At 38.1% G+C, this 70,738-nt stretch overlaps 6 protein-coding genes across 13 annotated transcripts; 2 read left to right on the plus strand and 4 right to left on the minus strand.

The window, feature by feature from the left end:
• The first annotated feature begins 4,268 nt into the window (after positions 1–4,268).
• Positions 4,269–7,481, plus strand: LOC121759683 (transmembrane emp24 domain-containing protein p24beta2-like). The gene is made up of 5 exons (XM_042155353.1): positions 4,269–4,426; positions 5,598–5,795; positions 6,590–6,776; positions 6,898–7,005; positions 7,195–7,481. Exons 2-5 carry the CDS (start codon positions 5,598–5,600, stop codon positions 7,326–7,328), a joined length of 627 nt encoding a protein of 208 aa, XP_042011287.1. The 5' UTR covers positions 4,269–4,426; the 3' UTR covers positions 7,329–7,481.
• A 711-nt stretch (positions 7,482–8,192) lies between these two features.
• Positions 8,193–10,829, minus strand: LOC121759403 (protein NOI4-like). The gene is made up of 3 exons (XM_042154971.1): positions 10,722–10,829; positions 8,717–8,902; positions 8,193–8,461 (listed from the first exon to the last, which is right to left on the minus strand). The coding sequence occupies exons 1-3, from the start codon at positions 10,725–10,727 to the stop codon at positions 8,417–8,419; spliced, it is 237 nt and encodes a 78-aa protein (XP_042010905.1). The 5' UTR covers positions 10,728–10,829; the 3' UTR covers positions 8,193–8,416.
• A 2,804-nt stretch (positions 10,830–13,633) lies between these two features.
• On the plus strand, positions 13,634–15,320 carry LOC121757438 (B3 domain-containing protein REM1-like). The gene is made up of 3 exons (XM_042152986.1): positions 13,634–13,879; positions 14,528–14,792; positions 14,881–15,320. Exons 1-3 carry the CDS (start codon positions 13,634–13,636, stop codon positions 15,318–15,320), a joined length of 951 nt encoding a protein of 316 aa, XP_042008920.1.
• A 6,248-nt stretch (positions 15,321–21,568) lies between these two features.
• Positions 21,569–37,870, minus strand: LOC121757131 (E3 ubiquitin-protein ligase UPL1-like). Of its 3 annotated transcripts, none has more exons than XM_042152628.1 (18): positions 37,476–37,870; positions 36,593–36,688; positions 36,314–36,520; positions 27,887–34,556; positions 27,510–27,751; positions 26,661–27,419; positions 26,270–26,584; positions 25,825–26,026; positions 25,446–25,735; positions 25,073–25,356; positions 23,715–24,876; positions 23,472–23,618; positions 23,304–23,384; positions 22,970–23,195; positions 22,742–22,881; positions 22,195–22,301; positions 21,954–22,099; positions 21,569–21,874 (listed from the first exon to the last, which is right to left on the minus strand). In XM_042152628.1, the coding sequence occupies exons 1-17, from the start codon at positions 37,506–37,508 to the stop codon at positions 21,997–21,999; spliced, it is 11,064 nt and encodes a 3,687-aa protein (XP_042008562.1). In that variant the 5' UTR covers positions 37,509–37,870; the 3' UTR covers positions 21,569–21,874; positions 21,954–21,996. The 3 variants fall into 3 exon arrangements, with proteins under 3 accessions (XP_042008562.1, XP_042008561.1, XP_042008560.1); XM_042152627.1 differs by having other exon boundaries at positions 27,510–27,772; XM_042152626.1 differs by having other exon boundaries at positions 27,510–34,556.
• A 659-nt stretch (positions 37,871–38,529) lies between these two features.
• On the minus strand, positions 38,530–41,268 carry LOC121757132. Of its 4 annotated transcripts, XM_042152632.1 has the most exons (4): positions 40,860–41,142; positions 39,812–39,876; positions 39,175–39,694; positions 38,530–39,089 (listed from the first exon to the last, which is right to left on the minus strand). In XM_042152632.1, the coding sequence occupies exons 1-4, from the start codon at positions 40,984–40,986 to the stop codon at positions 39,040–39,042; spliced, it is 762 nt and encodes a 253-aa protein (XP_042008566.1). In that variant the 5' UTR covers positions 40,987–41,142; the 3' UTR covers positions 38,530–39,039. The 4 variants fall into 4 exon arrangements, 3 of the variants coding, with proteins under 3 accessions (XP_042008566.1, XP_042008563.1, XP_042008564.1); XR_006041169.1 differs by having other exon boundaries at positions 38,530–39,699; positions 40,860–41,268; XM_042152629.1 differs by having other exon boundaries at positions 38,530–39,694; positions 40,860–41,132.
• An 8,209-nt stretch (positions 41,269–49,477) lies between these two features.
• On the minus strand, positions 49,478–60,227 carry LOC121759174. Of its 3 annotated transcripts, none has more exons than XR_006041605.1 (10): positions 59,859–60,227; positions 56,301–59,374; positions 54,953–55,552; positions 52,998–54,432; positions 52,150–52,493; positions 51,892–52,065; positions 51,533–51,690; positions 50,294–50,385; positions 50,095–50,216; positions 49,478–49,793 (listed from the first exon to the last, which is right to left on the minus strand). XR_006041605.1 is itself a non-coding variant. In XM_042154676.1 (9 exons), the coding sequence occupies exons 1-9, from the start codon at positions 60,046–60,048 to the stop codon at positions 50,173–50,175; spliced, it is 6,111 nt and encodes a 2,036-aa protein (XP_042010610.1). In that variant the 5' UTR covers positions 60,049–60,227; the 3' UTR covers positions 49,478–50,172. The 3 variants fall into 3 exon arrangements, 1 of the variants encoding a protein (XP_042010610.1); XR_006041604.1 differs by having other exon boundaries at positions 49,478–49,833; XM_042154676.1 differs by having other exon boundaries at positions 49,478–50,216.
• Between the last annotated feature and the right edge of the window lie 10,511 nt (positions 60,228–70,738).

Consider the following 70,738-nt stretch of genomic DNA (forward strand, 5'->3'; position numbering starts at 1 on the left):
AAACACCTAACTAAAAATATTCAACTCTTAATATCATTATGAATACAATTCACAATTTAAAATTTTTATTAAGACTATATTAATTAGTTATTAATTTAATATAAAATAATAATAATTATTATTATTATTATTATTATATAATTTTGTGTGATTCATAATTTAAATAATTATATTATAATTATTTATTAATTACAAGTTTTTAGTATTATAACAATAATATTATTACAATAATTAAATATAACTATAACTATAATTATAATTAAGTATATTTAAATGATATTAAAAATAAATTAATTATTAATTTATAACATCAAAATAATAATATTAATATTGATTACTAATAATAGTATAAAGAGTGAGAAGAATGAGAGAAGATATTATAATATCACTTTTGGTACTTAGTTTTGTGTATGCCCAAAATAACCTCAATGACACAAATGGGAAAATGTAGTATTTGTTTAGAGGGCATTTTGGGGTGAAAATTGCATCAGGTACAAAAAATTGTGATTTATATGTACCAAAAACGATATATAATAAAGATCAAGTACTATTTTTGTGCGAAAGTGAAATATCATGTACCATTTATGTAGTGTACTCTTTCTTATATTGATTAGTTTGTCCACTTACATAACCCGACATATCATGTTAAATTTAATTTAAGAAGATTTGAACTCGTGAAAAATCTATTATAAAGCGTAAGTTCATAATATTAGCAATCAAATATAAATTCATGAAAAATACCAAATTTTGACTAAAATTTATAATTTGAGAAACTTTTACCCATTAATAAAATTTAACATTTTTGGTATTAACTTGAGAATTGTATTTATGTCATCTTTGTCATTTTATTGATATTAAGGTATCATCCTTTTTCACGAAAGTTACAGACAACTATAGAATATAAAAGATAATGAGTTAAAATATTACACTTGTTATTTTATTGATATTAAGACATCATCTTTGTCACTAAAATTGCAGACAAGTCTAGAAAAATAAAAGATAGTAAGTTAAAATATTACACTTGTCATTTTATTGACTATAGATTTGAAATAAATTAACTAAGACATGTATATACACCTTGATCAACACCATTTTATATCAACTCTTCTTTTTCACTGCATGATACACACATCAAGAGTTGGAAGCCTATAAATTTGGAAGTTTATTTTTAATTTTTAGAAATTCAAAGGTCTACTTTAAATCTTAGAAGTTTATAAATTTATATTTAATTAAACTCAAATGCATATCAAAGTGAGAGAGACAAGAGATGGCTTGATTGTATACGAATAAATTAATGATATCATCCATAGTTACAGTAAAATATGAACCGCAATCTGAATTCAGTCAATCAAAAATTCAAAAATTTAGTCTTGACTGCATTAATGCAAACATTGGTTATTGAACCAGTCTGTAAAATGTTTGGATGCAGCTTCCAAATTGATCATAACAGACCAAGATTTGAGAATGAAAATTGCTACTGAGAATGTCCTTGTACAAGACACCGGTGGTGTATGTGGCACATTATGATTAATGTTTAATTCACTTATTTACTTATTTTTAGTTCACTGTAATTGGAGTTTATTTCGTTATAGACTTGTTTTTGTGCAGCACAAGTGCGAATTTGTTCCTTGCTAGTTCACTGCTTATATGTGTTTAGTTTAGAGGTGCCCACGGTTCCGAACCGCCGGTTCCGGTTTTGGAAATTGCCGAACCGAAACTGAACCGCGAGGGTGTTTCGCAGTTACGGTTACGGTTCCGGTTCCAAAATCACCGGTTTCGGCTTCGGTTCCGAACTGGTGGTTTTCTGGCATTTTTTTACGGTTTTTAACGGTTCTGAACCGCTGGTTTTTGCGATTCCGGCTTGGTTTCACGGTATTTCGTCGGTTTTTTGCGGTTTTGGTGGCTCTAGCAAGGTTCCAGTTCAAAATTTTTTGAACATGAACCGAACCACGGTTCAAAAATCGACGGTTTCGGTTAAGGTAAATTCTCACGGTTTCGGTTCGGAACCGTAACCGACGGTTACGGTTTCGGCTTTAACCGCCGGTTCGGTAAACCTTGGGCAAGTCTAGTTTAGTTCACTTCCTAAATTTAGTTTCCCTTAAATGAGTTTTGTTTCGTACATAACAAGTACTCTCTCCGTCTGCGGATATGAGTCTTGTTTTTCATTTTAGTCTATCCGAGAATAGGAGTGCTGGTTCACTTTTACCATAAATGGTAATAGGGTCTCACATTCCACTAACTCATTCAACTCACATTTCATTTAAAACTAATATATACAAGTGGGACTCATATTCCATTAACTTTTTTCCACCCTCTATTTTTAACATTTCTTAAAACCCGTGCGCCAAGAAATGGGACTGCTAATGAAAGACGGAATGAGTATTTTATTTCTGGAAAAAGTAGCTAGTAAAAATTATACTCCCTCCGTCTCACAAAGTTTGTCCCATTTTACCATTTTCTTTTGTCCCACAAAGGTTGTCCTAATTAGAAATATCTCCAAAAATAGACATTAAATACACCCCTCAATCACCTCAATGTGGGACCATTATTCCACTACACACATCCATCTCCATTTAATACAAAGTCAAACAATTTCTTAAAATCCATGACGGGCCAAATTGGGACAAACTTTGTGGGACAGAAGGAGTATAAAACTACATATGAACTAAACAGATAAATTTTTTTTAACATAATATTAATGTTAGCCATGAATTGACTATTGAATTTAAAATGAATCGTATAGGGTTTACAGTGAACTAAATAACAAATGCTATGGGTATATCAGTAGTGGTATCATCTTCGCCTTCACAGATGCCAAGGTTTCAATCATCATCTTAGCCTCTGCTTCTGCCGGTAGATCTTTCTTTTCGTCTTTCTTTAAATATATAAGCAACTTTCGAAAGATTAACAAGTTGTCCTATCATTTAAAGATACTAAAAAAGGATTCATAATAGAATTATATAAAGCTAAAATAATTCACTGTAAACAATATATACTTATTATACTTCACTATAAAATCCATCCAAGCTGCTCTAGTGGCTTGGGAGTTGATATCAGGGAGCTTTCACTTCCTAGGAGGTCGCAGGTTCGAATCCTAGGAAGTGCAGATTTGGGGATTAATTTCTCCTTGGGCCTGTGGGCCCAGAATGACAACGAAGCGCACCTACGGGGTAAGACGCTTCACCTCCAACTGTTAGGTCGGGGGTCCGAGTCACATCGGAGGGTAGATGGGGAACCATCGTCGATCCTCCTAAAAAAAAAAAAAAAAAAAAAAAAAAAAAAATTATACTTCACTATAAACACAATATAGTTATCTGTAAGCACAATATACTTCACTCAAGTGACTAAAAGTATACTAACATGTCAATACTAGTTCACTATTAAAAAAATATACTCTTTCTTCAACTCCATTTTCCCTTCAGTCGTTGGATGGAGCAGCTAAGCAATGCAATCATCGCCTTATTCTCCTTCGTCGCTCTCAGCTTCCCAGTTTGAAGCCATAGGTCGGAGGAAATGGTGGTTGGAACGAAGAAAACACGACGAGGAATGGAGGAAAATGACGGTTGGAATGGAGTACTTGACTATGAAGGGAGGTGGTCACGTAGAGAGAAAGAGATTTAGAGAAGAGACTAACAAAAGTGAAATGTTTAAAGAGAAGACCCACCTCATTCTAATTAAGCAAAATGACCAATATTTATTTCAATTTTCATTAAATATACTCCCCCGACCCAAAAAATAAGGATATTTGGGATGGCATGAGAATTAATGCATAATTGGTAAAGTAAGAGTGATGAGGAGAACGGTAGTTAAAATAATGTTAGTACATAGTGAGACTCGTATTATTGTTAGTGTTTATTGGAGTCTGTAAATAAATTGATGTATATGAGTAATAAATTTGAGAGAACTTTTCATAATTAGAAATGGGATAATTTTGTGGGGGTGACGAAAAAGTAAAATATCCTTATTTTTATTGGACGGAGGAAATATTTTTTACAATTAAGTCACACTACAATGGAAATTGTATATCCGATTAATAAAAAGTATTAGTACCGGTGTCGGCTTCTTAGTGGTCATAGTTGGCAAAACCATGTCATAGGCATGGGCGGATCTATATGTTATTAAAGAGGGGTAATTACCCCACCTCATGTTTTTCATCCCACTTATTTATATACCTATTTTAAATTAATTTCTTTTAATCTTATGCTAATTACCCCTCCTCAAAATTTTAAAATTCCTTCATATATAAATTTGCCCAATTTCCTATAAATTCCTAGCTCTGCCCCTAACCATAGCCAATCACACGCACCCATCTTCCGCACGATACATACATTATACATACAAGTATAGATTCAGTCTTTCACGGTCCGTCGCCCCAGAGTCTTTGCTCGAAAACCTCGCGTGGATTTCCGATCCAACGATTTTCAAGGTGCGTTTTCATTCTCGGAGACTCAATTTCGATCACGTGGAATTTTGTAGTCCTTTCTATTTTCTTATAAATTCACGCGCACCATCAATTTCGATCGCCGTTTATGATGTAAATTGTGGCCAATTATTCATGGTTTTCAAATTTACTCGAACGATATGTCCTGAATGTTTATCGCCACAAGATTTTTGTTGAGTTTGGCTGGAGTGGTAATTTGGGAAAGGAGCTATTTTTGGATTGCTCTCTAATTATCCGCTATAACTTTTGGGTTTTTTTCGCGGATTGATTTTTGGGAGTCTTGAATTTTGTTTGGATTTAGGGATTTGACACTAAACAACGCAGGTGCATTGTTTTTAGATGTTTATGTTGCTGTAGATGTTGTGAATTGATCGTTAAAGATTTAAATTTTAAGTTAGAAATTTCGGAATTTAAATTTCAATAAGGAATTACTGCTTTCTGGAGATGATCAATTTGGATGTTATCATGCATAAGCATAATATCTGGAGATGGTAACTCCACTGGTCTAGCTGACCTTGGTTCAAAATGGAACTTTGCACTGCTTAATTATTTTTCGAATAGCTTATTAAACTAGTTACCTTCTGACCTTTTAGGTTTGTATTTCCTTAGTCATTTTACTAATATCTATATCAAACTGTACTTCAGCTTATAATAAATCTCAGCTGTACAGAGAGATGAAGGTGGTGTTTATAAACAAGCCGGTCGAGTATTATGATGCATATATTTTCATTTTTCACATGATGTAGGTCTTAACATCACATTTCAGTAGCTAGCTTAGCTCTAGTCCTCTTGTTTGCAGTGACAGCTGACAACGGTAATTGAAATAACAGGTTTTCCATTACCATGATCAAATACAAACCCTTATGTTTAAAAAGTTACAGGATAAAAGTTTTGACTTCCAACATGTAAAAGATAGGAAGAAATTTGAAATATGTAATTATGCATAGCCTGCAACTTTTTCATGCTGTTAAATATGTATCGTTGACATCAAATGAATATGCTCTCTCCATATGTTGATGTGTCCTTATGTGCGTGACTCTGTGTGAATTTATATTCGTACTGTTAAATAAAGTTAACATGCCAAATGATTTGTGCCCCATAGAGCTCTATCTCCTTCTTTTATCAAAACTGATAAATTTATGGAATTGGGATACAGATGAGGCTTCCAGTTGCAGCAGTGGTTATGATGGTAATATTCGGATGTTTTGGTGGGGCTTTTGGTATTAGATTTGTGATAGATAGAGGAGAGTGCTTCTCTCACAAGGTGGAGTACGGGAATACTGTTCATTTCTCATTTGTGGTGATTAAATCCGAGGGGTCATGGCATTACAGTGAAGATGGTGTAGACCTTGTGGTAAATCTCTTGTTTTAACCTCGGTTCTATTAATTCATTAAAAATCTGGTGTTAGAAACAAATAAATCGTAAGTTATTTCTTCCTCTTTAGTTGAAATGAACTTTCATGATGTGACCAAGTATGCTTCTAAGGGTATCCTTTATTTAATATGTTTCCATTTCTTTATTTTTCATGCCACTTGAAGGGTGTAACTTGATGTGTGACTGGGAGGGGATGCTAATCAAGATCTCACTTGAGCAAATTTTTGTACTTTTTTCAGAAGAAATTTCTAACTGTGAATTGATGTATGTAAAACATTTTTTTGATAACACCTTCGGTAATCTGTCCTTCCTTTTCCAACCTACTTTTTTATTTTCCTAATAAAAACGAGGGATAGGGCACACTCGTAATACATTTTCCTGCCAACATGCAATATTTTCCTGTAGATCTTAACACTCAGTTTTGCCTATACAGAAATTGGATTTTTACCAATATCATCATATTATGTGAAAGTGGATCTATACTTGATAAGATTCTATCCCAAAAATTGGCTGCAAAGATCTGTCATCAGGTGTATGCTTATAAAAATGTAAATATGCCTCCAACACTTCATAGTGTTAATGATTAATAAGATGAACAATTATCCTGTTTAAGAGTAGCAGTAGAATTTGCAGCCAGTTAGGAGAATATTTTGGAACTATATACTCAGTGTTACTTGAAACTGGGTGCTTCTAAATTTTCTCTTTTCCTATTATTTGATTATTATGTGCTTCACATTATGAGATTGACCTGACGGATATTGCAAAATCATCAGGTTAAGGGACCAAATGCCGAACAGGTCCATGACATCCGAGACAAGACAAGTGACAAGCACGAGTTTGTGGCTTTCCAGCAAGGAGTTTACCAGTTCTGTTTCACTAATAAGTCCCCGTATCATGAAACCATAGACTTTGATGTGCATGCTGGTCATTTCTTGTACCATGACGAGCATGCTAAAGACGGTGATTATATTTCTCTCTCTCTCTCACCCTCACCCTCATGTCTGTCTCTCCGTTGTTTTATTGGCTTGGACTGTTTAAAATATTTAATAATTCTGGTGCATAAATTTGCTGACATGTGCAGAGCATTTCAAACCTCTTTTTGAGCATATTGGGAAGCTAGAGGAAGCTTTGTACAATATTCAGTTCGAGCAGCATTGGCTAGAGGCTCAAACTGATCGTCAGGCTATAGGTAATTTGGTCACATTGAGGCTATTTTTGGGGAAACGCTTACAATTTATACTGTTTTTCTTGTTCATATGGAATACCTCTGTTGTTGAGGAATGCAGACGGCTGTTTATATCTACTTCATTTATACGTTCATAATGGCCATGTATGCAGAGGAAGCCTGTATGACTGTATTGATTTGTTTGGTTTTCAGTGAATGAGAAGATGAGCAAAGGAGCGATTCACAAAGCCTTACTCGAATCAGCCGCTCTGGTTTTAGCCAGCGGTTTGCAAGTCTTCATTTTGCAGCGTTTATTTGAGAGAAAGCTTGGAGTATCAAGAGTTTGATCTTGTACTTTGACTAGTGTGCAAAATTGTGGAATTTTTAAGCTCATTAACTTATTCTCAGAGTATCACATATACTTAGCTACACCCTTTTTCGGAATTAATTATTCTGATGTATTCTATTTGTTGGTGGAACAGTAAAGGCAACATTCTCTATCTCTGAATTCACAAAGTCTAAATAAATGAAAATGCTAGTAAAATACTACTCCAACACATCTAAGGTGGCTTCAAATAATCTAGTATACGTACTACTTATTACATTAATTACATTTTTTTCTATTTCATCCACCAAACTAAAATTTCTTAAAGGCCTAAGCATCAATTGACTAGAAATACATATTATAAGCGAATAAAAGCAAAATATGGGCATTAGGTATAGGTATCGGATGCTTTGTTCCTGCTGGGGATTTAATATGTAAGATAGTGGTGACTAGAAGACAAAATAATATTATTCTTAATCATATTTTTATACCAATTAAATATGTGAGAAATATAAAAAAAAAGAAAACAAAGAAAACCTAGTAATAGAGTTTGTCTCCCTATTGCTTTCGAATTATGCATTTCTTATATAGTTATATTATCTTTTGTTAGTATCATATTTTCTAGCTCTATGTATCACAAGTTTGACTTAAAAAATTTGTGGAATTCAAACTCTCTGCATATGAAAAAAGCCATTTTCATCTGTCCCAAACACTACGTCTCGATATCATTGTAAATTAGAGTCATGAATTCACAATTATGCATCAAGTAATTATAGTTAAAACAATTGAGAGAGAGAGAAAGAGAGATGGCTGGCAAGTGGCAAATGAATAAGCGTGTAAATGGTAGTAGTAATTACCAGAGACCAAATAATTTACACGTCATAAATAGTTAAAACAATAATCATATGATGAAGATGATCCACAACAAACATATAGCAGCAGTATAGGGTTTAAGAAAGTTTCGAAAATGATCGGGCACAACACGAACACGGACACAGTTTTACAACACACAAAATGGAATGTGAGTGCCTAATGTCACCTGCACCTCCCATTCTTCTGCGTTCTTTATAGAATATGCACTCTACATGTTTCGTCTACACATAGACATGGTCAAGATGTTGCACTCGGGCTCTGCATGCAGCAAAACCATTTTTTCTGCAAACAAACATGTTTTAGTATCAGTTTTAGATGAACGATGTTCATGAATCTTGTTCAATCGCATGTAAACAACCCTCATGATTGTAAGGAAAGTTCAGAGATACAGCTAAAGCCTGAATAAATTGAGTCGAAAGCAACCCTGACTGCTACAGCCATGTATGTCATAAGTGGTTCTTGAAAATCATGCTAGCTTTAGTTATATATCAAACCATTGTGGATATGAGCAAAATGTTAAATTGAACAACAACTTACACCCTGAGGTTTTATAGGCTCTGCTCCTCCATAATTTGTATTCGTGTCCACCTTTGAAGGAGAATCTGGTTTCCCACCTGTCTTTTTCTCATCACGGGCCTTGTTAAATATTACAGTGAATCCCTCAGCAGAAGTAGGATCATTAACATCCCACTCACCGAACTTTGGCAATGGACGACCCTTCTCCTGCGAAAAAATAAGTAAAAGAAATCACAAACAATTAGAAGATATGCAAACATTTAATTGCTAGCTGAGATCTCTAGAACAGTTAGTAACTAGATAACTAACTTGAAGCAGAACACTGTTTTCATTTTCAGAAGCACACGACAAAGTTGAAGAATGGAAATTAAGACCAGTATGATGATGGCTGCAATTTGGCTAAGGTGATGGTGACAAGGATATGGTGACATTGAAATATACAAGATCACTTAGATGAGGGAGCCATATTGTGGGAGATGTGTAAGCACGACAGAGTATAATGGTAAGCATTCATTCAAAGAACTGAAAAATCAGCCAGTTTATACACAACAGTACAAAATCAAAGACATTTCAACTTGACAAGGTATGCTGGAATGATAAGGCGATCTTTAAAAGCAGCAAAAGCTGCCCTTCTATAAATTAAACGTTGTATTTACCGAATATTTAAGCTTCTTTTGTTATAATCTTGCCATTCAGATACTAACTATGGAAAACAAAAGTTGTTCTGGGACAAAAAGAGCTAAGCATAAAATTTGAGCGTATATTGCAAACTGAATGAAGAATCCCATTAGATAATTGTAAGCCAATCATTCACCCACAAACACTTCCATTACCAAAACGTGGGGCACTCCCCGCCCCACCCACCCACCCACATACACACACACACACACACACCACATAACAGGTGGGGGTACAATAGTATGAAATCCATACTCGTTCTCCACTCCAATCTAACACCCATACACATGCCCCTTTTCATTCCATTGTAATTTTTAAGCACCCCCAAAAATCTAATTATCACCTGAAATAACTAGTCACCACAAAATGATCACCCCACCATCAGCAACATCATCCTAATCAAACTACATCGAAAGACTTATGACAAGCAGGAAGATAAATACTGGCATATATGTATATAACAAAGGTTATAATGTGCTTAACAATCAAAACAATGAAAAAAAGAATAACCAATTACACTCCTACAAAAAAAAGGACATATAGAAACCACAATGATATGCAATTTGTAGCAATATCGAAATAGAGAATCTGGATAGCTAACACAAACAACAAGAGAAAGCAAAATACATAGTTCATCCATTTTGAATTGGATGCACTGCACCACTTGTCACACATTCACTGGTGACTATTATTATAAGTATACGCAACTCATTAAGCAGGTAGATTGGCTGATCAGAAATACATAGAAAAAGTATGCAACAACAGATTTCCAGCAAATGAGATTGTTCATATGATACCTGATAATTAGAGAGAAGTTCAATTCTTTAACTGAAAATGTCACAGGATTACCAAAATCTAATAACAAACAGAATGTTCATTGATCAAAGTGAAACTACTTCAGTTCTCATTTAAAAACTAATGAGATAAATATAGCAATATTTTTAACAAATAAGCTAAGTAATATTAAAAAAATTTAATCTTCAAAATTCAATTTTAATTATGTTTCCTTTGGGATAGGGCATAAGCATAAAAGGTTCGTCAATTAACGCAGAAGGAGTCCTTTGGTTTACTCGAAGATCTCCCCCAGGAAAGTAATTAATAGACAAACAAAACTTCAATAATAGAAAAACTAGCAATCAATCGCGACAGTTATAAACCAACAATCGAAGAAATAAACAGTCGAATACGCCCAATCCTCTGAAATATACCCCAAAGCCAGGCGATCGATCAAAATACAACAAAAATGAAGAGTTTTGCCGGTGCAAATAACGGGGGAAAGGACCACAAACGAGCTCAAATAAATCAATAGAGAATCGAATGATGAAAAAATCGAATTTCGATTGCATACCGACATGACTCTTGAGAGATATTCCAAAGCAGAAAAATGAGTTGAGGAGCGAATTGTAGAGAGAGAAAGGTAGAAAAGGATAGATGGGTTTAGTCGTCACTATACACTGATATATATACATACGAATATACAATACGTATTCAAATAGCATTTGTAATTAATTTAAATATATATTAGTAGTACATAAATAGGAGTAGTAGTATTAATAATAACTAGAAAAAAAATTATCTTTGCTATTAGGATGACACATTTAGTAACCTGCCTATTGTTGAAGAAAAGTTTAATACTGTAGAAGAAAATTCTATATATGAACTAAAAGATGGAAATGAAACACAAATGTATAGTATTTTCGTATATTATTTTTCGAGTTGATTGTGATAGGTATATGATGTATATGTTGGTATGAGCTGTGACAAATTGACAATCATATTTTGTGAGCTTAAGAAAGAAAGTTAACAAAAAATGTATACACACTAGGGATGTCAATCGGGCCAGCCCACCGGGTTTCGGGCCAACCCTATTCGGGTTGCGGGTCAATCGGGTGCGGGCTAATCGGGTCGTGATTTTTGCGGGTTATAAAAGTTCAACCATAACCCTAAAAGCTCGGGTTTCGGGCTAGCCCATCGGGTTAATCGGGTTGCTACCGATAAAATTAACATGCGGTCAATCCAATAAATGATAGTGAAAATTAGTTATATTTATAAAATGTAAAATATTTAATTATGATAAATTTGAGATATATGCTTAAACTCAAACATAAACATGATCAAATACTAATATTTGAGATTTATGCAAAATAAAACATACACATCAAGAAATTTTAAAGCATGTTTCGAAATTTAAATATATTTTTTAGTGAATTTGAAGTTTGTAATTCATTTATCTATTATTATATTAATAAAAACTTAATATATAATTTATGTATTTAATATATAAAATGGAAAGTTATTTTTTTAGTAATCTATATTATAAAATAACCAATGAAGTGTCGAATTAGAGTCAAACAAATAGAACAATAGAAATTTTATCGGGTTTCCGGGCCAGCCCATCGGGTTTTCGGGTCTGGCCCTAACGGGTTGCGGGTTAATCGGGTGCGGGCTAATCGGGCTGTAATTTTATCGGGCTGGAAATTTTCAGCCCTAACCCTATAAATTTGGCGGGCTATTCGGGCCAACCCACGGGTTACGGGCTAAATTGACATCCCTAATACACACTATATTACTCTAAGGGCATGTTTGATTGCCCTGAGAGGGTGAGATGAGATAGGGCACACTATTGGGTTTTGCCGGATATGGCTGATAGGCCTTATGTCAGTCAGATGTTTGATGGCCCGGATATAGTTCCGCACACATGTTATGCTGTTTTTGATACATCATAGAAAAACGTATGATAACGGGATTGTTTGTCTATTTTGTCCCTAGCAACTATTAATATTTCCAAATTCGCCCTTGCAACCCTAACAAGAACTCGCCCAAATTAATCTTTCCCGCGCCAGCCATTTTGCACTCCTCCGCCAAGGCTAGCACCCTCACAGACGCAAGACTTCTGCGAATTCCGTGAACGGATTCTCCCTACAGTTCCAGACGGGAGGTATGTAATCCTTCAACTCCATATTCTCGACTTATCAATTTTGATAATTTATGAAATTAGGGTTCTAACGGATACGCGAACTGTGTACGATTTTTCCGGCCATCGGTTAGGGTTCACTCCCAAATGTAATTTTAGATCATAATTGTTGACGCTAATCATCTCCTAAACTTGGAATTCTAAAATTTTGTTGTGGAGGAACTTGATGTATGTTTTTAAGTGTATGTAAATTGCATTGTTATCTCTGAATTTGTGTAGATTTTGGGTGGTATGGCCTCTCAACTGAATAACGCTAGCGACAACGAAGGAAGTCCTGAGGGTAATACTGTATTTGTTTCCCATAATCGATAATGTCTTATAACAATGAAATTTATCAATTCGATAGTGAGATGATTTGTGTCTTCACGCAATAGGTAGCAACGATTTGTATTCGAACAGGAACTCTAAAGCTTACAGGTCGAGACGCATATGGTCCGTCCGTGAATAAGAGATACTAATGGCAACGTTGAAGGAGTTGGCAGCTAACGGATAGAAATCCGACAACGGCTTTCGCTCAGGTTACCTCGTTCGTGCGAGGGAGGCGATAAAGCGTGAATTTCCAAACACCGATATCCTGCCACACCCTCACATCTACTCGAAAATAACTACATGGAAGAGGAATTATGGATCACTAAAGATGATGCTTAACCACAGCGGCATTGGCTTCAATTCGGATGGTTCATACCGAATTGAAGCCGATGATGAGCAGTGGGATCTATTTTGCAAGGTTTGTATTCTGATGATTGAACTGATTTAGAAAACCGATTGTCTAGCTTGCGCACATACGGTTTAGGGCATAAACATTACATTCACAAGTATGCGTGAACAAATGTTGATTTGTGTTCTGTGACTGTTTGTATCCAGAAAGACAGGCATGCGAAGTACATGAGGAACAAACCGTGGCCGCAATATGAAGACTGGAAGGAGGTTTTCGGGCAAGACCGTGCCGATGGGGAACGTGGTGTAGACGTCCCTACTGCCGCGGGCACAATTTACGGGCATGAAAATGATGTTGTACCAGATGAGGCCATCTCCCCCCACATGACCTTTGCGGAGTTATTTACTGATGAGCCAATCCCAGACGGGCTACCACCAGCCATCATCGATGACAGCCAGTCTGTCACAGAGGGTGGAGTGCATGGTTCTGCTGCTAGTGTTGATGCCGGGCCAGTGTCGGGATCCGGGGTGTGTCCAGTACCCGCGGTGGGGGCTGCATCTGGTCCTGGGACGGGGCACGCCAAAAAGTTACCAAGAAAGTGAACAAGAAACGAAAAGTCGAAGACAAGATGGACGACGTGCTAAGTCTCATGGGACAGATTAACAGCGACACAACTGATCGTCTCACCGAGATTTCCAAGAGGATAGGATACGCGTTCGATCTAAGCAACAAGAGGGCTGAGGTATTTGAGCAACTGAAAGGTATTCTAGGCTTATCTCTTAAACTACAGTTCTATGTCTGTAAGAAGCTTGTTAAAGAATCCGAGCTTCTTGACCTGTTTCGGGGTTTGCCTGAGACCGCGCGTGCAGCGTTTGTATTCGACCTTTTGGAAACCGACAACATGTTGCACGGCTGATTTGCGTGTCGATATGGTTGCCGATGTGTTATGTTTTGTGGTGCAGTGGTTGGTTGTTTCGTTTTGCTAATATTAAAGCCACATGTGGAACCTCTTGTATATTTCTGTGTCTGAGACTATTCTGCCCAAGCTTTTTTGTATGAATCATGGTTATTACTCTTTGATTAACTCTTGTATATTTCTTTGCCAACTACTATTCAGCTAATGAAATTGCCAATATTTGGGTCATTTGCTTCAACATGGCTCTTTGATTACCCTATTTTTATGTGAATTCATGGTCGCAATTCAACGTGAAACGAGACAAAAAAACCCGAAACCTAAATCGGTGCTAACAACATCACCTAAATGAGCTGATCCACATAAACAAAATCATTAGTCATAAGATCGACGATAGGTAGTACATTATAATACTTGAACCATTCCCATTGTAGTAGTTCATCCACATAAACACAGACATTACACCTCAGGTCAAAAGGATGGGACACTGATGGCATGTAGGAGGCTTGAATGAGCTGGTGAGTATTTTTTGACAGGCATGTTTTAATTTTTTGTTTATATTGTCGCTGATTTAGAACCATATTTCTGAGTTTTATCGTATATTTGTAGCGAATTCCACCAGAATTTGTGGCTCTTCATGGAGCGCATCTCCCTTTCGACTGTCGTCTTGTCACCCCCCGGGGAAGGTCTTGGCCTGTGAGAGTGTTGAACATTGCGAGTGGTTGCCATTTCCACACTGGATGGGCCGACTTTCGTCTCACTAACAATATCATTCACGACGACGTACTTACATTCACTATGGTCGACGCAGGCATATTTCATGTGAAGCGATATAACCCGAGGACGGGCCGTCCTCGGGTTAGTGATTTACAAGGTGCATTTACGCAGCCCTCGTTGAAGCATCTGAATTAACCTATGTCCTTGGCTCTGTCTTTAACTGTTATGATACATTAACCTATTAGGAGATGATGTTTACGGAGACGCCGACCACAGTGATGCCCCGGATGTCGAAACCTCAGACGACTATGTGCCGTCAGACACGGAGGTTGTCGACTCATCAGATGAGGACGAGTATGCGCCGGACCAAGGAGTTTTAGCAGATGATGGTTGCCCAACTTTCTCTGTAACATTGGACAGCTCGAACATATCTCGTACTTTAGAGATACCGATGGCATTTTGGCGCCACCACATTCGGATGATCAGCCTGCAAGACCCGGTGTACTTCAACGTGAACGGAGACTATTGGTTCATCGTTCTCGACCACAGTGATACCAAGATTTGGGTGAAGCGCGGCTGGAGACGTTTCAAAGCTGCAAATCATCTCGTGGTTGGTGTGCGTTGCCACTTCAAACTCATTGATCGCAATGATGTCCAGTTTTATGTGTGGTTCGATCGGCCTTAAGTATTGGGGATGCTTTGTAAATGTAATAACTATGTAGTAGAACAATGGTGGTATGTAATGTGCGTTGCAGGTTGTTGTAGGTGAATATATTTCACCAAATTTTCAAGTCTTTGTTGGTAGTATATTAGATGTGTTTGTAATATGCACTCGGTTATGGTAATCATCTTTTGGCTTGCTTCAAATATCACAGTTATTCCAAAAACTCCATAAGAATCGCTATAATACAGGCAATCGTTTCAATGGAAAATTTTTTGTCTCCATTAATAAAAAAAATTGTTCGTAAAGAAAAATTAGTCCAATCCCGTTTTGAATTCAGTCAAGGAAAACAACAATGCAAAGAAGAATGAATTCAAACTTCAAATTGAAACTATGCGAGCAGGTTTAGCAGCCATGTTCAGAACAACCAGAAAATTATCAATGATTTCTCTCGGCCCACATTGCACTTGCAAGATCATCCCTTTTTGTATTCCACGTTGCTGATGGTTCGACGCTGCTGATATTATCACAACCTAGCACAGGTTCATTATCACTATCATCATCAAGATCGGCCTCGTTTACCAACTCAGCCTCAACGAGATCGACCACCATCTGACTTCGTATGTAATTGTGAAGAAGAAAGCATGCGATTATTAGCCCGGTTTGTACATCAATCGGATAGAAGCTAGCTGATCGGAGTATACCCCATCTCATTTTCAGCACGGCGAATGATCTTTCGATGACGTTCCTTGCCTTAGAATGTCTAAGGTTAAACAGCTCTGCCGGATTCTGGGGGGCTTGGCGGCCGACGCCCCACTCCTTGAGATGGTAACGGAATGCTTTGTATGGCGTAATGAAACCTTCAGCGTTGGGGTATCCATTATCACATAGGTAGTAGCAGCCTGAAAGTTTAAACCATGTTTATCAATAAACGGGACTCGATTTTATTAGGTGTTATAAACTGAACCAACTATATACAACTCAACTTTAGGAACTTTGAGGCCTAATGGTCTGCTTACAGCATCTCTTAAAATCCTCGAGTCACCCGCTGAGCCCTCCCATCCGGGAAGTAGATAAATGAATCTGAGCTGGGGGTCACATACGGCCAATGTGTTGGTTGTGATGTGGCCTTTGCGATTACGGTAACGGGGAACATCACCAATGGGCACATGCACATTGATATAAGTACCATCTAAAGCACCTAGGCAACCCTGCAAATAGATCACAAAACACAGTAATACATATATCGAAGATTTGTGGCAGCATGTTCAATCTATCTATACCTTGAACCATTTCCACCTACGGTCGGAGCAAGCTTCATCTATTGGTGTCGGCTTCACCAAAAAAATACTATGCAATGAGAGAATTCCTCGGAGTACAATATGTATATATTTTGAAACGGTTTGAGACGAGCGCATGAAATTATGCCCAACTATGCGCGATTTCTTGTGATGTGCTAGCACACATAGGAACATGGCTACTTGTTCTTCAACACTTACTAGTCTTTGATCAATTAAGCCTACCCGGTCCCGGAGAATGCGACATAGACGCCCAAAGGTGTTCCTATCCATCCGTAAATTATCCACACATGCCCTATCGGTTATACGCACTAGTCTATCCAGCTTGCGCACATGAGCCGGAATAGAGTCAAGGACCGCTGACTGACCTAGACGATCCCAATGTTTACGCTTACGGTTTTGAGAGCAGAGCAATGAGATCATAAAAGAGATGAACAGCAAGTTAAGTTGATAGTTCCGTATAACCTCTTCAAGCAAAATCAACAAGGTCGTCATATCATTCTGTGTACATGAGACGAGATCAAAGATTGCAATAAAGAAGCTGCAAACTTCAATTCGAATATTTACATTCCTAGATAACTCACACAGTGAAAATTTATTTAGCGTTCTCTGTAAGCAATTGAGGCATAACAATAACCCACCACACATCAATGTAAAAATCGACATATGGACAACAATTTTATCAGTACAGATCTTTAGATCTGTAAAGCGAAAACAATTGTGTGCGTAGCTAATTCGCATACCTCACGGGAATCCTCTCCGTTATCCATTCAAATCCGATTATGCTTACAGATGCCCAAATTTGAAGGACCCAATCCAAAACGAAGTCGCTACCAATTTTTGAGAGAAAATAACATCAGCCAAAGTTCCAATTCAACGTAACTCAGCGTATTAATGGAAAATTGATAGGCAATAAATCACAACCCACCTGGAAACCCACCTGGAATCGGGACTGACGGCGAGACTGGCCACAAAGCACAGCCGGTGGTGGTGACTCCAAACAAAATTGTGCCAATATCCACCAAATTTGATTAAAATCGAGATTATGAGGGGTCTTTTAGACAACTATGCAATCGGGAACTACGGCATAAGGCTTATCGGAGCCAGAAACCGTGATACGCATACACACGAAAACTGGGGTGGTATCTTAATGCGGCCCGGGTTGGTGGTTGTATCCCGGGTCGTCGTGCAACCGTATCATGGCAAGCAAAGGCAATATAATCCATGATAAAGAGGGTTTATCTGACATATCAGGGCAATCAAACGCGCCCTAATTATATAAAGGTTTCGAAGGAGATTCTTTTGTGATAACTTATACTATTTTCCATAATAAGTAAAATATTTAATTACAAGAATGAATATAAAATAAAATATTTACTTGCGAATGTAATAACAATAACGAATTAATATAGAGAATATAGAATTTATTTTAATCATAGTTAATCTAAAATATATAATGGGAATTAAATAGTTTATGTGACATATATGAAACACCTCAAGATTCTTGTTAGCGATATGATATTGAATTCATTTCCGCAAACACACATTCTAGTATACTAGTACTCCCTCCATCCCATGTTACTCGCACTTCTCATTTTAGGCCGTAAATTTGGGATTAATTTTTTAGTATAATTCAATTATAATTTTAAGTGTAATGAGACACCACTTAATAAATGAGCTCTTAACTTAAACTAACATAATAATTAAATACATTAATTCTAACTTAAACTATAAATAGTGTAAGAAGTTTGTGACGAGCCAAAAAATAACAGTGCAAGTAACATGAGACGGAGGAAGTATAAATTTCATATTGTGTGATGGTACAACGGTCTTATTTTTATAATGGTATAAGTGTAATACATTAAATGACAATTTAGTTAAAATAAATTAAAAAACACACGATAAGAATGCATATTTTAAGTAAGTTTTTGTCATATAATTCTTTGATAGAGAAATTATGTATTAATTATTAACTTGCAAATTCGTAGTGTTTTCTTTGAAGATCAATATTCAGTACTTCAATATTCAGTACTAGTTTGATTATAGAATGAATTATATGAAGACTTTGGGGTGCGATTTGTTAGTATTACAAGTTATAAAAACATTAAAATAAACTATTGTTATTTATTTTAGTGAAGTTCACAGGTTATAATAATAAGAAAGAAAAAAATAGATATTTATGTTCAATGTACAATGGTGGAGTACATGGTTTTAGCTTTCACATTTCAATTTTTTTCCCTTAAAAAAGCTTATCTATAATTGACTAAAAACATTATTTAGGGGAAGGTTGTTTAACGTCATAACATCAATGAAGAGATAGACGGACCAACTACCTCTTATCATTCATTTTGCTACACAAAGTTGAACTTGTTCATTTTCATACACAAAATTGATTTGAATATTAAGAATACAAATGAGCATAAAAGATTAAAGAAGACAAGTTTTGGACTGGAAATGAGAGATAGACGGAAATAGCAAAGGTTCCAATTAAATAGTGACGATCAAGCAAAAGATTTTAAGGCTAATAATTACTCTTCCTTACAACATAAATTATCTCATTTAGTTTTGGCACAAATTTCAAAAGTCATAAATATAGGTGGGTTGATATGTAATTTAGAAGTCATGTTTCAATATGTAATCTATCAAGGAGCAAAAATAGTGTAATAGTATTTCAGAGTCGAACCAAAGAAGGAAAAAGTTGTTTAGTTCAACTAAAACAAAGATTATAAATTATTTGAATCATGTGATGATATTTAGAAAGCAAAAACAATAGCTAGTACAATCAAACGAAGAATGTTGCTCCTAACAATTTCTTAGACGATTGTGATATTTCATTGTCCTTTAAATCTATATCCACCAAGATAGGGACGAAGCATGGATATTTACCACTAGTATTAGGAAATATTGAACATATTTTACTCTTATTTTATTAATATTTGCATTAAAATTCGTGACATTTTATGAACAAAGGTAGCATGCCATCGTGCGATTTACAACTTATCCGGCCCGATTTCGCCGGGTTTCGCCAATTTGACCCGGTTAGGAACTCTCTATTTGCATAAAAACCGCTTCTCCGGCCCGATCCCCGCCCTAGTTCAATTCGATGTTTCCAGCAATAACCTAATCGGCTCAATCCTCAATTCCCTTTCGAAAAACCCTAAATCCTCCTTCCTCGGCAATTCGCTCTGTGGCGAGCCTCTCAATTCGTGCGGAAACGCTAATCCGAAGAAGAAGAAGCTCTCCGCCGGAGCGATTGTCGGCATTGTGATCGCATCCGTCGTCGCGGTTTTCGTTGACCGTTAAATTTTAACAGTTCTGTCCATTTCGGACTAAATGTGATCTAATTTCAAATGTTAGGGAACGAATAATTCAAAAGATAATGTTTTGGACCAAAATTAAAAAATCGTCATATGTTTAGGGCCAAAATGACCTTTTACTCTAGATTTATTGTCGTAGTAATAATTTTGATTTTCAAATGTAATTACCTGTCGTAGTAATAATTTTGATTTTCAAATGTAATTACCATGGTACTAAATGGGGGCCCACTCGATGAGAAAAAGGTATGTGAAGTGTGAACGGACAAAAGATTCGAGGATGGCTACAGTTGTAATGGCACGCCATCGTCATTCCATTATTTTCCATACAAATTCCAATTTTAATTCCACCATTAAATTCATCTTTTAGTTGTTTTGAAATACGCACGAATATAGAATAAATGGTCTTCATCAGATCTCATTATTAAAAAAAGAGTAGTACTAATTATATACTATTAAAGAAAAATAACAATTCCGCACCGTGAAAAATATACTCCATGAAAAATTTTCCTAAAAAATTTTCAACCGTTTAAAATTTCCTAAAGAAAAATTTTCCTAAAAATATACCAGCCATCACCTAAATATTGCATTTGACCTTTTTTTCCATCTAGAATAGAACAACATTTCTCTTGTAAAGAAACAATAAAAGCTCTCATTAGATTGTACTCCCTCTTTTCTATAAGGGTTTTCTATAAGGGTATGTATGCACTTTTATAAAAATAGAAAAAAAAATTAAAGTATTGTTAGGGAAAAATGAGTCTCTCATTACAAATAAAAGAGCTTCCAAAATTTAAAAAATGCCGGGATTATTTCTTTTGTTTTACAAATAGTCCATCCATTGTCCCACTAAAAAAATTACTATGTATTTTTCTTTTTCAAATATTATGCATTTCTAAAAACACACTACTCATTCCGTTATTTATTTATCACTTTATTTATCTTCTTTAACACACTAAACATAAATAGATGTAGTTTCGAACAAAACCTAGTTTCGAACAAAACCATATCATTTTCAATAAAATACAATTTTTTCGATCACTTTATTTATTTCTTTAACACACTAAATAAAAACATGTGAAGTTTCGTATCAAGCTAGAAAGATGTCATTTTCAATGAGACTGAATTAGTATTTATTAAAGTTAGTTATGAATCTTGTGATATAGACCTCCATAGGGTAATGAACCCAGCCTGTTTATGCAACTTGCTACCCCTCCTTTGTTGTTTGGCTTAATTATAATTCTTCCAAAAAAAAGGCCATTTATTTTTATTTTAATATTTGCTGAAGAGCACATTTGTTGTTTAGTTTAGTTTATTGTCAACCTACGTTAACAATTTGTACTATTCGAGAACAAAGAAAAATAATAAGAAATCAGAAACGATACCATCTCTTCCAACAGAAAATAATTACTATACTTTTCTATTGTATTTTTATTCAATAAAATTAATTTCTTTCAATTTATGATAAATTTTTCTTTCTAGCATTACTATTCATGCCGTCCACTACTATTTTTATAGAAAAATAAGAGTAGGTCATTTGTGACGCCATCAAAATGATGAATGAAGAATAGCAGGTGAATTAATGATTATTTGTGAAGGAGAATCTTTGATCCAGCTACAAATTATGAGATGATTTATATACAGATATACACACACACAAACATGTACGAAAATGCTTAGATCATAAACACCAAAACCTGTACAAAACAGGACAAAATCTAGCAATTGTTTGTAAATAAATGGCAAAAGTGGTTATTGTAGTAAGCTAGAGTAGAGCCAATAGGCAGATGAAGAATATATAAGTATCTAAGAATGATTCAATCCCACATACAGAGCAAAAAAAGGTGTTTCTGTTCCCTCCCCCCCTCATCTATATCTGTTTCATCAGCTCCGCCACTACCGGAAAGTGAAGCACCATTCATCACCGCCTACATACTAGTCTCGACGCGATTGCCTCAGCACTTCATAACTGCAACAGAAAATGATAATAAGACAGCTTCTCAATCAAATAAGTATATTTCATCTGTGTCAGCTAATAACCAACGTACTTGTACATTGCAGTGGAGAATCCGATAGCTAGAACTGCATCAATTAACCAAACCCAAATCCTTCGCTAGCCTCGTGGATTGCCAGCAATAAACGTTCTTGAAGCTGTTCCTTTGAGGAATACTCCGGAAGGTCCAGTTGGTTGAAGCTGGGAATAGTGCAAATATATCAAATCAATACACACAGCACAGTTGCAATATGCACGTAGTTAAGAGAGCCATATCTGCAACCACGAATATTTACCAGGTATGAGCAGATGGAAGTCTCTCAGGAGCTCCATATGCTTTGTGAATCTGAAACTTCTGCGGACCTGATATGCCTTGCAGTGCCTTAAACCCTTCCAAAGGAACCTAATACACCAACAATCCATATCAGTCTTACGAAATAATGATCAAACGCAATGAATAAATCATAGGCAGGAGGAAAATGAAAGGCACAGACATTTACATGCCAAGAAACATGACAGAAATCTCAATCAATACATTGCAACACTTTGTAGAGTATGCATAAAAATCAAATTGGGTGGATTCAATTAGAGACTAGACACTAAGTAAATCAACAAATATTAAGCAACATTGCAAGTGTGATTATTGTTTTAAAACATCACTTTGGTGTAGAAGCTTCCTGCTTCTCCCAACCAATGATTACCCTTCTTTTCTCAGAAACCAAAGAACTAAATTCAAGCATATAAACTCTGTTCAAATTTCACATTTTATGTCAGTAATAAATGCCATTAAGGTTGACTGTGGCAATAAATAAACAGAAATAACTTCAGCTTCAGGTAAATCACCTTCGAAGTGCCTGTTACAAATTGGAGTAATCTCGCCATATCTTCCTTGTTGAATGCCTCAACAACCTCCCAGAACCACTGAACAACATTAGATGCTGATGTGTAACCAGTATACTCCGTATTCGCTTTCAGATCAGCCACTGCAAGGACAATGGAATCATATACAAGTTTCATGATTAAAACAAACCAGTGAGTAATTGCCAGATTAGACAAGGCTTGCCAACTTACAATCAATCTCTGGCAGACCACTAATTAATAATTCAAGCTCCTTATCATTGAAAATTGATATAAGCTCTCGTGGTACTAATTCATTGAAACCATCAAGGAACGAACTTATTTGGGGGCGGATGGCATTGGTCAAGATATGATCAGCAACGAGGTCTACATATTCATGCTTCGTCTCCTCTGTCACTCTGGTATTCCTTCCCCCCGGTTTGAGCTCATAATCGGTAACCTTCCAATCACAATCATGTCAGGAGTTTTAATTTCTTTTGGGTGACCTCAAATATCAAGAAAATTCACAAATTTCTTTTTGGGTGACCTAAAAGATTAATATCTCTACCTCTGTTTTCTCATACAGGATGTGCTTTTCTTCATCTGCATCCATGCTAAAGGTCAGATCAGGTATGTCACTAACATCATTCTGCAGAAAAAGAGGACCCAAGGTAATTTAGGAACTAAGTGATGAGTTTATCTTAAATTAAGTAATCCACTGCATACTCCTACTCACCTCCAGCATCCATTTCAAATTTTTATAATAATCAGGATCAACAGCCTCAATATCATGATATGTCACCTTCACGCCGAGGATATGCTTGTAGAAGGACCGAGTAAAATATACATCAAGCAATTGTCCATCAAAGAGTGCCTTGGCTACCTATAAGAAACATAGAGTACAACAATGTTAATTAGCGAAAAGACCAATAGATGAAAGCAATAAACCTAACATAAGAGAGGTCCTTCAGACAATTACCACGCGGCCAATAAATCTGAAATAAGAGAGATGTTCAGTTTGATATACAGAATTAGGATTTGGCTGAAAAGTCGAATTATTTCCAACTGTAGTGAACAGTAGAGCTCCTTTGTCAAAGATGACCCTTGATAATAACTGATACCATTCCCTAGTCAAGCCACCGGCATCAATACCCTCTTCACCTTGAAAATGAACATTCAACCTTCCCTTAAGATCTTGATTTGGTCGCATTCGAAGTTGATTATACGAATCCTCTAAAATGTATGCCCGTCTAACACTAATACGCAGAGGTCCTGAGAGGTGTTGGTCATGCTGCTGCCGGATCCTGGATCGAAAATAAGCTCTCTTGTTGTCAAAATCAATCAACCTGGGAGCTTTGAGCAGCATTGAGAGTGATTTTTCCAATAAACCAGGATTCTGCCTCACAAAAGCATTAAGAAGGCGTCGGTGCTTCTCAGCAAACCTCACAAATGTGACAGATCCATCAAATATCCTGTAAGCATCCACACTTTTAATAGATGACGGAACTGAACTCCCACCAGACTCTTTCACTTCTCTTGCAGTCACATTGGATTGATCTTGCTGCAATATTGAACTGTTTGCCTGCAATTTTTCACATAGAACAAAAAACCCCTCAACGAAAGGTAGGAGTCTCTGAGTTCCAGGCGGAAGAGGAGGAGACGCTGAAGAAGAACCCTGTATATGGTCACCCATGCTAATGTTTGAGGCAACTGAAGACTGGGGGCTCTGATTTAACTCCGATTCCATTGAACTAATGGACTCACTTAGTTCTTCCCATAGTGGCTCCAAAGCCACATTTAACTTCCACATTGTAGCATGTTCTTCCTGTTCTTCATCATTCACCCTTTCCTTATCACTGGCATTCCTCTCTTTGGCCTTGTCACTGTCACTGTCATCACCAACAGAAGTGAGCGAGCTGAGAATCTGAAGAACCCGAAGAACAGCAGCCCCAGCCATGGACCCAGCACTCAAACCCAGCATGTGCGTGTCTCTAAGTGTAATAAGTTCATTTGCAGCCGAGCTGCTCAATCTATGAGCTAACTCCGAGAGCTCCACAACAAAAAATTTGCGATGAGCAGCAGCTACAGAGGCCAATTTCCTCAGCACATCACCAGCGAGTGTGTAAACTTTGTCTGAAAGCCTGATTCACAAAAAAATACTGACTAAAGCTCTGACATAATTTTCACTTGCAGTATCAATTGCTAAACAACAACAAAATTAACAAAAGAATTCAACCAATTATGAAAAACAAAATAGGCACATATAACTGGAGGTCAGCCATTTTGCATGAAACTCAGTAGAATAAATAAAGAGAGATCAGATCTCAAAAATAGTACCCTTCATGCCCAAGAAGAGCACAGAGATTTTGCAGATCTGAATGAGGCAACAGTAGGAAAATATCATAAGTCCTAATACTTCTCTGGCCATCTGATTTGGAAGCACTGGCGCTTTGGTCAAGTTGACTAGATTCCACTAGTGATACATGAGAGTCTGTGCGAGTTTCAGTGGTGGTTTCATTTCCAGGAGGGTTTTCAGCTGGAGGTGCAGTTTCTTCAGTATTAATTTGAATATCTACTTTGGATGCAGCAGCATACACCACCACTTGGAGTAGACCCATGACCTTTCAGTGAACAAGAACAGATGTATCACTTGCACAGAACTGATTCCAACAGAAGCTTTTAAAATGCATTAGAAAGTGATAACACGGACCTGCTCAAGGTGCGCAATACTGCGTAAGAACAGTGGTTCACTTAAGAGTCTCAGAAGTAATATCAAAGGGACATCCTTGTTCTCTGAGCTTTCAGAAACGTAGACATGATGCTCTCCAGCGGTGATTTTTTCCTTGCCTTTTGCATTCTTCCCCTCTGACTGGTTCGTGTGTGCAAAATCAGGAATAGTTGAGCTCTCAAAGTGGAAAAGAAGACTGGCCACACCAGAATGATTCGTAGCCAGATATGTTAGAATCTCAAGTACCCTTCGCAACACAAGTGGAGGAACACCTGAATAAAGCACAATCACCCTTATAAGATCCAAGAGATAAAGAGAATTTCCTATTACTATTTGGAAAAGAGTGGAAAATGTAAAATACCATCACATAATTGAGATCGACCATAAACAACATCAGACTGACAACCATAGAGCCTCTGTGTATTCATTGAAGTCACTGCACCCATGATGCTCACTGTCTCAGGCTTTATCATGTCAAGAAGAAGTCGAACAAGTATTGCTCTTGTGTCATTGTGTGAGCACAAGTTCAATAAAAGTCTCTGCAGTAGACCCTTCCCAAGAGGCTATAAAAGGCAAACGGTAAGAAATATTTTAGCTACGCTATTACAACTGAGATTCAGCTATTAGCTTAATGGAAAAAAAATACTTCATCCCATGTAGCAAAATTGATTAAAAAAAGTGATTCCGAACAATAAAGAGATGCAATCAATACTTTCCAGGTCACAGGTCATTGTGCTAGCTTTAAGAAGCTGGAAGAGAATTCACCTATATAGTATTTGTTGTAAAGCAAACCGTAGAATAATTACCTGTGCCAGCCGTAATAGACGAATTAATGCTTTCAAGCCATTAGCATCCAAAAGTGGTTCTCCCTCAAGTTCATTCAACTTCAAGTTCTCAGATACTGAAGATGCCCTCCTTCCAATATTTACTCCGACACCCCTGTCCATAACTGTTTGCCTATCAAAACCAAACCTGTTTCCCCTAGTGTTCAATCTCTGGCTACTTCCAAACAAGCTGCGAGCATGGTAGTGGCTCATTGCTCTGTCTCTAAGCATTTGTGCTTCAGCAAGTAACGGAGATGGCAATGCAGATAATAAAGCCTCTGAAGATGTCAAAAGCACCTAGCAGACACAAACAGAGAAAATAAATAAACAAACACATAAATTAAGCCTAGCATTTAGAGTTTAAGAAGCAGACCTCTTCACGCAGATCAGCTGGAAAAGTGGCAATAATTGAAGCATTGTCCATGTCAACTGGTTGTCCTTCTGATTGCTGTGCAATCCTTTGTGCCCGTTGTTGTGCAAGAACTTCAGCTTGAATATCCGGAGGAAGCGCAGCTAAAAACTCTGGATCAATGTCTTCAACTCTTGGAGGTGCGTATGTAGGTGCTGGAGCAGACTGAGCTTGCTGAGAAGCAAGAACCTCTGCACGAAGATCTTCTGGAAGTGCTTCCAAGAATGTCGGATCTATGGCATTAGCATTAGAAGCCTCACCGTTCAAACTAGCTTCATCTGTCTGGCCTGCATCTTGAGCCACCAGCTGAGTTGATGGTTCCTCTAGACTGGCCCCAGATGGAGGTAATCCTGAACCCACCTGATCTCTTTCCACATCAGTAGCATTATTCATATCGACATCTGCACTTTCTGGAACAGAGGAAGCATGACTGCCTGGACCAGCCATATCGGGCTCACCGACCAATATTGCATGACAACTAGACTGGCTATCTGGTCCTGGGGATCTATCAAAATCCTCAGCCTGAGATGGCACAACACCACTTGAAGTCCTATCAAAGGGCACAACATCCTGAGCCACAGAACCAGGTGTCTCCAGTGGCTCTGTTCCAATAGCATTTCCATCCCCAGTTTCCATGATATCCAAACCAATGTCACTTGGCTGAACTTCAATCGCTTGATGACGATAACCAGCTTGTTCAGCAACAATATCTGGGTTTACTTCCTGTAACAGTTGAAGTGCAGTTAGTTGATTATCTTGGTCATCATAATTAATATGTTGATCAATATTCAATTGTGTCACAATTTCACTGACCTCTATTGCCAGTTGATTATCAGTGGCCACAACTGGATCACCTTCCTGCCTTTCTGGTAATACTTGGTTCTGTGAAAGCCGTTCAGAAGCACTTTCAGCAGGACCAGTATTGCTTAATTGCGATACGAACTGCTCTTCAACTGCTTGAGCAATTGCTGCAGCTTGACCACCACCTTGGGGTTGGCCATCATCAGTCCAGCGGCCATCACCTGGCCCTCTTCGGCCCGATCCGCGCAAGGACTCTAAACCAACAGAAAAGTCAGCTAGTTGAGGTGGTGCAGAACCACCCAGCCGATCACCAAATAGATTAGTTGGTGCATTGTCATAAGGAAGAACAGGAGCATCAAACATATAAAAATGGGCTAGATCAAGGTTACCAGCAGAAAGGCCTTCAGCATCCCGGGATGAATTCCCAGCAGATGACCACATTGAAAACAAATCACCGGAATTTGATGGCCTTGAAAGGAGAGGATGTTGAAGACCATTGCCTTCTGTAACTGACCGCTCATATGATGTTCTATTTGCCTGACGACGGCGCTCAAACCCAAAAGACCTACGGATTCCAAAGAAGTCATCAACATTAACGCCTTCAAAAGCTTCAGCTGACACATCAATTAGGCCTCCCCCTGCTCCAGGTTGTCCAAGGACCTGCAAATGATCTAATCCATCAAGGGCTTCCCTCCACCTAACCTCAATTACACGGTTTTCATGGAAATCATCATCCTCATCATCAACCATATCATTATAGTCATCACCCAAGCCAGTATCATCATGGTCCTCCACATCTGTATCAGCCAAGGACATCAAACCAGTGCCATCTTCTGCTATATCTTCATCCTCATCCTCTCCGTCATCATCATCCTCACCATCATCACCCATGTCATCTTCTTCATTCATATCATCATCTCCTCTATTTTCTACATGAAAAGACATCTCAATTTGCTCTCCATTGGGTAATGCACCACTTTCCTCCATATCCTCACGCATATAATCATCCCCAAGATCCAAAGGTGTGTCCGTAGTTGGATCCTCAATCCTCATCTCTTGTTCCTCCGACTGGTTTGGGTTTGCATTTTGATCACCATTATCCCGAGAATTATCTGGGAGCACAGCTTCAGAACTAGCATTCCCACTAAGCCCTTGTTCAGAACTTCTATTTTCAGCAGAAGATTGTAATTGTTGAGAAGCTGTAGCTCCAACACCCTGTGAATCGGACCTTCCATTTGGACCATTTACCTTTTTCCTACTCAGTGTATCAGCCCTGGAGATTTGTTCACTAGCATTTGCAGCCCTTGTCAAGCTTTCCAGAGATTTGAGTATGAGATTCACAACTTTCGGTGCATCAGGGTGGTCCAAGTCATTTACCTGAAGAATGCCCGAGAGGCAATGCACAATCCCACCATCTATCATGCTTTTGGCAATGTCAGGAGAACACCCAGAACCAGGAAGGTTGGCAGCCGAAGAATTCTTTGACAGAATGGAGTAGACCAAATCAACAAAAGCAAACACTTTCTTATCAGGTAACAAGCTGCTACTAGAAGAATTGCTATCAACATTTGTGAATAAAGACAAAGCTTTTACAAGTTCATTCACTACCCTTCTCCTTCCCTCACTAGAGCGGCCAGCCAATACAACCAAAAACCATGAAGCTTTTTCAGAGAGCTTGTCTCTCCATTCATCAGGGCCAGCAGACTTATCTATCGCCAAGGGAAGAAGACGATGTAAAACATGATGAACTATGCCCCCCTGTCCAGGACATTCGATATGACTAGCCCCACGTTGTTGGCACATTTCCAGATCTCGTTTCAAGATTACTCCGACAACGTGAACATACATAAGCACAATATCGCTCAATAGCTTCAGAACAAAAGTCACTTTAGAAAGAGCAGCTGATTTCTCTGACTGACTGTCTGTTCCAATCTTTACTGTTTCATTAACCTTCAATTTACCCTTCACTTTGTTAGCTGGTTCATCTATATCCATAGCACTAGCATGCCCAGCCCAGTCATCATCACCATGGTATGGAGGATAAGTTGACACAATCTCAAGTAGGTGATCAATGACTTGAGTAAGATTTGCTGATACCTTTTTGTGGGCTTTGGAAGACTTAATAGACCCATCAACCTTATTTTCAGTTAGTCTAATGCATTCATTAGTAGATACTCCAGTGTCAAAACTGGAAGCTTTTTTCTCTTTATCTTTAGATAGCACTATAATGTACCTCCCTCCTGATGTTTCCAACTGACAGACAGCAGCCACTGCTCTCATAAAAATCTCCGGATCTCTGGATATAACAGGTGCCATAGATGTCAAAAATGTTCTAGCCAATATACGCCCTCCATGTCTGCTTCCACTCAGTGTTTGGCGTATCTCCAATTCCATAGCTGTTTGCAGTGTCTGAGGATCCTCTAGAAGATGTCTAACAATAGCAGATGCTAAGGTGTCATACCCAGGAAAAAAACAACTTCTTGGAAGGCTAAAGAGGGCAATCATACCACCACTTTCAAGAAATTGTACAGCCAGAGCATGTGATTTTGTCAAGCGAGCACATAACTGAAGTACGGCCTGCATAATAATTGGGGGTACATGTCTTTTTATCAGGTCACAAGCAATTCCAAGTACTTTATGACTCTCCTCCATTGTCAAGTAACCCGTTGGCTTTCCAAGAAGTTTTTCAAAGGCAGGGCTATCCTTAGCAGGTTCATCTTTACATTCGTCAGCAGGTAATGAATTTTCTTTTATTGCTTCGGATGGTGCTTGATTTCCTGACAAGCCAGATAAAGCTCCAGGAACTGTTGCCTCATCAGTATCACCAGATATCTTAGGCCTAGACTGCACCAAATCATCCAAGATAAGAAGTAATGCACTGATGCATTTGGGGAAAAGAAGCTCTTGGGGCACCTCTGTCCTCTCCATAAAATTAATCAAGATATCTACCGCAATTGAGACAATCCCATTTTGTGCCGCAATTTCCCGGGTACTTCCATCTTCTGAAAGAAGTAATGCCAAAGTATGTGAAATCATACCCAATGCACAGCTATCTTTGGAGAAGTCAAGTGGGCAAAGCTTTAGCTGCTGAACAATATAAGAAATTACTTTTGAGCGATCTTCCCCCTTGCTCCTATTACAAAGAGTCCCCAGTAAATCTGTCAAGGGGAATGCCATTGAATCACAACCTTGAAATAATTTCATTGCCACAGCAAGGATATAATCCACTGGAGGGGGTTTTGCCTGACCCTCTTCAGCCGAAGCATCAGAGGACTTATCAGCCCCGTCAACTTTATGCGTTTCTGCAGAATTTCCTAGGGATAAGGCCAGGGCACGAGCTAGCTCATCATCCTCTTGCACAGGATCTTCAGCATGACTAAACAACCATTCCATTGCCATCTCAACACTATTTGTTTCCACTCGTCTAAGTGCCTCCTCAGCCCTTGCTCTGGAAAACCCCATTTCAACAATAGTAGCAATTGTAGCCTCATCCGGTGGAGGCGGCATGAACCGTTGGCTCGCTGTTCCAGGTAATCCATTGCGATTTTGTTTTGCATCACTAACACCATTGTATACATGAGTGATTAGGGAAATGATGGAGGTGATGAAACCAGGACTACAATTGGGAAACATTGGGTGGGTCCAGACAGGAAGTATCACATCCAGAACTTGCGACTGCAACATGCGAACAAAGGCTTCTGGGTCCCTGGGAACAGGGAACAGCCCAATGGATAGACCAACCACAACAGGCTGAACAAGAAGCTGAGCCTGGGATGCTGATGTTGATGACAATAGAAGCCCAGAATTTACAAAATACTCAAGCTCTCGACAATAACTCTGCAACGTATCAAGGAGCCACGAACTCTGAGAAAGTTTCCTCCCATCAGCACTCTTCTCATGCTCCGCACCTGATGTGGAAATTGCATAAGGAACATTCCACAACAGCTGACTCGTTGCGTCAAATGTTGTAAGAAGCTCCTTGAAGGTACCATGGACATAAAATTTGTTAATCATTGCAGTGTAACAAGTTCGCCGCCTGCTATCAAATGTGAGAGCAACCATGTCGTCAACAACCTTTCCTAGATAGCGACACTTGACAGACAATGAGATATCAACCCCGGAGTTGGGATCCGGAAAACCCAGGGCCTCAAGAAAAACTTTCGCTAGGGCTGTTCCAATACTCTTTGAAGCAGAACTTAAGGATCCAGTTTCAGTCCTCCGACGATTTGGTAAAGTAAAAGCTTTCACAAGTGCGGTGAAGAAAGATCGCATGGTTGAAGCAAGCTTATTAAGGTTATCTGAGACCAGTACTTCTGGACTTTTCTTCTTTGTTCCATGGGGCTGAGCCTCGGTACTACTCGCTCCAGCTTCAGGATCAATTTGTAAGGCTTCGAACTGCCTACCGGTCCTACCACCACGAAGACGAGCAATACCATGTCGAGTGCGGCGACTGAAAACCTCACTTGAGCGGACCACAGATAAGAAGTCACGTTCGACTCCCCACTGTGGGTGAGAACTATTTCTGATTGACACAGGATTCATGTATCTAATAGATGGAATATTAGCATCATCATCACTCTCCCTTCCAGCAACATTAGATGGGCCAGTATCTGCATTTTCAGGCTCCACTTCGACATTTCGTTTCTCCTCCACCTTCAACTCACAGCATAGAGATACTTGCCACAGAATTTCCCTATAAGCTTTCCCAAGGTCTTTCAATACATCTGCATCTGCAGAACCTAGTTCAGAAACAATGGTGGTTGCTCCTTTTAACAAAGAATTGGAAAGAGATAAGATTCCTTCCAAAGTAGAGAGGCTCTTCAAGATCTTTACTCTCTGAGAAACTTCCACCTGAGCAAGGTGGGATCCCTTAATTGAACTCAAAAGTTCATCTGTTGACTTCAAATGTTCCCTTAGGAAAGAACATACTGCACGAGCAAGTGAAGCAGAATGTTGAGCAGAGAAATTTTTAAAAGCAACAGCTACACTTTGACCGAGAGATACTGAAGGAGGCAACAGAGGTAAAGAAAACAATTCCAGGACACATTCAATTCCCTTCTTCTCAACGAATATACGGCAAGTATCAGAATTCTGAAGAATTGTTTCTAGAAGACGAGCAGCATTGCTTATACAATCAGGCAAAAATGATTCAATATTTGATAATGATGAATCAGGGGCCAACTCTGAAAATGGCTCAGAACTTCCAGGCTTGGATGGATCTCTGTCATCAGCAGAAACCACATCTTTGTTATCAGGTTCAGTTTCCATTGGAACAGGTTGAGAGCTGCTTGGGCATTCTGTAGATGGATATGCCGAGTCAAGTCCAGATCCTATTTTAGCAATTTTTGTCAATACCTCAATCAGCATGTCTACACCCGGTCCCCGCAAAGAGGAAGCATGTCGCATGAGTTCATCCAGGCCATTTGATAAGGAACCAGATGTATCAGCAGCGAGAGCTCGCAGGTACTGTTTGGAAGTGAAGACTCTTACGAAGCACCTCAGAGCATTGCGGTCTTTCACAGCCTGAAGACCGTTGTTGTTCAAACACAATGCATCAAGACACTGTGGTATGCAAGTAATAGCCTCAGCCGAGCAAAGAACACCATCCATTATGGCATCCATAAAGGCAGAAGGAAGACCTGCTGCTTCTAGGATAGAAAAACAGGTAGGATCTTTGTGAATTACATCACTCATTACAGTAGCTGCAAGTGAAAATACACCCCCACCAAAATCTTTAGCCCGTTTGAATATTATACACAAGCAATGCGGCAACAAGCTCTCTTCTGTACCATACATACGAGCTGTTGTTCCAGGAGCATAAGTTCCAAGTGATATAGCACGCAATAAGGCTTTCATCAACAGCCGGCGGTGATAGGAAACCAGTGCCTCGGAGTAAAGAGGCTGCAGACTATCAAGCTCAGCAGAAGCACTTGTACCTATCTCAGAACCACCATACTCCGAACTTTCAAGGTCTCCAGAAGTACTTTGTTGCTTTATACCATTTTCAACATGAGATACTTCTACCATTAGACGTGAAATGGTATCATCAAGGCCTCCCAAGTCCCGAAAAAGAGCAGCAGCTGGATTGCTGTAATCCATGAAGGCTTCCAAAACATGTACAGCTGTGCTAACCAAATGCAAATGCTGAGGGTCAGTATCTTTTAATAGAGGTAGAAGAGTGGGGATAAATCCAGCTTCACGCATGGCTGAGCAACCTGATGAAGATGATACCAAAACTGTAACTAGAGACAACAGAGCCTCAGCAAAAACAACAGACCACTTTGATGAATTATTTACAACTGAGCCAATTGCCTTTTGCATAAGGCTGGAGAGAATGCCACGATGTCCACCAGATGTCACAGCTGTCAGTACAGTAGGCTGACGTGACCTATCTTGACAAAGAGCAACCAGGGAAAGAAGACTTAAAATTCGAATCTTTTCTGGAACTACATCTTCATAGCTTAACATAGTAACCAATTCATTGATGAACTCTGGCTCAGCATTGAAGAAAGAAACAAGGTCATCAGTATCACTGCATGCTTGAACAAGAACCACAAAGGCATAGAGGCGGATACAAGTATATTGCTGCCTTGCTTCTAGGGAGCTGAAAGCCCTAGCAAACCTCAACCTTGTCAAAAGAGAAAATCTCAAGTTATGGGGAACTTTACAATCTACAACTAATTTATTCAGAAGTTCAAGATTAGACTCTTTGCTTGCATTCACATCAGGCATGTGTATAACTTGTAAACCCCTTGTTTTCTGTTCTGTAGAAGTAGGTTCAACTGAAGCTTCTTCATTCACAGAATAAAATTCAAAATGCAGAGTGCTACCCAACTCAAGAGCAATAGGGTCAGATATATGCTGTAAAGCACATGGAATCAATCCAAGACCTTCTTCTTTACCCCCCCATCCCTGAGCAAAGGAAAATAATCTTGAATTTAGTGAAACATCCCTTATTATATACTTTCCAATGGATTTTTTCAGAAATGCAGCCAAAGTCTGCAGACAAGCCTCCACGACATCTGCATCGGTGGAAGCAAGAAGAGATGACAAGTGATGCTGCACCAACAAAAATAATGGGATAAGTAAAAACAGCAAATGGAACATAAACATCCAACATTATGAAAGAGCACTGGATAACCACTGAAGCTGCCAGAGGATACTCCACAGAAAACATGAGAGAGTAAACAAAATAAGTGAGCGGTATTCCTTGTCACAGTTTTTTACAACTTCTAGAGCTCGTTAAGCAAAGCATATCCCCTCGGAGTGCAAACATATAGAGGGACATAATAGAGTAAAACACAGACTTTTAGAGTAGCTCATCACAATGCCACTGCTTTGATTCCTAAGCCCAGGCAAGTGGTGAACTTCCACCCCCCAGGAAGATCAGATTCAACAATTCCTCCTCCCTCCAGTCTACAGTGAATGTGATGCCCACAAGCACAAAATTTTTAACTACTTTCTAATTATTCATAATCAGAGCACAGTAAAAGTCAGGACAACCCAATCTACCCAACATGTGATAGTTCCACTCTCAAAAGATGTCACATTATTTTATGATAAAGAGACAAACTTGATAATATAAGGGTAAAGCAACAGCACACTTTAAGAAAAAACAAGTCCACACGATTGTAAACACGCAGCAGATAAGAGTTTAAGACATTAAGCAACACTATCCAACAATGTTGCTTAACACTCACTCAACAGTAAAAAATTTACAAATACCAAGTGCCCCCTATATAGAGTTTTACTTAATTAGTCTCTTCAGTTAATAAACAACTTTTACAAAGAGATGGGAAATTCCTGAAGGCAAAAACATTCCAAAAATACATACAACTTTAGTCTCTAAAGCATGTCCAGCACAGAAAAGGCTATAAAAATCTTTGTGAATTGAGGCCCACCAGGATAATTCTAAATATAACAGTATCCATTACCCCCTCTGGGAGATCTTTTTTTTATCGTCCATAAGTGCACAAGCTCCTTCATTGACAATATACATCTATTTCTCTAATCCCTTCTATTTGCGTAATGGAGTATATTAATAAAGCAAAAATTTCTTCAAGTGCAAACTATTTACTAGCTGCTAGCAGCTGGGGTGAAGACAAATCTGGAAGCTTTTATTTCTCTTTTTCCCTGGCTGATGCACAGGAGGTATGGATGACTTGGCCAGCTATCCACTACAGATTGTAGGAGCATCATGTAATTCTCAACCTCTCAGTATTCAAATTTGACTGCCCAATTGTGAAATTGCACTCCCTATCAAATCCCCTCTTCTCTTTACTGAGCTATCTATTTTATCCTGGTTAGTTGCAGACAAACCACAATAGAATCTAACATTATCAAATACAAGCCAATGATCATTATCTCCAGAGATAATCAACCATGTGCCCCAAATTATACCAATGACATCGCGATGCGATATATTGGAGTTGGCTTAGGCTAGGACCACATTTTGTCATACCGCACCAAATTTCATGTGTTAAACAACCAAATCTACTGGATGCATTTCCCACCTAATTAACTTGCAAAGTACTGGGGCCTCAAAGAAAATAACGAACGTGAAGTGGGGAGAACCTAGTATGGAAGTTCTCAGAACCATGTGCTACACAAAGACACTACTGACAGACGACTATCCTGTTCAGAGATCACAGCCAATCAGGTGATTTGAATTGAAAGGAAACACAATTTTGTCTTGCTGCATAATAACGCTCTCTTAAAAAATGCTAAACCAATTGCACCAGCTAGTACCAAAATTAAGACAATAAATGTAAATCCAAACCAAATATAGTTCAAGACATGTAAGGTAAAGGATATACCTCATAAGAGCTGTAGAAATGCTTATTAGTGCAGTTTTCTAATATCACTCTTATGACACGGAGAATCTGAAGAACGGAATCCCGTGGAAAAGGTGGATCTGATTCTAAAAAGTTCTCCTCAAGTTGCAAATCCTTCCTTGGTTTAATGAATTTCTCAAAAAAGGTGTCGAAGTGATTAAACAAGTCGACCCAATGATGGAAATCTCCCTGCATTATGGAAAATCAGCATGCAAAAAAACAAGTAGAGTAAAACCATTGTATTCGTGGGGGATAACGCACCTTGTCAAATTCCCAAGAAAAACTTTTAAGCGGTTCCTCTATTTTCTCAAGGGGTGCAGCAGTCACATTGTTGATAAAGGATTTAATCTTCAAAGGCTACAAATGAAAGAAGGAAGATACATCATTCACAAGTATCCAAGATTTTAGGGTTGATGTCACAGCATGAGCAACATAATCATATAAATATAAGAATGGAAAAATTGATTAAAACAGTGAGAAAACATCACGAACGAACTATATAAACAAGAGTCATGTTTATAAAAAAAATTAAGAAAGCTGGGGGATAATTTTCAGTTTGACCATTTCTCTCTCTATAGCTACATAAATGCAGCCCTATCCGTCTTTGGGAAAACATGAACCAATTATTTATAAGGGGAGAGAGAGCTTCATCATGTAGCATTAATCAGTACAAAATCACTTTCATTTGCAGAAATATGATCTAGGAAAGGCTATATTTGATAGAGAAAAAATAAAGTATGATGCATCATTCATCGAGTGAAATGATATCTAAGCAAGAGTTGTGGGTTACAGCAGCACGACCCAAAACAACCAGCACATGTGAGTTTTTCAGAAAATGCACGAATGAGAACACCTAAACTGAAGCTTAAGCCAATGCAATAAGCAAAGTTGAGTGTACTCAACAGTTAATGTTAGCAAAAAGGTAAAACTGCATCAACTTAAGTTGATATTAATAAAATTCTAACAAATTATAACTATGATTGTAGGTTGTAAATCCAAAATTGTTTCCAAATCATTAGATATCACTCGCAGTCCCCGATCACACATTCAAATAAAAACTAACCCTAAGAAGCATCCATTACACAGAATTTTATATATAAATATAAAAGAAACGATCGGAGCACATTAGATAATTTCCACTAACCACTTCAAGCGCCCTTCTCCGCTTCAACTTCATGTTTTAAAGATCAACCAAATGCGATCATTGCCCGATTCGATAAGAAAGCCGCTCAATTAATTACTCCACCGATTCAACCACTCCGATAGTCGAGTGACCGATAGAGCGTACGTGAGAACTCAAGTGAATAATGGATAACCTGAGGATCGGAGGGCTGAAATCCGATTAATTTGGGCAAATAGACCAAAAAATTGAACAGTATAGATAGAGGAAATCGTGTATCTACAGAGATTGAAGATCGAGAATTCCTAGGGTTTTCGGAGAGAGGTTTTTCTGGGCAATTGATGATCGCATGGAATTTGTAGCCAAGGAAAAAAGATGAAAAATTACGCTTGCGATGGAGTTGGGCTTTATATAAGGGGGAGTGAAATTTTGGGAATAATCATGAAAATGCTACTAATATTTTGGAATTTGTTACTCCTATTTTATTCTTTGCCACGAGAGAGTCGGCGAAAATGAGAAAATCAGCCGTTAATTTCTATAATAACTGTGTATATCATGCTAGATTAGATTTATTTTATTTTATTAGTATATCATATGAATTGAAATGAAATTACATAGCTTCATTAATTTGTTTGTGAGAAAAGTAAGTCCATTTTTTTTGTTTGACGAAAAAAAGTACCTCTTCCGATGTTACTTTACTAAGAAGACATTTATTTTTTAGAATTAATTTAGATAAATAAAGATAGCATGTTAATTATTTATTTACTTCAAATAATTAAGATTTCGGAACATCCCAACGCCTGTGATAGTTTAACGTCATTTGAGCTTATTTTGTTTGATTATTTCATTGAAATGTGAGATTGGAGATCCAATAAATCAATCCACTTTTCATCAATTATAAAAAAATAAACACCATTTTTCAACTTTATGCTACCAATTATTTTACAGTTAAATTATTTTTTAGGAAGAACAAGTAATAGTAGCAGTAGTACATTATATAAACAGCACCCCTGAGCACAAAACAATACACATATTTAAAAATAATAATAAGATGCATTTCTTAGAGGGCAAGTAATAATAGCATAACAAGAAATACAAGATTCTTCATTCAGTCATTCTAAAAAGGAGAATGCCCACTTCACAAATGCATATTTGCCTGAAAAAAGCATATATGAATGAGCACAAACACCACAAACTCACTTCATTTGTACAAAGATTCCATCTTAAGATACTAGAAGTAGTTAATAATACCTCCAAGTTGGAAACAGAACACTAGAGAGTTAGGCTTTACTCAACTATCTACTTAGGGCTACACGCTATCACAGCTATTCAGTCTCCTAAGTTTGCTTTGTAGCTGAGAATTCTTAAAATGGCAACTCTTCATCATTGTAACGGCAAAGAGAAAGTATGGAATGTTGATTACTCGGAGAAAGCCCAAGGCTACCCGATGCAAGCACAAGATGCTTTCCAATATCAGGCCTTTTATGCTTATTTCTCAATGCTCCAGAACCGGGCATCTCCACGCGAGATACCTGGGGAGGAGGGATATGAACTGTTTGGGGAGGGACATGGACTGTTACAGGCGACTTCATCTGATTGTTATGGGATTCACATCTGTTGCTACGGTTAAGCGGCTTCCTGTGTATATATCTGGATGTGGTAAACATAGATTCTGGACTGGAGGCCACTTCATCATAATCCGAAAAATACTTCTTGATAATACCTGAAACTGATGCTGGTTCTGAAAACGTTTCACTACAGGCCTCTGCAATCACATTCGAGTCCGCCTTTTTACCCAGATTCACTTCTGCTCCGGTAGCGAATTCACAGAAAAGTTCTTTTTCAACAAGAGATTGTTGTGCGCACGCTCGTCCATGGTGTCTCGTCTTGGGTATTTTCTTCACATTTTTCCTTTTCTTCTTCCTACGGAAACACCAAGCTGCAGAAATCTTCAGCATTGAAGCACCGAGGTACATAAATCTTCGTATCTTAGCTTTCTTTCTTTTGCATTTTGTTATCCTTTCAAAGGAAGCGCCTCCCAGCTCAACTGAATCAGTAATCACAGTAGCAGCAGAACTGCACTTGTGAACTTCAGCTTCATTACGCTTCAATGACTCTACACGAGTTGGGACGTTTGATAAGGTAACGTCTGTTTGAAGAAACCAAGTAGCATTTGAATCCAGAAAAGCATATTTGAGAGGCAAAGACCCCAATAGGTGATAAAGATGTAATTTCCGCGTCACCTGGTCTTGCAAGAATAACAATACGATAGATCTTAGTTAAGTAGTCCAACCCAACAAAATGCAAATAAAGCAGCCTTGCACTTGTAATGTCTAAGAACAAGAGGAAACAATACACACAACAAAAACACACTGATAGTTCTGAATTCCGGGAAGCAACTGGAGATGCGCCCTTTCGACCACTCCTACGAGTAATAAAACATATCATTAGTATAGATAGCTAATTATTTAGGACACTAATTATTTGAGTAGATAGGAAGGTTCTTTGCTATCGTCACCTCATTCACAAACAACTATATAGGGATATACTATGATAAAGAGTAAAATGAAACACCGCGACATTGCATAAACATCCAAGCATGAACTCCCGTTAGAGGCAAGAACTAAAAGTGAAGTCTACATGTTAAACTTATGGCAGCCACGAACATGACAGGAAATATAGGACATGCAATTCGATTGTCTATGACCAGTTAAATCTCCACTACAAGAGTTATTCCTAAGATTTCTTCACATTGCCTTATGATTTCATACTAGAAGCTAAAAATGGCAATATGCTCAATAACCATAAACATTTAAGCCACCACAGCTGGGCAGAATCAGAATCTTACATTGAAATGAAATTTCTTAAAGCCTTAAAGGTACTGCAAGTCTGCAACCAGTGGTTCAATAAGAGGATTGCCTGCAGTTTGTAACCCACAGCAGAATTCTATCGTCTTCAACACTTTTAACTAACTAAAATGCGTGCAACCCTTACAAACTATCACTATTTGCGTAGAGCAGGACTGGAAATCGAGCACTCGACTGCGGATGCCAAAAATAAACATTATGCAATATGCACTACTTCGAAATTCTGGAACACCAACAAACTCAATGCAAACATTAAACCAAACCAAATGTGATGCATATTCATTTCTCTTTCACACCATATCTATCTATACAAGCAGATTTTTTTAATTAAGAAAAATCTAATATATACCAAATTATCCCTCCTTTATAATCCATACCTAATTAATGCAATACAACAATATTATAGCTCCATATAAGTTTAATGATACAATGGGATTTTACAAATGAAAGTACGTAGGGGAGAAAACCTAACAAAATTTCATCTTCAACACAAACCCAACAACCAAACACGAGAGAAAAATAACAGTGAAGAACAACTAACTTTTGAAGTCGTCAGCTGTGATATCCGGAGAAATCGAAACGGCGAGACGGGTACCCAAGTTCGTCTCAGTAAACAATGCTTTCGGAACATCTGAGACCGTTGATTTTGCACCGCTATACAACGCCATCTGAGAAAGCAAAGGGATAACCCAGTTTTTTTCGGGAGCGGATCCTCTGCTGTGATTTAATCACAGCAGGGTCTGCTGTGGTAAAAACGTCGTCGTTTCCTTCCAATAAAATAATGCATTTTATTTAGTTTTTAAATCCCTCCAAATCTGCCAACAAAGCAAAAAACGTGGTACGATTTCTTTCTTCCATCTATTTATGGACATAAACTGTATATATTTTGCATTCCCTGTCTGATTGGAGGCATCAAATTATTTTTTACCAAAATTTTGCTAAAGAACACCCATCAATTGCTCGATGAAATGACTAAGAGAGAAGATACTTATTGTGAATTGAGTTGGGAAATTGAAAACTTGGTGCTGTATTCAAAATCTTAATTTTGATCTTAGCAACTTAAAGTTTACTTCATATATCTTGCTTTGTATCTAATAATTGTTTGATGAGTATAAAATAGTTTTGACAGCTTATGCATTATAGATAAGATTGGCTACATATACTTAGTAGTAATTCAGTTTTTACTAAATTTTTGATGAGCATTAATTGCTTTGACAGATTATGCATTGTAGATAATATTTGCTGATATAGTTAGTATTAGTTCAATTTTTTATCTTTAAAGGCAACAACAAACATGGCTACGGCAAGGACAAAAAGAATACCTCCTCAAACTAAAAATAATTAGATAAAAACATCAGCAAATATAATCAGATAAAAACAATCCAAAAATGCTTTAAAGGGAATATCTATGCTCTCATTTCTCAAAACAACACTGGCAAAACTAATTATATAAAAACAATCCAAAAATATATACTTTGAAACATGACTAATCTGAAAATACTTATTCAAAAGGCATGAGATGTTATTTTATCAAACAAAAGGCATGAGATGTTATTTTATCAAAAACTACATTCAAGGTGTGCCTCCAAAGCTTTGTATAGTGTTGCAAGGCATTCAAGACATCTCAATGATCTCGATCTCCATCTCGATATTGATAGTTAGCACTAGATGTACCTTCAGAGCTCTGTATAGTACTGCAAGACATATAAATCAATTTTTTTCTTGAATCCTTTTGATGCCATTAGAGAAGAGACCGTTGAAGAGGTATTCACATTGTCACTGTATTCTTGATCTTTTTACGATAAACGCATTTCCATTACCTTTTTATATAGATCCGACATTGTTTCATTCACCAAGGTGAAAGTGGGTTGATGGACAGAAGCTTCATTAGCCAACCTTACAAGAATTTGACATAGTCTCCGATACCACTTAGTACTTTGTAATTTAGAATCTTCTTCAACTTCATTACCAATATGGTCATGGACTACACCAGTTCTAGCTTCTCTTGTCCACCTTTTAAGAATATAATTCTCAGGAAGCAACTTCACGTCTAACACATCAAACACTTTCACTGAGCCCAACATCATCGGCTAAATCAATCTCATGTGCTTGAACTTCAGTAATGCGGCGTTGAGAAGATAGCATATGTACTGTCTTAGGAATGTAGAGGGGATGATTATGCTCTTCCTTAAACTCATTTACTTTATATATACCCTTCACATAGGTCACCCCCAACCTTACTTGACAATTTGTTCGAGTCCCAAGTCGAGGATGGAGCGTCAAAGAATCCCTTTTGTCCTCTTTACGGACACCTTCCTTACAACAAACATATTTATGTGATGTTATTCGATCAGTTTATTTTGCATTTGTTAAAGTAATGTTTCCGAACTCCGAAGCCAACTTTTCCCTCATATTGAACCCAAAACATCCAAGCATCATCTAAGCTATCAAATTCCATATCGATTCTAGGCTTGAAATCAGAATCAGAGCTCATATTCATCGGTGAAAAAGTTGTTGGAAAACTCTGTTATAGCCACTAAAATATGAAAATATTAGATGATATGCAATGGGAAATTTTTATGCAGATAGAAACATCAATGATAATATATGTGAGATTAACTTTTGCTTCTTCAACTTCTTCAACTTCAATATAAATTCCAACTCTTTTAACCTATCTCACTTTTTCTCTTGGAATTAAATGGTGAAAAAAGCAACAATGGTTCGGTACTTTCAATATTTGGCAAGCTCAAATAACAAGTAAAACTAAGATTATATTCATGAAGTAAAGCAATACATCCCACAAAGTCTTGGGAATAAAAAATATTTAAATACCATCAGTTCATAAAATGAAACAGGAATAACAAAAATATTAGATGAAGCACACGACATTCATTAGAAAAAAATTCATACCTGTGAGATAACAGAGAAGAGTGATTAATTTTCTCCACAACCGGCGTAAAACAAATAGAAGCAGATTAGAAAGAAGATGAAGAGATTTTTTGTTTCCATTGTACGCAAAAAGAGAAAGGAGGGAAAAGAAATATTTGGCAATTGATATATTGGAAGAAGCGTATCTACGTTTTTGGTTTGTTGGCAGATTTGGAGGGATTTAAAAACTAAATAAAATGCATTATTTTATTGGAAGGAAACGACGACGTTTTTTACCACAGCATGCCCTGCTGTGATTTAATCACAGCAGAGGATCCGCTCCCGTTTTTTTCTCTCTTGCCGCAGAAGTAGAACGATTTTTCAATTGTGGAGTACTATACTGCTGTAGTACTTGCTAATGAAACAAGAAAATGAAATAAAGTAAAAAATGAGCAAAGATTTGATTATTACTAAGCTCAATCCATTAAACTACACTTTATCGAGAAAAAATAAAGCCTGCTATCTGTATTCATATTTTGGTTATAATTTATGGTAATCATTTAATTATACCAATCTGTCTCGATCCTAGAACTAATTGTACACAGCCCTTGTGACATTTTTTGCAAAACTGATATTTTCATCCCAAAATATATTATCGATATCAACGTCCATATCAAGAATATTTTTAAAAAATTATTTTTTTCCCATGAATTTTAATCAATATCACAAATTTAAATAATAGTTGAATTTTTTCTACAGGTAACAAAATCTAATTCATTAAAATTAAATGGATAATTATATCGGGTTTTAGGAACTTTGTAATCCCATCACTATCATTTTTTAATATATCATTATCATTTTTTAACAATAATCAATATATCTAATGTGATAATAACAAATAAAATGTAGTTGGATTTGTACATTTGTTGTGATGAATTGATTGATAAACATAGGATGGAAAGGGGGTTTGATTTGGCATTTATTCGTGACGGATATGAGGTGAGGTGATTGGATACATGGCCATGGGCCGTTTATTTTAAATTACTGTAGTAGTATCAATTAGTAAATGGGCTTATACTAATTTTTTTTAAATGTGGCCCACTTATTAATGTTTCAATTTTTGTTTTAAATTACTGTAGTAGTATCAATTAGTAAATGAGCTTATACAAAAAAAATTTAAAATGTGGCCCACTTATTAGTGTTTCAATTTTTTGTGTTGCATACGTAAAAAAGACCATTGAAATCAGGTTTATATCTGACAAGAAGATTTAAACATCCATATTATTCTAAATATCTTGGTATATTTGGAATATCAAGAACAAGATCATATTTTAAGACTTCATACCAAATTTAGAGTTCAAGGAAAAAAATTTGATGTGGTGTACCGATACTTGTATATGTACTTGATTTCCGAACTTCACATTCCGACCATGACAAATGATTGAAAATTTGAATGACATGATATATTGACAGGACTTGAGAATTACATATATAAGGAGGACGGTATGACTTCATATCCTACATTATCAAAATTTACTTGAGAAAGTATATAGAATCAAAGCATGGATTCTAGCATGGTGAGTGTGACTTCATGAGTATGCGTCTCTTTCTCTTTGCCAAGGAGATTTCCAAGTCCCATCTTTATCGTCTTACCGATAGAATTTATGATTTTTTCGTCCCTTTGTGTTTTTGTGATCTTCCACTAATTTTGCTTTAGAATTAGGTTTTATCAGGATGGCTCCGACCTGCTTAGGAATTGTAAAAACTTATAGGATATGATTAGTATTTTTGTGGCAGTCTTGTCGATGGTCTTGTTAGACCAGCATTAAGCATTTTTATTGCATAAAAAGAATCAACAATTGTTTCATTTGGTTTTAAAAAGTGATGTTGGAATCATATGCCCGGTCAAAGAACTTTGACCAAGAATAATTTCAACAAGACATTTAATTTTGTAAAATTAAATGATATAGCGTCGATCTACGCTCGGAGTAGATGACCGTGGTATATTCATTTTCTTAAATCTGATTCCCGGTGAGTGAGAAATAATGGATTAAAGTTGTGTAAAATTGCGAGCTATTTAAATTAGTTAATTAAGTGAGTTAATTATCTCACACGGAAAGTAACAACCTTATTAAATAAGTATTTAATAAGAAGGATTATTACATGTAATAATTATAGTGGACTAAGATGAGCTATAGAACTCACACGCGCGCACGCGCGCGCCACCGCCGCCGCAAGCCTCGAGCCCTTGGACTTGGACTTAGATCTTGGCAATTGGTCTTTGGGCCTGGTCGTGGGGCTCAGTGCTTGGGTTCGACCCGAGGCTGGTCTAGTTCTTTTTAGACCACCACCGTCTCCACGTCAGCAAGCCAAGCGGGATGACACCCCGTCAGTATGACGCGGTAAAGCCAACGTGGCTGACGTCCACATCGTGAACGAACCTAGACGCGCAGCGTGTCCCCATACGTCCATCCATGATCAGCCTCTCCAGCTCTCGTAACGGCTTGTAACGCTCGGCGGTTACAGCCATCATGGTTGGTTGACCCATGCAGGCTGCAGTGGACTGAGCCTATAAATAACCTAGTCATTTCATGCATCTACACACCAATTCACAAGCATACACAACATAAGTTCTCTTCCTCTCTGCATTATTTTTTCTGTCGAAAGCTCTGCCCTCTCCTCCATCCAGTTCGCCGGAGCTCTGCTGATAGCGGTGCTGCTTCTTCAGAGACGTAGCCGTTTTATCTTTGGGGACGAAACGTCAATCCGAGAGCACTACCGGGGCGTATCTCGTCTTGCGGAAAGAGCCTCCTCGACCCGGCTTATTTCCACTTTAACGATTTACTGTTTCGATTTCTTTTTGTAATTTCGGTTCAGTTTGTTCTTCTGTATTCCTTCTTTTAGGTTGTATTACGCCCGACTTTTATCTATTGTAACCTAGAATCCAACAAGTGGGTCATTATGAAATGGGCTAAAATTTTCACATATTGACATATGTCTATGATTTTTGAATAGGTGAACTTTGAAAATGTTGTGAATACCCGTAATGGGTGGTGACAAATTTAATTAGGTAGGGAGGGGGCGGCTACAATTTTGAGGGCGTACTTGTACCTCTTCTCAATTTACTATACTATCAATTACCAATATTTGAATGAAGTGCCTTAAATTCTTAAGATTGGGCGCATGGATTTATGGGTGATGAAGGCTTAATTAGACAATACTACACGGGTCGGACCGGATATAACCGGACCCCGTTACCCAAATAAGCCCAACACGTACCCGATCACTCTACGCTACCCAAATATCAAATGCTTTTTATTTTCTTTTGTTTCTTTAATTTAGTTCTACTCTATTGAATTTCACTTCTAATCATTCCACCAACTTCCTCTGAATTTAAACTTTTTTTTGTATTCATCAATTTAATTATATTTATATTTTAATTAAATATTAGTTCATAGTATATTTTACTAGAGAAAAGAGAGCTAGCTCCGAGAATATTATTATATCAATAGTATATATGTAGTGCTTGTCAATTTTTCTTACCTATATAGTTGTGCACGCAGCTATAAGAGGTCTACTTGGCTGTCAATTTTTTTGTTATAATTTGTGTTGAGAATAAAGTGTTTGTTATAATTGGTGACATGATTTTGAAATGAAGAAAAAGTTGAATAACTTGCTTGCCCAAATATATAATTGCTTTATTAGCATAATCGTTTCCTAAAATATAAAAATTTTGTTGTCCATTAAGATTCTCGAAATTTTGTCTTCTCTTTTCAATTGATTGCTTCTGCTTTAAGTGAATCATTCTAGTGCTTACAGGATCAAAATTTTATTCATATTTAGCTTATTTATTTTCTTTGATTTCATGTAATAGTGCATAATTTCCTAATTCAAATGTGTTTAGAAATAATTTGTGTTTAGTAATTTCCTGATTTCAAGCAAGATCTAATCTTGAGTAATTTAATCTTAGCAGCTTGGTTTGAGTCATGTAGAAGAAGAGACCTAATTAGTTCATCACATATAGTGAAGACATTTGAGAAGTTGGAGTGGTATCATAGCGATTCTATTTGATATGCTATATCTCGTGTTTCACTATGTTGCATCGATTATAATAAAACACGAAATTTAGCAAAAAAAAGTTTCATAGATAATTTTACGCACGCGGACTTAAAGAGTAAAGACATAAACACGAAAAAGACACTAGGTTTGGTTAGAAAACCCTTTCACATGCAATGAAAACAAGTCACGAGGGTGCTTTGAAGAGCCGTCATTCTCTTTATTTGTCTAAACATATGCACTTATCCTCACTCTCACATTGCCCCAATTATCCTTTATATATTCAGCCTTTTCCAACAACTACCCACTAATTACTTTATTTCTCATTCATTACCTTTCTACAAGGTAAAAATTTATGTATGATCAGATGTATCAATTTAGGTAAAGTTAATTGATATTTGTTCAAAATATTTAATCTTAACTAATTTATTATTCCCAATTAAGATTTATAATTACGACGGATGGAGTGGAGTGCACTTTTTAATGATTTGGTTTAGTTGAATGCTTTTTTCAAATGATGCTATTGGTTGCATGTTGAATCTTGAATGCATGAGATGAGAGGGGAACTTTAATCATTTTTCTTGAAAGAAATATGTTTGTAGTTTTGGCAATTCTTCAGCAATGATTTTTTGTGGGCTTAGTAATAAATTAATGTATATTGTTTCCTGGATCTCTCTTTGTATTTTGTATCCTAAAGAGTCATAATGAAAATCTCTAGCTTGACATTAATCTCGAACATAGTCTAATAGAGATAAGTGAATAGTCAATTATCATGCTCTTTTATGTTCTTGATTGTACTTTTGTGTATGCATTAATTATTTCCCAACATTGTAATGGGATGAATATTTGTTGAGTTAAATTTACTTATTTATTAAAATTTAATTTATAACTAACCAATTTAATAAAATGGGTAACTATCCTAATTTCGTCCCTAGTTGTGCTAGGTAGGGTTATGTAGTGGCACATAATTAATGCTATGTCCTGTAGATGTATGATGAAAAAGTAGTAGTATTATATGATATAAGAATGGAAATCTCCTCGATGGGTAAGGTAAATCTTCCCTCTATAAATATAGCTCTTACCATTGCAACAACCACATCTCTCTCTCTCTCTCTCTCTCTCTCTCTCTCTCTCACACACACACACACACACACACATGCAGACATCAGACATGTAAATATTCTTATGGTTTTGATACGAGTTTTTTTCTCCAAACTACATATGTTTTCATTGTTTTGTGATTTTCTCGTGGGATTATGAGGCCCTTTTTAGTGCATAGAATTCCCTCAACTCATGAAGGAAAGGAATAATGGGATCATATGCTAATTCATAATTGATCTCCTTTCTCCATTAGAATATGCAACTTGCAGTTTGGCTATAGATATGCATTTATTGATTTTGTTGCTGTGAAAAACATGTAGCTAGCTAGGATGAAATTGTTGGTGATGACAAATAGGGGAAGTTGCTGACAGAAGAGAGAGAGCACATGCCGCCATTGGCAAACAAGCTTCTTTGCCTTTGTGGAAATGTGCTCTCTTTATTCTGTCAACCATCCCACCGCTGCCTCTGCCTACCACCGTTGTCTAACGTTTGTTTATCTTCTCTATATATGGGTTGAACTCTCTCACACACACACACAACACATCTTCTGTATTTCTTCCATTCCATATTTCATATTAAAATCTTAACAAGGTTGTATTGAAGGACAGCGTTCAATGATTCTACGTTTGAAGTAGGCACTTTTCCATCCATAAAAGGAAGCACTTTCATATTCAGAAGGCTCAATTTAACTGCTGGACAAAAGCTCTCTCTCAATTTCTTGTGTGGACCTTTAGATGATTGCATGTTTATGTTAATTTACTTGCTTTACATTATTAGAGCAAAGATGATTCTTGGATTAGCAAATGGAGGTGGCTGAAGTGAATCAAAGAGCTCCACAAATTACACATGAATCATTGAGTCATGACTCATGACAATTAAGTACTATCAGTTTTGTTTCATTCTTATAACAAACTTGTGGTTTCTAATTCTTCGATTGTTTGTGTTCCATCATGTAACGGAATTTGCACTATTTGTAGCATGTGTTTCACAAGAAATATACTGTCGGGGCTAATGAAAGACAACTAACTAATTCACTCTGCTTAGTCTCTTCAATGAGTTCATATGGTTGTCGCATATATACTATAATTATGTTCCCAGCAGTGTGAAACATGGAATCAGGACAGTTTCATCAAATGAAAGAACAAATTGTGAACTAAAAATCATGGATTCGTCGTAACAGAAGTAAGAACATTAATACATATACATGTTAGTTTTGTCCTATTTATTCCAAGCGTCCCTTCTCATGTACACAATATATTAGTAATATGCCAAGCATCCATACAAGGCATCTAACATCAAATGATTAAGAGAGTTCTTCCGGCGAACATAAAAAGCCTCGAAATCCAAATATCATCTCATGCAGACACAGGGCAGTATTAACCTAAAGGGGGGGGAAGATTAAGCTTTCTTAACACTCCAATCTGCATCCTCGGTTGATACATGCAATGGGCTGAGGAAGACACCATTACTAGAAATCAAAATATGCTACCCTGACATCAAATATATAGCAAATATTTCAGATAGAGAGTGCCAAAACTAGATTCAGCTTTTACCCCATGGCATACTAAAGTAAAAGTTTGATGATTCCTGATGTCATGAAACAACCTAATTACAAAGTCATAAGAGAAAGTTTTGGGAATAGAAGACACTAGATTCATCCTTTAGCTCTCAACTCTTGCATTTTGATAGAATTGTCAAATTAACCCTTTAATTTAATAAGTTGATATGACACCGAAAGTGAAAGGAAAAACCTTTTGAGCATAATAAGCCTCCGTCAGAAACAATCAGCAAAAATTTGAGAGATGACAATCAACAGCCAATAATTTGATTCAAGCAGCCACCTTCTTTTGCTGTAGCTTGCGGGGTAGCAAAACTGGATAGTACAAATAAGTTATAGTTATGAACTGCAAGTTTTCATGCAAAATAAGTTCATATATATTCAAAACTTACTTTCACCGATACTGCAAAAACTTTCAAGGGGGAAAATCACATCAGGGTCCAATTGGTGCTTCATTGGTAAAAACAGAGCGATGGAGCTTTTACTGCACAAAAATATAGCAAAGAACCTTAGCTTATGTTTAATAAAGAACTTAAGGCTGAAAAAGCTTGAAAGGGGCTGAGAATGAGAACTCCATGGGCATGAATGACTCATATGCTGACTTATTACTAAGCTAAGACTTTAGCCTATCTAAATCAACTGTGTCATCTAATTTTATGATTATAATCTAAATAAATAAATTATTTGGCACTTCAAAACAAGTCCCAAATTTATGCTTGACATACTTTAACTTGACAGGGCATTGATAAAAATCTAAAACTCCATTTATTTGGATATTAGGCAGCATAGAATATGTGGAAGGACAAGTTCAAATAAGAAACCAAAAGCTAAACTATGTCTCTATTTCATTTAGGACATCTAAAGTATAATTTAATGCCTTTCTAGAAGAGAGTTGAGCAAAATCAAAAGAGATGTCAAATAAAAATGAATTTGTAAGATACATTTGCATGACTGCGCATGGAAAGCACACTGTCTAATATTGAAGTGTTTTAACAAATATGCCACTTTTACCGTCTTTGTCAAAAAGATCAGGGAAATCAGATAGCATAAATGTATGTTCAGAAGTACAAGGCAAGCATCTAAGACAGCAATAAGATTAGTAGGCAGGGCATATACAATTAGAATTATGGTCCCAATTCTCTATATATAAAGGGTGTACAACAAAAGGTTTTATGTGGAGAAATAATTGAAGTTGATAATGTTGCTTATATTTAATAAAAATCAAACTAATTCCCCATGGATTTTATTTAATACTCCCTCCGTCCCACAAGAATATGCACTCTTTCCTTTTTAGTCCGTCCCACAAGAATATGCACTTTCCAATTTTAGAAATTCTTTTTACTCTAATGAGGTGGGACTCATCCTCCACTAACAATACTTTAATTATTTTTTCTCTCTACCTCTCTCTTACTTTCCCAATTTTTGCATTAAAACCCGTGTCGAACCCAAAGTGCATATTCTTTAGGGACGGAGGGAGTATGAAAATGGGCAATTATCTCTTGTTTTCATGATATCTCGTATTGAGTTCCTAACTTTCATTCTAGTCCTTAGAAATCAAGCATTACTATTTCATGCCTTCCAAAGTTATGCAAAACATCTCCATAAGAATTAAGAATTTATTAAATAAGCACCTGGACCATGATGGAATACGTTTCTTGCTGCGCAACTCATCATCCTCTTCATCTTCATCATCTGTGCACTGGTATGGAGAGATTTCATATGATTTTCCATTACTGTTCGGAACTATCAAGTCCTCATTTCTGGGTGATTTATCCACTGCATGCATCCCCTGGAAGAATTTGATGCAACAAATGTTGATGCCAAATTGAAGGAAGTAAGCATACAATTAATGTACAAAACATGGGTTACAGGTAAAGCACTACTTAAAAGTATTGCAGAAGACTATTCAATTCGATCAAAAAAGAAAAAAGAAAAAAAAAAGTATTGCAGAAGACAATTCATCTAAAGCTACCATGAAAGAATCCCCTACCTCTCCATCACATATAGCAGAAGTACCAGATTCTTCATAATTCGCCACAAATTCATTGAGTGTTAAATTATTGTCTGCCTCCTGCATGGCCACGCTTTCTCCTCCAGTGATTTCCCTGTTCTGCTGCTTTTTAGATTTATTGTTGAATTCCTTCTTTCTCTTCATTTGGTCATCCTATGAAAACACAGAATTTAGTTAGACAGCTTTACCCAGACAAATTAGTAGCCACAAAGCTTTTGACACATCTAAAAGTGCAACCTTGGTCCGTTGATTTTCCTTTTCAGGCCTCACTACTCGCTTTTTTTCTTCTTGATCCCTTTGCCGCTGCCTTGATTCAAGTCGCATTCTTTTCTTCTCCTTCTCCTTCTTCTCTTCTTCCTCCCTCAGCCTTTTCTTTGCAATAACCTCAGCATCCTTTTTCTTGCGATCTTCTTCTTTCTTTGTCTTCTCCAATTCGATGTTTTTCAAATTCTTTTCTTCCAACTTTGCTCGTTCAAGTTTTAAAGCTTCCTTCCTCTTCTTACGTTCATTTTCTTTTTGCTCCTCTACACGTTTTGCAGCCTCAGCAGCCTCCAGGGCCTTCACCTTGACATCTCTTTTTCCTACAAGATAGCGATTTCTATAAAGAATAGTTGAACGAAGGAATGATAAATTATTTCTTCCGCCACCTCGTCAACAACCTACCAACATTCTGGACAAATTTATAAAATTTAGAGGTTCGACAACTTTACTGGGGATGACAGCTATAGAACAGTTCAAATCTCTATAGTTCTTAAATCTTTATATGTATGACTAACCCAAACAAATACAAATGTATGAGGCATCCCTGTCTTTCAGGCTATCGTTATACTTACAAGTAAAAGTTTCTTCCCCCAAAATCCAAGAGCTACAAGTGATGACTTATATTCTTACTATGATAGTAAATACTTAGACAACCAACAAGAAGATAGCAAGGGCCTATCTTTTCAAACATTTTTTGAGCTGGAATAGGTCCTTAGCTGGTTTGTGAGACATGCAACCCTTTCAATATGGCATTGTTTTAATATGATGATATAATCAAACAATCAAGTCAACATTAAAAATAAAATAGACAGGAAAAAAGCTACCTTGACATGCTGTAGCTGCTTGTTTTTGTTGTATCAGTGGTATAAAGGAACTAATATTCGAGACAATGTTATTACTTCTAGATCCTCTCGAAGAAAGCTTTTGATCCTGCCCTTTCAACCTGGTTTTTGTTGAAACAACTGACTTGCTGATGCTGTTGTACACTGATTCCTTGGCCCTCTTGGTTGCATTTGAACCAATAGATGAAAGTTGGTGTTTCCTACCATCAGCAGCACGAGTACATGATGTCTGTTTTTCGCTGGCCTCGCTATTTTTTCTAAACTGATACTTTTGACCCAATAGTGTCTTCTCTTGTGTCCCAGTGACACTAAATTTTGATCTGAGAAAATCCACAGAACCTGCTCTCAATGTCTCCTCTTCTGTAGAAACTGAAATGGGAGGATTCGTACACATATTTGTCAAATCTGTAAGTGGATTCCTTTTATCACAGTTGTTAGCCAATGATGAATCAGTTTCATCTTGTGTATCACCTGCATTCTCTTCCATAGTTTTATTCTCTTCACTACTACTGGGATCTTCCTCTATTGGGAAGCAAGTAAGTTCAGGATTTGAAGTGGAACATTTTCCTGAACTCCCAGAATGTGATGAGAATTGATTCCAAAGCTTCCCAACTGGAGATGGTGGTTGGTTTCTTGAATCCCAACCATATCTTTCACCAGAATAAGCAAGAGAAACAGAATAAGGCATCCCATCAAGGGCATTCTTGTAATCATCTGAAGAACTGCTATGAGATTGAAAATGAATCCCAACCTCAGCATTTAAAGGATTAGCATCTCCAAATTGTGTGTGCTCGAGATGACCATCATCAGACATAGATTTACACAAATTTCCGGTGTCCTGAAATTTGAAAGCAGATGAGAAGTGGGATGAGGATCCATCCAAGCTAGCAGATCTGCAAATTTCAGCTAGAATGCTAGCACGTTCCAGTGTTGTCCTAGGAAGTTCCAGTTCACCAAGGTCAAATCCAACTGCTGGAAGATTCATTTCCTCGGTGTCTGTTTCTGCATTTACAATGAACCCCTCAAATACAGGAATAGATTGATCAAAATAAATAAGTTGCAGATCTTCATGGCTTGAGGAAAGAACAGAATGCTGCATGTGTAAACCATCCTCCCACTTGGGAGGTTGCTGTATTTCCTCAGTCAGTGTACTGCTGAGTTTCATAATATCAGAACTTTGATTGTCAGTATTATTTTCGAGATTACATAAGTTCTGTATACATTGTTTATACCCAGACAGGCTTGCATCAAGATAATCACAAGTCAAAGGTGAAGTTCTGGTTCCCTCAATATAGCATCCTTGTGAGTTTCGGGATTCTTTCTTGGCCAAGCTTGAGATTGTCGCAGCTAACTGCTCGCTATTTATAACAGGCGATGTATGTTCATTTTCACTCCTTTCAACGTAGCAAGATTCAACCTGCAAATTTAAAGAAGAAGAAAAATTGGATTCATCACACTCGCCTTACTGTGCATCTTTAAGGTCAAGCAACATTCTCGATTGCAGGTCTGATCTACTTTCAATTATTTGACCTCACTATCATTACATTGAAGTGTGTCAAATAGAATATCAGTACATTTTCATTATTTCTGCATCGGTGACTTTTTCTTTTAAGGATCTTAGACTGCCAGCTGTCCAAGACTCTTTTGTTAAAAATCATGAAAATCTCCCCCATCCAACCCCAATCCCTTAAAACTACTAATAAACACCTACATGAAACAAACCAAATTTGACAGCGCCATTCAAAAGTCAGTAAATAATGAATATTCAGCATATATGGATCATGATCATGGATTGATGAGTAGAACATTTTAAGAAAATAAATAAACTGAACATAATTTAACATGAAGAAGAAGCCATCAGGTAGGACATTCACAAGAAGTCATATTTCATAATATTTACCTAAATACTTTAAATGAAGGCATGAAGAAGATTATACCTCTCCATGATGGGACAACATTGCAGGTTGAATTTCTTCCATTGGATTAGCCTTCGCCTCTAAGCATAATCCATCATCTGTACTCTTTTCTCCATGTACCACGAGACCAGAGTCTATCTCAATTTCCATTGTTTTCTGATAAGCAATGTCAGGATCCCATTGAAAGGTGTGAGGCTTTGTCACCCGAAAGCTCTTGGAAGTTGCACAGCCACGATCTTGCAGATGTTCAATTTTCCGTCTTTTGATCTGTGGCCATGATTCAGTTCGCACGTGTCTGAGTCTTCTCTCGAATGACAATTTTTTATCATCCAACCTGATCATACTATGTCTTCCCAATGAAGTAATCCCCAGTGATGAATCTCCATGTTTGCTACTTACACCACTCTCAGGCCATGATAATATTTGAGATTGATGAGCAGGATATTGCTTCATATCATCAATTGCAATAGGATTTGTCCCTGCTTTCTTAATTAAGCAAGCGTTGGACTTTGCTGCTGGGTCTTTTTCTGACTCTTGGACCTGTGAAAGCCTTGAGTTTTTGCTTTCTGGAACACTGAAGACCAATTGACTCTTATCGCATGCTTCATCATCGAAATTCCCCTGTGACGAAGAAATATTAACCTCAAAAAATAGAAAAAAATAACATCTAGAATCCTAGATTAACAGACAACGTTGAAAGGTACTGAAGGCTATGCATCTCTGTAGGCATGATAACATGCATATTTAAGATAGTGGAGTCGTGTGTGCTGATGAATTGCAGTTGACTAGAACAGTGATGGTTCGATGAAGTTTTGCAAGCATTTGTTGGACAAAGAATGAGGATGATATAATTCTCTACTAGGGTATGGTCATTCACATCCTAGAATAAAAATTGGCAAAGCCATTGAAGACTTCAGAGAGGAAAAGATTGGTCGTAGAATTTATTTATAATTTCAAAAAGGTGATCCAACGTTCAAGACACTTCAGCCTTCTCTCTATTAATTACTCTCAGAAACAGTCCAAAAAATAGTAATAAGTTGGGAGAAAATAAATGGAATTTGCAAAGGTGGTCTTGCTGCAATAATAAATATTATATCAATGATGTCACTTTACACGAGGAGCTATGAATTTTCAGAAGAAAAGAAGGCTTTAGGAATGTCAGATTTTTGTGCCAGCATTACTCTTCAATGAGGAGCTGTATGATTGCAGTAGTAATCGTAGAAGGAACATCTTCAATGGTTTTTTTATCTAACTTAATACTAGTACAAAAATTCTCAGTGTGAATGAAAATGTGCACAGTATTATAAAAAGAGATTATAAAAACACTAGAAACTGCACCAGATGGAGAAGCATATTCATATGAAAATACCTGTTCCATGCTGTGCACAGGGGAGGACTCAGGCCCATATTTAACATGTAAATTCACTGGAAGAATTTGAATGTCAGTTATGTCGACCAGTTTAGATGGAAGATCATGCATCTCGCCATGAACTTCAGAACTTCTAAAATTTAGCTCAACTTCTGAACTAACTTCGGAAGCATTTAATATTACACTGTCTATAACTGGTCCAAATTTTCCAATGTGAGTGTCTGGGCTCTCCTGGACATCAGGTTGAAAGGAATCCCTGCAGACTTTCCCTCCTTGAGTTGAGATATCTAGCATCCTTGGTAACTGCTTACTTGAAGATGGCTGGTTATTTCCACCAGGAATTCCTTTATCTAGTGATACATCAGGATCATGCAAGGAACAACTCAACTTCTTTCCAGATCTCGAAGTGAAGGCTTTCAGGTCGTACTCTTCAGTCTGTTTCTCCTCTAACTGTTTTGGTTCCACAGATGCGAAAGAATCTGATGGAGTCAGTGCAAGTTCAGACTCCAAGCCTCTTCCCTGCTTAGAATAATCAGAACTGGAAAGTCTAGACTTGTTAACGTGATCAGGCAAACAAAGCTCACTGGCCATAACAAGCTTGCCATTTTCATCATCATGAAGCAGCTTATGGGTGCCAAGATAGGGAGGAATAGATTGAACACTTGATATCTGAAGTTCTTTAGCAGTATGGGTGCCAAGATAGGGAGGAATAGATTGAACACTTGATATCTGAAGTTCTTTAGCAGACTTTCCTTCACGGTCTGAGATGGATTCAGTGCCCTCATTATACGTTACAGGAAGATACATTTGTTTGCCAAAAGAATGAGTTTGTGACCTTGTCACCCTACGAAATCCATCAGACGTTTTAACCAACCCCAATAGCTCTTGAGAATCATTAACCTGTCTGGCTGATCCTGCTCTTGATGGCGGATTATTTTCACCACGAATTCCTTTATCTAGTGGTACATCAGGATCATGCAAGGAACAACTCAACTTCTTTCCAGATCTAGAACTGAAGGCTTTCAGGTCGTACTCTTCAGCCTGTTTCGACTCTAACTGCTTTGGTTCCGCAGATGCAGAAGAATCTGAAGGAGTCAGTGGAGCTTCAGACTCCAACCCTCTTTCCTGCTTCAAAGCCTTAGAACTGGAAAGACTAGACTTATCAACGTGATCAGGCAAACAAAGCTCACTGGCCATAACAAGCTTGCCATTTTCATCATCATGAAGCAGCTTATGGGTGCCAATATAGGGAGGAATAGATTGAGCAATTGATATTTGAAGTTCTTCAGCAGACTTTCCTTCATGGTCTGAGATGGATTCTGTGCCCTCATTATACGTTACAGGTAGACACATTTGTTTGCCATAAGAATGAGTTTGTGACCTTGTCACCCTACGAAATCCATCAGACGTTTTAACTAACCCCAGTAGCTCTTGAGAACTATTAACCTGTCTTGCTGATCCTGCACTTGATGGCAAATAATTTTCACCACGAATTTCTTTATCTAGTGGTACATCAGGATCATTCAAGGGACAATTCAACTTCTTTCCAGATGTAGAAGTGAAGGCATTCAGGTCGTACACTTCAGCCTGTTTCGACTCTAACTGCTTTGGTTCCGCAGATGCAGAAGAATCTGAAGGAGTCAGTGCAACTTCAGACTCAAATCCTCTCCCCTGCTTAGAATAATTAGCACTGGAAAGGCTAGACTTATCAACATGATCAGGCAAACAAAGCTCACTGGCCATAACAAGCTTGCCATTTTCATCATCATGAAGCATCTTATGGGTACTAAGATAGGAAGGAATATATTGAACACTTGAGCTCTGAAGTTCTTCAGCAGACTTTCCTTCACAGTATGCGATGGATTCTTTACCCTCATTAAACGTTACAGGTCGAAACGTTTCTTTTCCATAAGAATGAGTTTTTGACCTTGTCACGCTACGAAATTCATCAGATGGTTTATCTAACCCCAACTGCTCTTGAGAATCATTAACTTGTCTTGCTAATCCAGCACTATGAACGTTACAGGAATGAATCTTCATTAAGGATCCATCAAAACAATCTGGGGGTAGATAATCCCCAGCATCCTTCATAGTAATATCTATTCCCTGATAATCATCAAAAGAACTACCAGCTTTGGTTGAGTCACAACCACAAGTTTGCCTTCTTCTGGAAACATCTGACCTAATAATTTCACCAGTATGAACATTTTTTCCTTCATCCTCGCAGAGAAAATATGCATCTTCATCTGCCCTGCCTCTAATGCTTTCACGACAAGCAGCAGATGGTCCAGCTTTTGGCAGGTTAACATGATTATCAGGATGCTCAGTGTCAGAAATAGGATTGGATTCTTTTCTCTTTACACTAGCATCTTGACATGAGGCCTTTTCTCTGTAGTAATTAGATGAACAACCCAATGGAGAAGAGCCTACAACAGATATTGGAACTTCTGCATGAGATTCAGACCTACTCTCAGAGTGTGCAGCCACTTCCTCTTCTCTATTTAAGCTATGAGTTTCAACCACATTCCTATTCACACTACTGTGATTATCAATTATACAGGGTTCTTCCAATTGGGACATATCATCATTTTGGCATGGCTGCTTTGTAATAGAGAGAGAAAACCTAATCTGGCTAGAAACAACATCGCCATTGCTCTCATGTCTTAAACCACTCTTCCCTGATGCTTTTGCACTGCTGCGGAGCTTAAGAGCTTTTTGTCTGGACTTGGACCTCTGGATTCCAGCTAGCGACTGATCTGGTATAGTGTAATTATTTGAGATATTTTCATCTGTCTGATCCTTAGACAATGCAGCACTATGATCTAGCTTGGGAACTGAGCTGAGGGCACATTCACCATTATCGTCACAGCTAAATCCAGGTGCTACTGGTTCATTTTCTTGATAAAGATCTTCATTAGCAGCTGGAATTTCCACAACGTCTCCATCCCTAAATTTTTCGTGATCACCAGTAACGATTAAGTTGCTATGCCCTGGGGAGCTGGCAATAGAGCAACGGGCTGACCCCTCCTGATACTGACTTAGAAGTCTAGAGATGAGGTCTTCTTCATTTAGCTCTGCAATGACAACATAATTACAACAAACAATGTATGTCAGTCCTCAATTGACGAACACCTTATTTCACATAGTACTTATTATAGTCAGTATTCTCAAAAAGCAAAACTCAATTTCCCTAGGCTATTTAACCTAGAGAGACGTATAATTAGACATAGTCAACAGTTGCAACAATGGCAGATACAAAGACTGTCCAGCAATAGTTTATGCCCAAAGCTTCATCTATACTATTTAGCCCAAAATTGTTTGACAAAAAAAAAAAGATTGGTCCTATCTATCAATGTAAAAAAAAATCGCCCTGTCCAGATTTGCTAGTGCTGCTGACCTAAAAACAAACAATAACTTTGAAAAAAAAAAATCCAACAGATAAAACTATAAACAGTCTGTTTTCTCAAGGCTCAAACCATGGGAGCACTCAATTGCACACTTAATTCGGGGTTTGAAGCCCTTGACCAAAAAATTGGCGGAAACTCTTTACGAGAATACCTTTCGCGGCCGAGGTGCTAGGGTCCCGAAGCCACGAGGGAGGGCTAATTCCTTGAATGAGGAGTTTGGAAGCGAGGTGCTGACTGTACGACTCCGTTTGTTGCTTCACGTGTTCGATTATCGATCTCTTCCGCTCGGAGAGCCGCGACAACAGCTTCTCCGCCGCCTTCAACTTCTCCGCCGTCGCCATCTTCTTCCGCCACCAAGCTGTGTGGTTATAGATGATTCATCTATGGTAAGATAATCGACCTGAAGCTGCGACTTGAAGTTGTTTCAGATTCGAAAATTATGAACAGAGAGTGTGTGTATGTGTGTGTAAATGTGATGGTTGAATGAACGGTGAGGATCACATCCAGTCGAGCGCGGAAGGGAAGTTCAAAAAATTGGGTGATTAAACTAACCGTTCGAAAATAGTAGAAATGTATAGGCGGGTTATTAAAGTCGTAAGATATTCGGGTCGGATCTGTCCGGATGTACTGCGCCCAATCCTATCTCTACTGTCAAAGTCTCAATTAATAATGAAATTTTCCGCAATGTCACCTCACACTCTCACTCAAATTTAATCAATAAATTTCAAGTCAGATAAATTATTTTTACTATTTGTATATCACATTAATTAATTAGAGTCACGTCCTACTTCTAGGCTTGTGTTGTCACATATCATGTAATATGCAACATTGTAAACACAAACATGCAATTCAACCTAAAAAAAAGAAAATAATAATAATAATAACATGCAACGCAACCTACTTACTACCTTGTGTTGCCACGTAACATACAACATTGTAAATACAAACATGCAATATATATTTGTGGAAATTGTAGATGGATTTATGCAAACTGCATTTTAGTTATAGGCAATTTGCATTTTATATTTTTGAGTTTTGCATTATAAACATAAATTGTCTACAATGCAAAATAAACTATACTATATAAATGTAATTTGTCTATATATATAATGCAAATTAAACAGTGTATATCTAAAATATAAAACTCAACAATAAAAAATACAATCTGCCTATAACTAAAATGCAATATGCGGAAGTCCATCTAAAACTTCCATAAATGTATATTTAGACGGCCTCCAACGAGAGGTTGCGTGAATGGATCAAGCTATATGGAATATAAACGAACAGGTTGGATCAGTTAGCAAATGTCGTTGCCACTTGATCAATGCAATCTCGCTCTCACTCGATTCCTACCAAAGTAATTTATAACTCCCAATTTTGCACTACTTTAACAGTAAAGCGGCAAGTTCAGGGTCGATCCCACATAGAAGCTAGTGTATCAAGTGTGTGAGTAGTGAACATGGGGGTTGGCTGCTGCCACGCTTTAACTTTGGGAGTTTTTAACTACTGATTTTAACTTAGACAGAAAAAGTAACTAACTACTTGCTCAAGGGAAATTTAACTACTGGGTCAAGTAAATTTCATACAGGAATGAAAATTTAACTACGTAAGCAGTAAACACCATGATGAAAACAAAACAACTTCGATTAAAACTGAACTCAGAACAGTACAACGTGAAATCTAAACTAAGCTAACACTTCGGAAAATATGAAAGCAAGTAAAACCGAGGAAATCCTCGGCGGGAAATTTAAGAAAACGCTGACAGATATCAAGTATTCTGCAGCTCCTTCGATCGCCCTTTCTAACTAAGCATTACTTTATCTAAGCTAAGCTATTCTAGAGAACTGAACTAAGCTAAGAGCATCTCCAATAGCGGCGAGCGCACAGGCTAGCCGATTCTTGGCGCTTGCCGGTCCGCTCGCCGAACCATTGCAGCCGGCGAGCGCAAGCCGATTCCCGAGCGCTCAGCGATGCGCTCGCCGATCTCCTGGCCGACATTGCAGGCGCCAGATCGGCAAGCGATCGGCGAGCGGGAAATTTTTTTTATTTAATTTTCGAAACACTATATATATATGCGCGATCTGCACGTCATTTTCATTTGCACCACTTGTTTTAACGAGTTTTCTCTCTATCTTAATTTCTGTACAAGATCAACAACGCGAAATGGAGCACAACAACGAGCCTACTCCAGGGACGAGCGTGTCTCAAACTCCGACGGTACCCGCGGGAGGTGGATGGGGTCCAGTGCCCGGGTACTACTACCCTTGGCAGCAGATGATGCCCGGGGTGGCATACGGGGGTGGTATGCCGGGATGGCAGGGGATGCCGGGAGGTCCGGGCGGGCAGGGGGGACCGGGGATACAACCCCCTATGCCGATGATGCCGGGGTGGACACCCGGGATGCAGATGACGCCAGGGTACCCGGGGATGCAGGGGACGCCGGGGAGGACAACGTCTATCGCCCCAACCTTGATTTTGCTACTGCTGCTTCGCACACATCGACCCCAGCGGAGATGCAGTTCACTGGGTTTGAGACCTTCTCCTTAGAGGAGTTGGGACTAGATCTCGAGGATGCGGACACTCCCGTTCAAACGGGGGGAGTATGGCGGGGTCGGGGCGCGCCCAAGAGGAAGAAGGGGAATATGGTGGTCGGCGAGTCGTCGCAGCCAGCTGGTGACGACAGCTCGGCACGGAGGAAGTGGACGGACGCGGAGAACGTTGCATTGTCCAAGGCGTTGGTGAGTGTTTGTGATGATCCCCTCGTCTGAAACAATCAGAGGATCGTCAACTTGTGGGCTAAAATAGCAGCAGCCTACAAGACATTTTGCCCGGAGGGGAGGCCACGCAGCGGGGAGGAGTGCCGGAAGGGGTGGGACCGAATCCGGCAAGGGGTCTCCCAATTTTCGGGCTTGTACACCAACGCCCTCCGAATGCAGTTCAATGGCCAAACTGACGAGGACTGCAGGAGGATGGCGGAGAAAGAGTTCCCCGTGCCCGGGCTTTACAAGGAGTTCACCTACTGGAACTGCTACCTGGTGCTAATGGACTCCGAGAAGTTTCGGGCAGGAGTCGATGCTGGCTGGCCGAAGAAGCAGCGCCTGAACTATACCGGTGATTACGCTGATGGCAGCAACGGCGATTCCCACAACCTCCCCGAAGATGCGCAGGAGACCTCTTCCCCTCCCGCGTTTACTCGCCGCACTCGCCCGGTTGGTCAAAGGCGGACGCAATGGGCTCGCCAGAGGTCCAGGGAGGTCCAGTCGCCATCCCCCACTGTTGGCAGCCCGACAGCCAACATCGTCTTCTTGGCGCGTCAACAAACGCGGGCTCAGATGTACAAGGTCATATCTGACTGGAAGAATGCCACTGACCCCGAGGAGAAGAGTTTTTTTCACGCACTGCTCATGAGGATGCGAGCCGATTTGACTGTCGCGGCGGCACAGGTGGGGGGCTCAGACGCGGGCTCAGATGCCGCAAATTTGGGGGTCCCGGATAGCGGCGACGACGGTAAGGCGTGAGGCGGAGGCGGGGGGCTCGTGCGTGGTGTAGGAGTTTTTTTTAAAAATTAATGTAATTTTTTTTAATGTACTTTTTTTAATTAATGTACTTTTTAAATTTTTAATATTATTATTGAATTTTTCTGTATATGCGTCGTAAATTTAATTTCGTATTTTGTGTGATTGTTAATTATTTGTTTTTAAAAGTTTTGTTTATTGTGGCTGGGCTATGACCGGGCTATTGCTTGTCCAGTTGCTTGTCCTGATGATGTAGCAGGAGGAGTTTTAGTGCTGATGATGTGGCAGAAGCAGTTTGTGGCTAGGCTATTCTTATTAGAGATGCTCTAAAGAACTAAGCTAAACTAAGATGGAAAGTAAAGGATCGGATCCTTTTTATGTGGTGGCACATCCTCTGTTTATAGGCTCGGCACGACCTCCAGTTGGATAACGATCTTGGCAGGGAATATTCGCTCATGCTGAGAGTGAGCGACTCATTGATTGCTATGTGCTCTTCTTCTAGAATAATGACGCTTTTCAACAACAGAATCGTGACTCGGCTCCGTCCTTGCGTCTCATATTTCAGCACGTGTCCCCTTGTAGAACGTTGTCCTTGATAACAGAATGTTGTGCAGCATCCAGCTCATAGCCTCGCGTGTCCTTCTTCTGATATCCACTGGTCACCTCCTTAACTGTTTGATTACTCCCCTTGATCAACTTCCCCCGGAATCTGGCCTTTTCGCCTATTGTACTCGCTTGATCAGTTTGTCCTTGTTGCCTTGGTCAAGCGGCATTCCTGCACATTTAACAATTGCTTTGCGCGATAAACCGATCAAGTAGAGTACATTTTACCCTTAAAGCAATGCATGAAATGCGCCTTATCAATATTGCATGATTGTGTTTGCAATATTGTATGCTACGTGCCACGTGGCAGCACAAGATTGGAAGTACATTGTAACTTTAAAATTAGATATTTTTAAGCACATCCCTAGCATAATAATATGGTGGTAAAATTTAAGTTTGATACTCTCTCCGTCCCGTAATAGACGTCATATTTGGTTATGACACGAGTTTTAAGAAATGTAAAGAAATGTGAGTTGAATAAGTTAGTAGAATATGAGTCTCACTTATATATACTCCCTCCGTCTCAAGGAAGATGCCCCTTCTTTGGGTGGCACGAGAATTTATGCAGTTTTATTTTGTGTGTTAGGTGTAGAGAATAAAGTGAGAAAGAAGGAATAAAGTAGAGATAAATGAGTTTCCATTTTTGGTAATGGGTCATCTTGGATGTGACAAATTAAAAAGAAAAAGTGAGGCATCTTCGGTGGGACGGAGAGAGTAATAGTTTTATAATAAAATATGAGTGAAATAAGTTAGTGGAATGTGAGTCTACTTACCACTTATGTTAATGTGAAATAGGACTCTGATTATGAGAGAATGAAATGGCAAAATAGAACCCTTATCGTGGGAAATATATCGAAAGTTTCATTTTATAGTAATAAATGAAAAATAGAATATTAGTATTCATAAATGAAAAGAGTAAAAGATAAGTGTACCCCTAAATTTTAAATTCAATTGAATAAAATTTCAAATTAGTTTTATTATTTTATAGCAATAAAAAGTAAGATATAAAAAATTAATAATTTTTCACATGATTGTTCAAAATAATTATACAATATTCAATAAAAATTATTTTTTTCTTTAATTTGTATATATTTAATATATGATATCTAAAGTCAAACTATAATCACAACATGACATTTTTAATTTCTTTTAATCACATTCCAATATCAAAACTTTATATGGTTATGGAAATAAGCGATAAATTGTAAAATAAAAATAACATTTGAGTTATATGCAAAAATATCTATTAAGTGATCCAATTATCTGGAATGGTGTTTTAAAGTATTCTAGGTTTTTATAGTAGATAATTTCCATGTGATAAACAGATATGTAAGTTTTTCATACTAAATAATTTTATGTCATTCTATATTCTTAGGAACTATAAATATCAATTGTTGTAAATCACTTTAATAAGTCATATACATTACACTTCACACTTTCAAGTTTATCAATTTTCTTTCTTTTTTTGAAGGTCCAAAGAATATAGCTGTAGCCCGTAATACTGAATTTCGAAGGAATGACTGTGATGTTGATTATAGAAACAAAAAGTCTACTAATAAACTCTAGTATCATATCAATAAAATATAACAGTATTAACTCTGATTTGTTCAACAATAAAAAAAGAAAGAAATAGGTAGGATGAACCCTAAAAAGGAGAAAGAATTGATACAGTTGTATTGACACTTATTTATTCAACGCTAAAAAAAGAAATAAATAGGTAGTAGATGAAAAAAAAGTTGAATTGGATCTCCCAAATCATCAATGCATCAAATAACATGTGTTCAAATTTGTCCGCTTTTTCAAATTTAGAATAAAGGATAAAATACATATGGTGCGACATTAGGTGGAATAAATTGGGAGGAATTCATAAGATCACGTTTATCGGTCTCGTAAAACCACCGCCTCATCGTTTGCAATTTTGCATTTAAAAAAAATATTTATAGGTCACTTTCTCTTGATAATGGTTGCTTTTCATGCAACCACATATGGTTGTTCCAACACCATCTCATTAGTTAACATATTATATAAAAAAAAAGTTAACAAACATTATATCAAAATTCATAATTTTTCATCCTTAGGCCTTAGCTCACATTTGCTATAGTTTGCATACAAAAAAATCTTATCTTTTCTCCTCATATAATCCTTCTGTGTAATTTCTTTTTGTAGTCTCCTTTGTTGTTCACTATGAATGATGACGAGAATAATATATTTTTTATGTTTTTATTTATTTATTTTTTATATTCTTTAATTTGTAATTGTGCTTTTTATATATGTCAATGTTCAATAATAAATATTTGATTTAATAATATTATTATAAAAAATAATATAAAAATAAATAACGATGTGGTTGGGTGGTCATTGATAAATCATCAAAAAATATATGATTGGATTAGATGAATATTGATGATATAGAAAATGATAATGAATAAAAAAAAAATTTATTACTGATAAACATGGTCTAAGGGACCCCAAGTGGTTTTCAAGAAAATGTTGATGGTCAGTTCGTTTTCATTAATGTAAAACATTACTAGCTTTCCTATTACGTAAGTTGTACTCCCTCCGTCCCAAAATAAGCGAGTCATATTCCTTTTTGGAATGTCCCACTATAAGTGAGTCACTTCCCTTTTTAGCAAAGAATCATCTTTTACTTTATTCGCTCACTCAACTTTAACTCTTTCAATATAAATTCTTAAAATCCCGTAGCAAAAAAAAATGTTTCGCTTATCTTGGAATGGAGGGAGTATTTATATAGTATTATTTTGTTAGTCCACTTAAAAATTCCTCAGTTTGTTTTATGTTTAGAAATCATTCCATCGAAAAAATAAAACGACTAAGTTCTAAAGTTGTTATAGAAATAAAAATAGAGCAGAGAGAAGGTAATAATAATATTAGCCTCAGTGAAGCCCATCAAATCCTTGGGTTTATCAGTTCCTTGGGTTTAGCAGCCCAAACTGTAATATAGGCCAGCCAAACAGAAAAATGATATTTTTATTTAATGTTTTAATAAAATAGGGATATGTTAGTAGTATAAAGTTTGATTAAATACACAAATTGTTAAAATATACTCCTAGTAAAACATCTAAATAGTTTTTAAGGATATTGTTTTTGCATAATTTAATAATTATGAAAATATATAATTTATCAATAAACGAACACATTATAAATAAATGAATAAATAAAGATAAATTACAAACTATAACAAACAATGAATTTTTTAAAGAGAAATACGTAGAAGAAATACTCAAACTACGTAGAAGGCGACGAGTACTACTACTATGTTTATGCTTTTTTGCTTTTCTTTAATTTTGTGCTAGCTTTTGGATTGAGAAATTTATTTTTTTACGATATTTTTCTTGCCGATGAGCTTTTGACACATTGATATCATAATCTTCGGGGAAGGAAATAATTCATATGAGTATTTTTCGAGGGCAGCTGGAAGTAGAAAGCTTCATATTCAATAGTTTTATTCATCCCCATAATAATTAATCGAGTCGTATAGGATTAAATGTGAAAAACGTTGGGATAAATAGGAAAAATGTAAAGACAGAGTATATAAACAATTTTCATTGCTATTAGCCTCTTTAGAGCATCCACAATGGCGCTCGTCCCGACGGACGTTCGGCCGGCGTGCCGGAGTTCCGCGCGGGACGTCTGCCATTGCGCAGCGGTGACACGGATACGGACGTCCGCTGCGGACACCGGAGTTCCGCGGAGTTCGCGGGACGTCCGTCGCGACGTCCTTGCGGACGTCCCGATTAATTTTTTTTTCAAAAATTCAATAAATACGGCTCGTTGAACTTCATTTCATTCGCACCACTTGTATTAACGAGTATCTCCCTCTACGTTTCTTTTATATATCCAGAATGACTAATAGTGGTAGTGGTAGTAGTAGTTGTAGTGACTTTGGTGCGGGCGGTAGCGGTGCGGGTGGTAGTGGTGGGGTATGATGACACAATGAGGCGAATTAATGCACGTGTGCGGGAGGCAGCGGAGAGGGAGATACAGGCGGCCTTGGCGCCGGCGGTACCTCGACCCATTCATCGTCGATCTATAGTACCCCGGGACCACCTCGCCGCACACCGTCGGTTGTACGAGGATTACTTCGCTCCGAAGCCACGATTTGGGGAGAACATGTTCCGGCGACGTTTTAGGATGTACCGTACGTTCTTTCTGCGTATCGTGTGCGCTTTAGAGCGTTGATACGGGTATTTTAGGGTGCGGGAGGATGCGGCTGGTAAACCTGACCACACTCCGATTCAGAAGTGCACTGCCGCAATCAGGCAGCTGGCATACGGAGGCGCGACTGACATGTTCGATGAGTACCTCCACATCGGCGAGACGACTGCCCGCGATTGCCTAAAGTATTTTTGTCAGGGCGTTAGGGAGATATTCAGGGATAGGTATCTTCGGAAGCCTACCCCTGAAGATTGTAAGGCTCTGCTGGATATGCACGGGACTCAGCACGGGTTTCCGGGGATGCGAGGCAGCATAGATTGTATGCATTGGGAGTGGAAAAACTGCCCCGTTGCCTGAAAAGGAGTGTACACTACGGGTTTTAAGGGCAAGAATCCCACGATGATCCTTGAAGCGGTAGCTGACTACCGGCTGTGGATTTGACATGCATATTTTGGAGTAGCCGGGTCGAACAACGACATTAACGTCCTCCAGTCGTCGCCCTTTTTCAATGACCAGTGCATGGACGTCGGTCTGACCGTCAATTTCGTCGCCAAAAGCAACCAACACAACATGAGCTATTATTTGGCTGATGAGATATACCCTATGTGGCCAGTTTTTGTGAAGACGATTAGATGCCCAACAGAAGAAAAAGAAGGTATATTTTGCGGGTCGTCAGGAGGCAACGCGCAATGATGTGGAGCGGGCATTTGGTGTGCTCCAGGCTCGATGGGCGGCAGCGTGAATGGTCCATCACGACTGTGGTATGCTGACAGTATCGCCGATATGATGTACGCATGTATTATCATGCATAATATGATTGTCGAAGATGAAGGTCCAGCACTGAGGGATTCAGCCAATGATGATGCTGATGCTGCGGGTACAAGCCACGGCGTGGCCGCCGACAATGTACGTATGGGGATACCCCATGACAAGGTCGAGCGAGTCCGTGCATTTGCCGACATGCGCAAAAAACAAGCTCATATTCGACTCCATAATGATATAATTGAAGAAGTATGACATCGGAGGGCTCGTCGTTGATGAAATTTGTATTTATTGAAGTGTATTTTTTAAGATTTTTTTTGTTGAAATGTACCTTTCCATTTTTTATTTAATAAATTTTTTATTCCTTAATCGTGGCGAAATTTTAATTTCATAAATTGTTTATTTTCGTAAATTGTTTAATTTGGTGAATTTGTGAATTTTTGTCATTGTGGGAAGTCCGTCGGGATGTAGGCAATACAGTGAGAAGTCTTATGACGTGGCAGAAGATGTTGTTGGGATGTCCGCCGGGCGGCACCAATGCGGATGCTCTTAGTAGTCTTGGCTTCTTTTCTCCATCACCATTCACCACTGCTCAATTCGTAGTGTCTAACACAAGCAGCCGCCGCTAGAGAGAAATCCACGTATTGTGTAATTCCTCTAAAACCGACTTTTGCTGTTCAGACAACATAAGAGCACCCGCAACGCGTGCCGAAACCGTTCCGCGTGCCGTTCCGCCGGAACGGTTTCGCCGCGGAACGCGTTGCGGCGCTGCATTCCGCTCCCGTCCCGTTCCCATTCCGTGCCGGGTGCCGACGGCACGTAACGCGGCACGGAACAAGCCGCCACGCGCCTGGGCGACGTGGCCGATCCCCGTGCGTGCGTGCTTCCCACTCGCCGGCCCGCGAGTGGGACACGTCAGCAATGACGCAATAATTATTTTTTTTTATAAAAATCGAATTTTAAAAAAAAAAAAATTTTTTTTAAACGGTAACATTACCGTTTTTTTTAACTTTTTCTTAATTTTTTTAATTTTTATTTTTATTTTCTTATTCTATAAATACACCTAATTCATTCATTTTATACACAACTACACATCTATTCTTCCTACATCAACATCAATTTCTCTCCAATTTTCATATTCTATCTCTTCAAAAAATGTCCGGCGACGGCAATTACGGTGGTGGCGGCGCCGGAGGGTGGGATCTCAACGCGTTCGGCGATTGGGAGACCATGTACAACACACTTGGTGGTTCTGGGTCATCGACGCCGGGCACGCAGGGGTCGGCGACGCCGGGTGGGTACCAACCACCCACTTTCGATGTGGATGCCTACGCTCGAGGCTCCGGCTCGCGGCTTTCCCAGGGTTTGTCCCAGATTCGGGAGGATATCCCCGTTGAACCCACTCAGGGAGGAGGCCGAGGCGGTGGAAGCTACAGGGCTGCGTCTGAGGCACCCGAGGAGGATGAGGAGGAGGAGCCGGAGGATCTGGGCCGGCATCCCTCACCGTCTCATATGATCCCATCGTCGGCAACCAACAAGCCGCCAAGTGCTTCTGGGAAAAGGTCCGTGATGTCTACCACGAGACTAAGCCGAAAGGGGCCCGGAAGCGCAAATATACAATGCTTCGTGCTCACTTTGGCCGAGTCGATTTACAGGTCAAAAAATTCTGCGGGATCTACTCCTCCGAAGCGGCGCACTACCAAAGCGGAGCTTCGGGCGCCGACATACTGAGGGCGGCTATGCGCGCCTTCCACCAGGACACCGGTGTACAGTTCAAATATGTTGATATTTGGCAGCTCGTCAAGGACGAGGAAAGGTGGGCCGGTGGTGTCCGCTCCAGCTCGGGATCAACCTCAAAGCGGACGAAGCACACGACGAGCGGCCAGTACTCGTCTGGTGACACCGATGCGCCCAGTGATCGTGGCACGCAGGAGGTTGGGGTTACGGCCGCCGAGTACGAGGGATCTAGCCGTGG

Source organism: Salvia splendens, chromosome 12, assembly GCF_004379255.2.
Source record: "Salvia splendens isolate huo1 chromosome 12, SspV2, whole genome shotgun sequence".
Classification (NCBI taxonomy): Eukaryota; Viridiplantae; Streptophyta; class Magnoliopsida; order Lamiales; family Lamiaceae; genus Salvia; species Salvia splendens.

What these genes read in the sequence shown, in the direction of transcription:
- LOC121759403 (XM_042154971.1), bottom strand. An exon ending in AGCCTATAAAACCTCAGGGT is followed by an intron (nt 8,462 to 8,716) that starts GTAAGTTGTTGT and finishes GTTTGTTTGCAG; the next exon opens with AAAAAATGGTTTTGCTGCAT.
- LOC121757131 (XM_042152626.1), bottom strand. Translation starts at nt 37,508, where the DNA reads ATGAAGTTGAAGCGGAGAAGGGCGCTTGAAGTG. An exon ending in GGAGAAGGGCGCTTGAAGTG is followed by an intron (nt 36,689 to 37,475) that starts GTTAGTGGAAAT and finishes TTTCATTTGTAG; the next exon opens with CCTTTGAAGATTAAATCCTT. An exon ending in GCTCTTCTTGGGCATGAAGG is followed by an intron (nt 24,877 to 25,072) that starts GTACTATTTTTG and finishes TTTGTGAATCAG; the next exon opens with GCTTTCAGACAAAGTTTACA.
- LOC121759683 (XM_042155353.1), top strand. Translation starts at nt 5,598, where the DNA reads ATGAGGCTTCCAGTTGCAGCAGTGGTTATGATGGTAATATTCGGATGT. An exon ending in TGACGAGCATGCTAAAGACG is followed by an intron (nt 6,777 to 6,897) that starts GTGATTATATTT and finishes TGACATGTGCAG; the next exon opens with AGCATTTCAAACCTCTTTTT. An exon ending in AACTGATCGTCAGGCTATAG is followed by an intron (nt 7,006 to 7,194) that starts GTAATTTGGTCA and finishes TTTGGTTTTCAG; the next exon opens with TGAATGAGAAGATGAGCAAA.
- LOC121757132 (XM_042152629.1), bottom strand. Translation starts at nt 40,986, where the DNA reads ATGGCGTTGTATAGCGGTGCAAAATCAACGGTCTCAGATGTTCCGAAA. An exon ending in CACAGCTGACGACTTCAAAA is followed by an intron (nt 39,877 to 40,859) that starts GTTAGTTGTTCT and finishes TATTACTCGTAG; the next exon opens with GAGTGGTCGAAAGGGCGCAT. An exon ending in ACTATCAGTGTGTTTTTGTT is followed by an intron (nt 39,695 to 39,811) that starts GTGTGTATTGTT and finishes TTGCAAGACCAG; the next exon opens with GTGACGCGGAAATTACATCT.
- LOC121759174 (XM_042154676.1), bottom strand. Translation starts at nt 60,048, where the DNA reads ATGGCGACGGCGGAGAAGTTGAAGGCGGCGGAGAAGCTGTTGTCGCGG. An exon ending in AGGAAAATCAACGGACCAAG is followed by an intron (nt 52,066 to 52,149) that starts GTTGCACTTTTA and finishes GTGTTTTCATAG; the next exon opens with GATGACCAAATGAAGAGAAA. An exon ending in CGTATTCCATCATGGTCCAG is followed by an intron (nt 50,386 to 51,532) that starts GTGCTTATTTAA and finishes ATTTTTGTGCAG; the next exon opens with TAAAAGCTCCATCGCTCTGT.
- LOC121757438 (XM_042152986.1), top strand. Translation starts at nt 13,634, where the DNA reads ATGGACGACGTGCTAAGTCTCATGGGACAGATTAACAGCGACACAACT. An exon ending in AGACCGCGCGTGCAGCGTTT is followed by an intron (nt 13,880 to 14,527) that starts GTATTCGACCTT and finishes GTATATTTGTAG; the next exon opens with CGAATTCCACCAGAATTTGT. An exon ending in TCGGGTTAGTGATTTACAAG is followed by an intron (nt 14,793 to 14,880) that starts GTGCATTTACGC and finishes TTAACCTATTAG; the next exon opens with GAGATGATGTTTACGGAGAC.